General features: G+C 39.9%; 1 protein-coding gene across 3 annotated transcripts; it reads right to left on the bottom strand.

Moving 5' to 3' along the window:
- Positions 1–7,203: 7,203 nt before the first annotated feature.
- LOC127635514 (uncharacterized protein KIAA1958-like) lies at positions 7,204–56,542 on the bottom strand. 3 transcript variants are annotated; one of them, XM_052115602.1, is made up of 7 exons: positions 56,375–56,542; positions 53,909–53,945; positions 52,557–53,610; positions 23,355–23,402; positions 21,814–21,930; positions 21,349–21,666; positions 15,546–17,206 (listed from the first exon to the last, which is right to left on the bottom strand). In XM_052115602.1, the coding sequence occupies exons 2-7, from the start codon at positions 53,912–53,914 to the stop codon at positions 17,025–17,027; spliced, it is 1,725 nt and encodes a 574-aa protein (XP_051971562.1). In that variant the 5' UTR covers positions 53,915–53,945; positions 56,375–56,542; the 3' UTR covers positions 15,546–17,024. The 3 variants fall into 3 exon arrangements, with proteins under 3 accessions (XP_051971560.1, XP_051971561.1, XP_051971562.1); XM_052115601.1 differs by lacking the exons at positions 15,546–17,206; positions 21,349–21,666; positions 21,814–21,930; positions 23,355–23,402 and adding exons at positions 8,957–9,698; positions 9,932–10,138; positions 10,285–10,464; XM_052115600.1 differs by lacking the exons at positions 15,546–17,206; positions 21,349–21,666; positions 21,814–21,930; positions 23,355–23,402 and adding an exon at positions 7,204–8,348.
- Positions 56,543–56,894: the final 352 nt, after the last annotated feature.

Here is a 56,894-nt window from a genome sequence, read left to right as displayed (position 1 = left end):
AAATGAGATGCAAAATTTGCTCTCATCAGAAAAGAGGACTTTGGACCACTGAGCAACAGACCAGTTCTTTTTTTCTTTAGCCCAGGTAAGACGTTTGACATTTGAAGCCCATGTCCAGGACCCGTCTGTGTGTGGTGGCTCTTGATGCAGTAACTCCAGCCTCAGTCCACTCCTTGTGAAGCTCCCCCACACATTTGAATGGCCTTTTCCTGACAATCCTCTCCAGGCTACAGTCATCCCTGCTGCTTGTGCACCTTTTTCTTCCACACTTTTCCCTTCCACTTAACTTTCTATTAATGTGCTTTGATACAGCACTTTGAGAGCATCCAACTTCTTTTGCAATTACCTTTTGAGGCTTTCCCTCCTTGTGGAGGGTGTCAATGATGGTTTTCTGCACAACTGTCAGGTCAGCTGTCTTCCTCATGATTGTGAATTCAACTGAACCAGACTGAGAGACCATTTAAAGGCTCAGGAACCCTTTGCAGGTGTTTAGCTGATTAGAGTGTGACACTTTGAGCCTACAAAACCTTTTCACAATATTCTAATTTTCTGAGATTCTGAATTTGGGGTTTTCATAAGCTGTAAGCCATAATCATCAAAATTATATCAAATAAAGGCTTGAAATATCTTACTTTGCTTGTAATGAGTCTATATAATATATTAGTTTCACCTTTTAAGTTGAATTACTGAAATTAATGAACTTTTGCACGATATTCTAATTTTTCGAGTTTCACCTGTACTTTTATGCTGCTGTATGTCATTTCTGGACCTTCTGAGTTCTGGTCAGCATTCACTTGCATTGTGAGGACCAGCAGAGCTGAAACAGTTTTCTAAAAATAGTAATTTGTGTTCTACAGAAGAAAGTAAGCCATACACATCTGGGATGGCATGAGGGTGATTAAATGATGAGAGAATTTTCATTTTTGGGTGAACTCTCCCTTTAAACTGGGATATTTAATGTATGGTTCTACCTGTCAACTTGCTATTATTGTCACCATGTAGCCATTACTATTACAATCATTTGAACGTTGTGTGCCCATTTGGTGTCAATTTTGCTCAAATGTAGCTTAGAGACAAGACATTTATTTCACATTTATAATTTCAGTATGCTTAATATACACTCACCTAAAGGATTATTAGGAACACCATACTAATACTGTGTTTGACCCCCTTTCGCCTTCAGAAATGCCTTAATTCTACGTGGCATTGATTCAACAAGGTGCTGAAAGCATTCTTTAGAAATGTTGGCCCATATTGATAGGATAGCATCTTGCAGTTGATGGAGATTTGTGGGATGCACATCCAGGGCACGAAGCTCCCGTTCCACCACATCCCAAAGATGCTCTATTGGGTTGAGATCTGGTGACTGTGGGGGCCATTTTAGTACAGTGAACTCATTGTCATGTTCAAGAAACCAATTTGAAATGATTCAAGCTTTGTGACATGGTGCATTATCCTGCTGGAAGTAGCCATCAGAGGATGGGTACATGGTGGCCATAAAGGGATGGACATGGTCAGAAACAATGCTCAGGTAGGCCGTGGCATTTAAACGATGCCCAATTGGCACTAAGGGGCCTAAAGTGTGCCAAGAAAACATCCCCCACACCATTACACCACCACCACCAGCCTGCACAGTGGTAACAAGGCATGATGGATCCATGTTCTCATTCTGTTTACGCCAAATTCTGACTCTACCATCTGAATGTCTCAACAGAAATCGAGACTCATCAGACCAGGCAACATTTTTCCAATCTTCAACTGTCCAATTTTGGTGAGCTCTTGCAAATTGTAGCCTCTTTTTCCTATTTGTAGTGGAGATGAGTGGTACCCGGTGGGGTCTTCTGCTGTTGTAGCCCATCCACCTCAAGGTTGTGCGTGTTGTGGCTTCACAAATGCTTTGCTGCATACCTCGGTTGTAACGAGTGGTTATTTCAGGCAAAGTTGCTCTTCTATCAGCTTGAATCAGTCGGCCCATTGTCCTCTGACCTCTAGCATCAACAAGGCATTTTCAGCCCACAGGACTGCCGCATACTGGATGTTTTCCCTTTTCACACCATTCTTTGTAAACCCTAGAAATGGTTGTGCGTGAAAATCCCAGTAACTGAGCAGATTGTGAAATACTCAGACCGGCCCGTCTGGCACCAACAACCATGCCATGCTCAAAATTGCTTAAATCACCTTTCTTTCCCATTCTGACATTCAGTTTGGAGTTCAGGAGATTGTCTTGACCAGGACCACACCCCTAAATGCATTGAAGCAACTGCCATGTGATTGGTTGATTAGATAATTGCATTAATGAGAAATTGAACTGGTGTTCCTAATAATCCTTTAGGTGAGTGTATGTTTGCATTTACTAACTGACAACATACACTGAAAAAAATATAAAGCTAAAAATGTGCTTGCTGTGGTAAAATCAAAATCAACTAGTTTGATTCAAGTCAGTATTGAGGACACAAATGTAAAAAACAAAAAGGTCAAAAATAAGACACTTTGGTCCTAAATGTAATAAAGGCCCTAAATGTAATAAACTTTGGTCCTAAGTGTAATAACAGCCCTAAATGAACAACAGCTGTGCCAAATATATATTAAGACCCAGAATGTAATGTTTTTTTTTAACCATTTATCTGCTGGATTTATACAATGTTTATAGCTCCTTCACAGCTTTTTTAATGAGTGACTGCCTAGTGAATTACATCGTCAGTGTACTTAGTAAATTTAAATATTAGCATTTCTAAATGCAAGCATAAGTTAAAAAAAATCTCAAATGTACCAAATACACATCTGGCACATTTATGGGAAGAAAAAAAAAATCCTAAACATGCCACAGATTTCATTTAAGAGTTGAGATCACACTTGGATCTGCATAGATCTTTTGACACCTGTGGCAATATGACATACCCTTTTATTATCACAATAATAGCATGTTGTTATTGCACTATAAAAAAAAATAAATGTAATGCTTCTAATTAAAACATTCATTAGTAAAATAAGTAGTTTATTAAATATTTAAAATATTTTGGTTAAAAATGTCTCAATCTCTGGTAAATATTGTATGCCAGTCAGCCTAATCAGATGCACAGTTACTGTAGCTGTCTAAACCTGCTGGGCACAATTTCCTGCTGCACCTCCACCAAAGCCTTCAGTTGTCCAGCCACACGGGTCATCCGCTGGGAGCCACCCATCACAGATGTTTTGCCCCATTAATATCAGAACATCACCACTCCATCTGGGAGTGGTGGTGGTGTAGTGGTCTAAACCACATAACTGGTAAACTGGTAATCAGAAGGTTGTTGGTTCAAACCCCACAGCCACCACCATTGTGTCCTTGAGCAAGGCACTTAACTCCAGGTTGCTCCGGGGGGATTGTCCCTGTAATAAGGGCTCTGTAAGTCGCTTTGGATAAAAGTGTCTGCCAAATGCATAAATGTAAATCTCCTAGGTAGGGCAGTGGTCAGGGACGTGGTCAGGGCCTGCCACCCCCCACAGCTGGACACCAGATCCTTTCCATTTCTACTACTTCTTGCATCCACGTTTACCTTCCTCCTTTACCAGTCATCCCTCAAAAGATTTAAGAACTTTGGGCTATGATCGCTAACATAAATCAACTCAAATTCCTTCTCTGATTTAGATTTTTTTACTACAAAGCGGTGATGGGCGTTCCGTTTCCGACAATCTCTGCACAGAGTATACCAATCACAACTGACTGGGTCATCTGACCAATCATCGCAGATTAGCGTCACGCAAAGGAGGGGTTTGGAAAAATGAGTCGTTGAACGAATCATTTGGGAGTCGGTGAGCAAATCAGGTAAACATAAATGCATATTATAAGACAACAAAAGTGTTTTTTGTCATTGCATGCATGTAAAACTGTTGTTGGGGACTCCCAAAACAATATTAGGAACATTTTAAATGCCATAATAGGTGCCCTTTAATTCCTCTCCAGAGACCCCTGGATATGGACCGAGTGGGTCAGTGGAAATAATTTCACCCCACCCATTTCTTCTCCCACATACTACCTCATTACATATCACAAATGTTCCATATTACTTTCTCACTTCTGTACACCACATTTTTCATCGTTTTGTCTTAGCCTCAGCCATTTACTTCAGAGACTTCTTCAATGCTGATCCAATGATACTGGTGTCTATAAATAGATGCTGCACTGATCTTCCAATAAATCCTCGACACTTGACTTACACAGGATAAGTAGCAGACCTCCATCCATTTTCCCTGCACTCGGCAGCCAGATCAGCATATTTCAGCTTCTTCCTCTCATAGGCTGCCTATAGTCTCTCTTCCCATAGACTTTTCAGACTGTATATAAATCATCCAATGGATGTTGCGTAAAGGAGTATTCTGACTCAACATCAAGGCCTCAAGTAAAGCTACATTTAAACTTCTGTACAAGTACATTAAACTTTCTTTACAAGTGAATAAACCTTCAATAAATCTTTCTTAATGTAAAGTTTTTAGTTAATTGTTCTTTCATGTTAGTTTGTGATGCATTAACTATTGTTAACGTTTACCACTTTTAATGTTTAAAATATGTAGTAAAAGTATATGCTAATGTGTATATACTGTTTATTATAAATGCTGTAAAAGTATTGTTCATTGTTAATTCATGACAGCTATTATATTAACTAATTTTAACATGTGCAACCTTATTATACAACTTCTTATACTTATGCCTCCCTTGTTTGGGCTGTTCCATTGCTAAGGACATGAATTAGTGCTGTGCATGTGGTTTAGGCACACCAATCCGAAGTGTGTACTGAACACAATGTACTAATGTCACGGTTAGTATAATGCTTATTGAGAATGGCTCTATCAGTCTGTCTGCCTCAAATTATTAATCTATTTTCTTCTGTTTGTTTTTGTCTCCAGGGTTCCATGTGTAATGTCTCGTCACTTACTTATGCACGTGCCAGTTTAAGAGAGACATTGATATTAGGAAGCAAAATGGCAAATTCTGAACAAGCCTTAATCTTACAGGAAAAGCTAAAAACAAAAGCTCAACAAACTCAATAAACTGCAGTTTAAGTCTGGATGATTAATTTCAATCAAAATGGGCGATGCTCAGAAAATCAAAATTAATTTGACCATATATTGCAGTTAAAAAAGAGATGTGATCAGTCAGAGCTTTGAAAAGATAAGAAAAAATGTCCTATGTGGAACCTCATTAGCAGGTGTTTTCAAAATTTTCAACTCTTATAACCTAAATGATTTACTTTAAGTAAGCTACCTCCTGAGAATTTAAGTTTTTATCCATTTTAATGTTTTAAAAAAATAATTAAATAATATATTTACGTTATTTAAAGCAAAGGGTTTGTATTACAAGTATATTTACTGTATATTATTATTATAACAGTTAATGCTACTGTATATACCATGTCTTAGAATAAATTATATGGAATATAACATAATATTGTTAATATAGTGTTTACATGCAGCCATTATAATCCATAAATTGTCCATAAATGTTCTTTTAATTATTTCTGTTCAACTTTATTTCAAATACCATTACTCTAATGTAATTTAATGTAAAAAACAAAAACAAAGCTTTGCAATGTGAATAAAAACAATTATTTCAGCTTGTTGAGAAAAGATTGTTCACAATGGCTTTTGTGTTCACACAAGAACTTGCATTGTTTAGCATTGATTCTGTCATATCGCTCTTAAATGCACAAAGGACGTCAAGATTTTCTCTTTTGTTGTTTCTTTCCAAAACCTATTACAGAAAATCACTTACTTTTTACAGAAAACTTGGAATATGACACAAACACATATTTATTTGAGATTTATTATACTTTTGGGTCCTTTTTAAGCTTTAAAGTTAGTCACTATCATCTGACATTGCATTGAATACGGACTAGATTATTCATTAAAATCTCTTTTTCTGTTCCGCATTAGTAAGAAAATCATACAGGTTTGGAAGGACATGAATGTGTGTAAATTATGACAGAATTTTCAGGAAAAATATTATATGAGAGAGGCATCATTTTAAATATTGTATCATTGTTGAACAGGCACACACTGTATCAGTAACATGTCAGAAGGGCTTATTAAGAACATAACTGGCACACAAAACATTCCCCAGACAAAAAAGTGATTACAGTTCCTTTACATTAATTTGTCTTTAACATTAATTAATAACTTGGCATTTAATTCAAACTCTTAATTTTAGTTTGAGTACATATCGTGAGAGCCAGCTGGTACATGATAGCTGTGCAATATGTGTAAATCTCACTCCGCTGGCCTTGAGAGGAACACTAGTGACTTACGCTAGTGCCTTTAACCTCCTCGTTAGTGCACTCACCTCCCATGCTGGCTGACTCCGGTTCTAATCCCACTGCGGGTCAATCAGGACCAGTTACACACAGTAAAGCAAAAAATATAATAACAAAATATTTTGAAATTTTGTAGTTGACAATACTACACCCGGTAATTCAAATTAAGCATTTCACAATGCACTGTATTCAAAGTTTGTGTATACATAGATTCACACAAATGGCACAGAAATAATATAGTTAGCAACAAACACAACTTTGTTCTTAAATTGGAGAGCAGTGAGACAATGAACAGTATATTTTCTTGTTTGGCCAGACTGATCACATTGTGAATTCAGCAACAGTAGATCAAAAGTTCTGCTGCTGAAATCGGTCTGTGTTTCCCAATCTTCAAACTACTGCCCCCAGTGGCCAAAGCTGGAAATTTTGTTGAATGAATGGGCAGTTGTGAGCTCCATCTTCCAGGTGAAATGTCCACAGGGTGGCACCAAAAACAAGTTGTATTTTTAGTCGTACTGTAAATTACATAATACAGTCAAAAGGAATGCACGTTTGTAAACCTAACTGTTAGTGGTAAAAATGTCATTTTAGAGTGAAAATGACACCACTGAATGGCACTCACCATTGTTTATGTTAACATGATTACTTCCTGGTTCACACAGGAACAGAACCCATGTTTCGGAGGTTACTCGCACAATGCACACATTAGCACCACAGGGAAAGGTGAAAACATTTGAATTGATGGAAAAATTACAGATGGAGAAAGCAGTTTGTCTGTCACTTGGCAGCATGCGGTTGATTTTAGGGTACAGTATATGAACATTCGGAAGCATGTCAAATTCCTGTGTGATTATTTTGGGTCCAACTTCTAGCTCAATCAATGGTGTGAGCTTGTGTGTTGGGTGGTATGATTTGTTTGGGTTTGGTGAACAAGAGCAGATGAAGGAGTGTTTGGAAATGTTGTTAAGAAACAATCATTATTTTCTATTTGGTGCAGCTAATGGCACAGAAACCTCCAACTTCATCTTTAAACAGAGCCAGTGGAGTCGAAAGAACCAGCAATGACAAAGTTGGTGCTGCCTGCATGGGAGGTTCCTGAATGGGAAGCTTGTTGCCTGAGATCATTGCAGATCAAGACCAACTGACTGCTCTGAGCCTCGGACAATGTGCTGCAGCTCTGGTATACACTGAAATTGGTCTTTCTCCCTGGAATGTTGCCTTTCTCACACATGGTCTTTACCATCTTTGCTAACTTATTCTTTCCAAGAGCTTGACAGTTGTACCAATGCAGAGAGGCAAGGTTGACCACGGCCTTGATGGACAGATAAAAGGGGGCATCTTCAAAAAGCATTGCTTGAGGTCTCCGCTGGGCATATTCCTTATAATCCTGCACTGGGCATGTTTGAAGAGCATGTGGGGTAGCATAGATGCGACACTCTGTCGTTGACCTTCTACTTCTTGAGTTGAGATCACTAAAATCCTGGTAAGTCCACTCTAGATACTCTAGTCCTGTTTCTGTGGTGAGCAAAAGCACATCACCCCATTTCAGGGTTGAGCTATGGAAGCCTGTACAGTGGCCAAACGCCTTGGTGTTGTTGAGCCACACCAGGTTAAGGAGACCTTCAGGGTTGAAGCGACTCAGAAGACCCTGTTTCCGAAGGAGCAACTCATCAGCAAGGGTCAGCTTCATTGACTTGTGAGGTTTGTTGCCTTTACCTTTGAACTTGAGTTCCAACTGCTTCTGCTTGAGGGCTTCTTGGGACCTTTGAAACTCTCTGTCTCTTGTAATACTGTAGCTATAGCAATGCTCCTTCAGGTAGCGTTCCAAGCCACACTGGTAGTTGGCCAGGCTGTTGGGCTCATATTCAGAGCCATCCCTTTGGCGTGCATCCACAAAGAAGGAAGCCAAGTAGATATCCAACTCATGGCATGGAATAAGGTATATCTCCCTGGTCTCGGTTGGATACTTAGAAATTAGGAAGTCCCAAAAGTTGCGGAGTGCTGTTTGGGTGCTGCGAATGGTCTTCTCATTCTGTTCTCGGTACACTTGCTCATCCATCTCTGTTGAAAGGGAAGAGGGTAGTGTTTTCATACGTCAAGAACTTTCATATTTAGGAAAACAATTATCTAATGGACCTTAGTCAGGGAAGATGACATATTTAATTTGATGCAAATTAAAATTACATGGTGAGGGGAAGACGTGCAGGACATTCAGAAACCCAAGTTTTTAGGTAACATCTTATTTTCACAAACCGAGTTTACCAGACATGTTTGTCCTCTGGAATCTTTTTTAGGTAAGATTTATTTTCAATGTTTGGTTTGTAGAGCAATCAACATCAAGATACACAACAGTAGGAGCCTGGTTTTCATTCACATTAAACATGAGTTTACCTAGAGACTATGGTCCATTGCTGCCGCAAATCACTGCAGTTTAGTGACTCTCAATCAAAGCCACTGTGCTCTAGGTACTGTCCAATCTGTAAGAAAAGACTGCTGTTGAAGTTTTTCCCGGTCATCATAAAGAACTATACATTCTGTCACTATGATTTTTGTGTTGTATTGAGATATTTATTGCCAAAATAATGGCAAAAAAAATACACAAGCATCAAAGTAGTTTGACATTGTGACAATCTATTTATTATACACAATGACAGTCATTGGACCTACTACTTGGTAAACAATAAAGTGCACGATTAGTACACACTCATTTTTCACACTCTCCACCTTGACAAACTAAATACATTGCACTGATCAGATATTCAGAGAGGAAGAGGTGTCATGGAAAAAAGCACAAACATACACTGTAGTTTGTGACAGAAGTGCTCATGCAATCATAAAATGGGTAATCGTAGCAATTTAATTGTGTAAGGTTGTTTAATACAGATTAAAAATGTTAAATACAGTTCAAACAAAATGATAAAGATACAAAGCGTACAAAATAATCTTTTGATTGGTGAGTACAACATTGATATAAAGTTCATAGCCAAAATCGTTCACTTTGTGATCGACTAAGGCAAATGGAAAACAAACAAGGCAGAAATTAGATAAAAACAAGCTGGTCATTTAGTGGCAAACATGATGTGATAAATGTCATTATTGTGATTTATTTGCTGACAATCGGGAGAAGTTCCCCCTTTGCTTTCATGCTTTTGATTTTTGCTTTGATGCTGTCATCCATAGCCTGGCGACATCTGACAGCATAGTGAGCCAATGTTTCTTCTTTCTCGTCCCAGGGAGGCAAAGCGTGGAAGACTTCTGGTGCCGCCAAACTGAGTTCCGCAATTGCTGCTGTCCTGGAAATAGTGTTGCGGTCCACACCGACTCTGTCGAAAGCCACTTTCATGGATACGCTGCGTCGAAACTCTTGTAGTGCAGCCATATATCGGGCAATCACGCCTACAACATTTTTCACTAAGAAAAAAAAAGCCAAACCATTCCTTAGTGTATAAACTGTAGACAACATTTTATAACTTGTATGATGATAAAAATTATCTTTTGAGTCACTACAGTCAGAATTAAGAAATTACTAGTTATAAACCTATCAACGATCAACCTATTAAGCATACTGTAGCTCTCAAAATAATATAACATAGCTAAATTTTGGCACCCCAAGGCCTCAACATTACATTATAAGAATTACTTACTTCGAACTCGAGTGTTCTCTCCTTCTCTATTTCTCTTTGATGAAATCTTGATGGTTCTCGGCCTGTCTAGAGAATGTAATTCCACATCCTCAAAGGAGTCAAAGAGGGCTGGTGACTCATATGGAGCACCATCTTCAGGAATGGAGGTAATGATGTGATGAGAGCTGCTTGCCTCCATTTGACTTGAAGAATGTGTCCTCCTTTTATCTACCAATCAGAGACAACGAGACAATACTTATCCCCAATCAAATTACTGTTTGAATCTCCATGCTTGCTTCCATGTCATATTTAGCTTTCAATGGAATGTTTATTCTTCTGAAATGGCATATGGTGAGATTCTAAGATGTGGTCACCTGGTCGCAGTTGGTCTTGCAGGAAGTCACAGATGAGCTCTGCTTTTTTGGTAAGTTCCTGCTGCAGGAGTTCTTTGTCTTGTTTCAGGCTGCTGATGGTTTCACCCATCAACTCACTTTTGCTTCTCTCTGCCTGGAGCAGGACTTTCAGTCTCTCTATTTCATACACAGCTGGAGAAACTGAAATAGAAAACAAGCTTTACATCTGGAGTTCCTACAGGGAGCATTAAAAAGATACAGCTAAGTGTATGTTCATGTGAAATCTGATTAAGGAATAGAGAAATCAGAAAACAGCAATAATATCCAATAGAGGCATGGGGAATAAAATCAGAAAACAGAAGAGGAATATGTGGCTGCATGGTAATGAACAAATAACATCCAGAATATAAAACCAAGTTATGTCAGAAAACACAAGCTATAATTAAGCAATAAGGTAAGAAGCCATGCTCTATTGTGAATATAATCATGGCTAAAGGGTGTTGTTCTTGCATAGATAAAATGGTTACAACATAATGAAAATATAAAAAGAAATCAGTGTTTTCCTTCCACTAGAAGATATAGTTCTTGAGGTGTGAACTAAGGTTAATAGTAGGGCTCAGTAGATGCTGTGCAGTGATACAATAGACAGTGAACAGGAGTTTTACATCATTATACAATTTGTTATTGTTACTATTTGATTAATTTTTGCAAGGCTTGTCTGTGTTAATGCAAACTAGGAAAGCAATATTGATTTGTATCGTATATCTGAAGCTATCTCTCTGAATAATTAATTCAATTTTTATTTTATAAAATACATTTTTATTTCTTCCTTTTTTGTTGTTGGTGCTATTGTTGTGAATGTAACAGTATATGCAAATTGTAAATCGTCATAGTGCTTTTATTTGTAAATGTTCATTCTGTAATTATTTATTTATTTATTAGCACAGCTGGAACACTGTACTGAACAATCAACATCCAGGTCCGGAACTATATGTTTTGAAGCCATGTGTAGTCTGTCTGTCTCTCTCCTCTTTCAGTAAACCGGCCATCATTTTATCTCCCCTGACTCTCATTGTGAACATAGTAATTAGTCACAATTCATCTCAGGTGTATGTCCTTACTGCTTTCTCTCTCCCCAGATGGTCGCTCGACCACGCCCTCACCTCCACATACCCCCACCGCCTAACACAGGCTGGGGGAACCGTCTGGACTGCCCACTCCCCCCCCCTTTCTGGAGAGGAAGTCCGTGACAGCCATCTTTGCCCCCGGTCTGTGGACCACCTCGAACTTAAATGGCTGGAGTGCCAGATACTAACGGGTGATCTGAGCATTGGCATCCTTCTTGCGTGGAGCCACTGGAGCGGGGCATGGTCCGAACAGAGGGTGAATGCTCGTCCCACCACAAACTGCAGCTTTTACCTGCATGAAAGCTGGTTGGCACAACTCCATCCACAGGACCGGGTATGGTGCTCCCTTTTTAGTGAGATCAGTCAGCGGACTGGTGATGTCGGAACCTCAGATATTATACCTCCACCCATCCAATTGCACACTTCTTCGGATTTGCTGTGAGCCCCGCTCATCAAGGCAACCTCAGAACCGCCCCCGATTCTGAATATGCTGCTTCCAATCATTACTGTAAATAATGATATCATCCAAATAAGCCGCTGAAACGTGGCCGGAACCCCAAACAAACCGAAGGGAAGGGTCACAAATGGGTGTAATCCAAACGGTGAGGAGAAGGCCATTTTTTCATGGGACATGAGCATTAAGGGGATCTGCCAATATCCCTTTGTCAAATCCAGTGTCGTAAAAGCGCGCAAAGCCCAAACGATCGAGCAATTCGTCAATACGAGGCATTGGATACGCGTCAAATTTAGACACCGTGTTGACCTTTCTATACTCCACACAGAACTGGACAGAGCCATCGCTCTTAGGTACCAGAACCACTGGGCTTGCCCAATTACTGTGGGATTCTTCTATTATGCCCATATCGAGCATGGCCTTCCCGTACTACTTATTTTTTGTATTCGGGTAAGCGGTAGGGACGACTACGTGCCACTATCCCGGGGGTGGTCTCGATGTGGTGTTTTATGAGATTAGTGCGGCAGGGAAGAGGCAAGAACATATCAGAGAAATTATTTTGCCTACGTACGTTATGATGGTGAGAGGTGGTCTCCGCAAGGGGTGAACTGATTGGATTTTAGACTCACCTCTGGGCTGAGCTCCTCCATCTACAGAACTACCGTTGCCAAGGATACGGGGACCGCCTCTCTCCATGGTTTTAGTAGGTTGAGGTGGTAAATTTGACGAGCCCCGCCACTAGCTGTACGCACTACCTCATAATTGACTTCCCCAACTCACCGTGTGACCTCAAAGGGCCCTTACCACTTTGTGAGTAATTTTTATTTCAATGTGGGCAGCACATTGCCTGTAGCAAATTCTCCTGTGATAGTTGCCCCAGTGTGTGGTGTTTTGCTCTCTGGTCAATATGTATTGAATTTTATTTTTGCTCTGTGAAGGTCCCTCCTCCCAATTTGACTTCATGATGTCTAACACGCCACGGGGCTTACGCCCATATAATAATTCAAATGGGGAAAACAACATGGAGGCTTGTGGGACCTCTCATACTGCAAATAACAGGGGTTCGAGCCACCTACAAATTATATTTTTAAGGTCTTATTAAATCGTTCGACCAAGCCATCCGTTTGTCGCTTGTCTGAATCTATTAAATCCCTAATAATTTGTACAGCTTGCGTAGTGTACATGACATGAAAGTAGTGCCCTGGTCAGTGAGGATTTCTTTCGGAATCACCACTCAGGAGATTATTCTGAAAAGTGCCTCCGCAACACTACGTACCGAGATGTTGCGAAGAGGCACTGCTTCCGGGTATCGCATTGTGTAGTCCACCAGAACAACACAAAGCGATGCCCGCATGCTGACCTTTCTAATGGCAGACAAGGTCATGCCAACTCTGTCAAAGGGAACCTTGATCATTTGAAAAGGGTGCAATGGCGCTTTTGGAGTGGCCGGCGGATTCACCAGCTGACATACGCGGCATGTCGCACACCACCGGCTAACTTCCACATGAATGCCCGGCCAATTGAAACGGGACATGAGACGGCTTAGTGTTTTCTCCTGTCCCAAGTGACCTGCCATCGGACTATGATGAGCCACCTGGAACAACATTTCCAGACGGTTCCTTGGTACTAACAACTGGGCTGTATCTTCTTTTGTCTGCGTCACTCTATAAAATCGATCATTTATAATTGAGATACACAGATATGTGAGTGCATTGCACCGTCAGCGCATTGCACACCTCACACTGTCCAACTGTATTACAGGACCCATCCACACACAACCCCTTTAACAATTTAGGAACAGCCGGCCAATTAGCCGGCCAAAATAGAATAGTGAGGGTCACTGCAGGATAATTGTAAATATCCCCGTGCACACACCTCACCTTCACCCGATTATTTGAATCCATTTTGAACCACGCATTGATGAATAGAGTTTTGGTTACAACCTGAATCCACCAAGGCTTGGTATATACATCCCCAATACTCACAGGTGTTTGGTTCTTGGATTTTGTCCTGTGGAGTGTCGGGGACCTGGATCACCATCCCCACCTCTATCACCGGGTACTGCGTTTGCGGACGTGTCCCTGCTCCCCGCAACTCCAACAGACCGGCCCAAACCTCACACCCACACCTGTAGTGGCATCTTTCCACACCTGAGAGGAATAATGGGAAGAGACGGGGGATAGAGAGGGGTTTTAGCACACCCCCGAGGCTGGGGCACCGGTTTGCTCCACTATATAGGGATAGGTTGTAAAGAAGGAGGGGAGGGATGACAGGGAGAGAGAGAGGCTCGCCGGCCCCCGGGTATGCCACTAAATGGTCCTCCGCCAACTGCACTGGTTCATCCAGCGACGCCGATCGGTGGCACTGGACCCACTTTGCAGTTCCTTTCGAAGTTTGGCAATAATTGTTCCTGTACCACGAGATTGATGATGCCCCCGACGTCGTTGGGCTCCTCGGCCAGCACCCACTACCAGCAGGCATCCTGGAGCTCTTGAATGAAGGCAAACCACCGGCGATGCTCTTCGAGACACCCGGGGTACCAAGCTTCGCAATGCCCCTCGGTCCTCCTCTTGGCCTCGAAGGAGTGCCTCAAAGTGCTGTTGCTGCTCCGCCCACAGATCCATGAGGGTCTGGTGTTGTGCCTGGTGGATGCTGGCGAGGGATTGAAACACTTCCTCCAGTGGTTTTGGCACCAGTGTAACAAAGGTTCAGGTTGGGCAGATATAGGAGGAATTGGGAACCAGTTTCCACAGTTCACATGAGTCCATTTTATTCACAAATAACCAGCAATCACTGTAGAGCTTCACTCAAAACATAAGACGTCACTCAAATAAAGACGTCACTCACCTGCTTTTCAGTGTCACTCAAATAAACTTCACACAACACAAGACTCTCCCTCAGAGAACAGACATGAAGACTCTGGTCTGTCTGTCTCTTTCCTCTCTCTGTGAACTCACCATCTTTTTATGTCCCCCAACTCTCATTGTGAACATAGAGATGGTAATAAGTGTCAATTCGTCTCAGGTGGATGTCCTTACTGCTTTCTCTCTCCCTAGATGAGTGCTCGACCATGCCCTCACCTCCACATTTGTTATAGGGACTATGAACACTTTGAATTTGTCTTGTGTATTTTTTAAGTTATGGTACTTTTTTGCATTTCTATAGAGAAATATACAGTGATAATTCAGTGGAAAAGAAAGGAAGCTTTCCAACTGGAACTTTTCCAATGCAATGAAGTTGTTTGATTGCCAAATGAAGTCAGTGCTGTCAGTTTATGTAAAAATTCAGTTAAAAAAGTTTTTACTTGATATATGCATTTTAGATAAATGTTTTCTCTTTATCTTTTTTTGGCTGGCCTAAATTTAGCAGTGTGTTCATGCCATTTTTTAAAAAAAAGTGAGCTCTATTGTGGACCTGTTCAAATACATTTATTTTGTGATTAAAAAGTTTAATTGCTAAAAAGAAATATAAAGACCAACTAAATAAACGCTACCAAATTGCTATCATCAATACAGAAGCAAAATTGAGAAATAAAATATAATGAATGAAAAATGTAAGCAAACATGCTTCTTGTGAATTATTGAAAAAGCTCATACCTCATAATAAAAACTGTAATAACATGCACTTATAAGATGACTAATTCCAACGATTTATTCAAAGGCAAAAATGGATCACATGTATAACATTTTGATCATTTATTTTATTGTAATGCATCAGAAAATGACAAGACCACTGATGACACACCAGAATGATCGAGTATTTACACACATTTCAGTAATCAGAAGTGCTAAAATAGTCGAAGATAAATACAAAAGACCATTGCAGGTGAGTAAAAAACAAAATACTTCAACTGGTTAATACAAAACAATACACTGGAGAAGGATGCTTGAAATCCTATCTATTCAGAAAAGGTTAACCTTTCTCAAGACACTGTTTACCATAAATAGATTCATTGTTCTAGATCATTTTCAGTTTTGTTTCTCTATATTAAACTATTTAAGTGTAGACAATGTGGTACGGTATAACACCTGAAAAAATCTTTCATGAAAAACATTTGGTTGTGAAAAGTAACAGCAAGATTTAAAATAATTGACTGTTCCGTTAATTTGCAGTTGCAAACCTAAAGTGTCCATTAATTAATATATAGGCCTCCATCAAATAGAATAATAAAGAAATATCATGGAGTGTCTGTCAAACAATTATGATTTTGTAAGTTTAAACTCTTTAATATGCTTATATTCTTCCTGCTACATATGGCGACCCACCACACCAATTAAACATTACCTCTCTTGATCAAATTCAACATCTCTGGCAGTCATTTTATACTGTGGAACAAATGGCAGGTGGAAGCTGTATCTTCACCAATAGACTACTGCCTCAATGAGTATACACAATGGTAAAAATAAAAAATACAAACATGATATGAAACAGATAGCCAGTGTAAAAAAAAGAACAGAAACTTTGTTGTGTTAACATAACTCATGTCAACTAATAAATCTCTTAAGCCATTTTAAGTCTGTCATGCACAAGCATGGAATGATGGCATTATCAATATGGTATGATGCCAACTTTCAAAAAAAGAGGGGAGCACCTCAAAACTCGTAAGTAACGTCATCAAATTAATCTACGAAACCAGATTGAGGTGGTAAATTTGACGAGCCCCGCCACTAGCTGTGAAGAAACCAATAAAATACAATATAAAGTGGTTTTGATGTAGTGATAGTTCAAAATATTTCTATATTTTACGATATTGGGTAAGATTAAAAAGCAACAACATGGTTTGACAATGAATAACAATGTTTTGACTGTTATGTGAAAACTCTTAATGCTACATGACTAACATAAATCAGCACTAGACAATTCTAAAGCTAATTTAAATGAATATAAACAGTTTTGTGTTGATGTAAGGAGTTACTAGTTGAATAACTATCACAGTATAGATTGTTTGTTTTGTTTAAATGAATAACAATGAAATAGTTCAAGTTCATGTGTCCATGAATCGTTCATCTCTTAGAGCTGTAAATGAACTGAGAAAACTCTTATCAATTCTGACCTGAATTGCTTATGTCCAAAACGTTGATCAGTAACTCCCATTCAATCACTGGGATGCTTTCAACAATGTTTCTTTATGTGTGATAGTAGTATTTGTCTCTGAAAGGAAATTCTGAGGGCCTCAACAATTACATATATGAAGGGTCATTTTTGCCTGAAGGTTCATCACAGAAAATAAAGGACTCTTGAGATGACTCTTGCTTCTTTTTCTGGCCAATTCTAAGCCGACATTTATTAATGCAGGCTTTCTTCAGCTTAGATGATTCCACGGGTGTCCATCCGTCAATAGTAGAACAACGTAGAACATATGCTGCGAGGAAAAAATTAAATACATTTTAATTTCAGAATTGTAGGAAACACAAACTGGATTATGAAGTCTCTTAGACTAACCATGGTTAAAATATTGGGCTGGGGAATAGATACAATATTCACAATATATTTGCGATGATTTTGCGAGTGATATAAAATTAATAGAATGTCTTTTTTGCTATTTATTTTGGTAATTAAGTTTTCTAAAGCTTCATTTGACTAGATTTACAATCCTTCCTTGTGTTGTGACTTGCAAGTATTAGATGGTGGGCATCAGTGCCAAATATGTCGTTAAAGTAGGTACATTGCATTAATTCCCGTGAATTAGTAACCATTTCAATGAATCCTTCTGATCTCAATATTTCTTTTGCAACATCACAAAAAATATTCATTAAATGTTAAAGTCACTGTGTGGCAGTTTCACATAATTTTCGCATATTAAAATGTTCTAGTAAAAATACAGTATATGTAGGTATTCAGTATATGGCTATATATAGTTTTTAAATAGATTACTTTGTTTTACTTTTTACAGTAAACATTTTGAATCTACTTCACAACAATGGCTGTTTTTAAAAGTAAACCATACTTTTAAGCCATTCCAGTGCAAATAAGCCTATATATAATTTTTTTATTTAAATTAATTACATGATGCGCTAATTACTTAATCATATTAATCGCAATTACCGCATATACATTTTTGCAGAGAAAGGCCCATAAATATATATATTTTTTAATAATTACATTAAAATTATTCTGAAACAAACATATAAATATAACATATAAAAAATATATTAATTCAGATAATTAAAATGCATTATATTACTGTGGCAGATGAGTAACGCATTGATTAGAGAACAAGTGGTTTTAGAAGGCAATACATAATTTATTTCCAAATGATCAAACACAAGCCTTTCATTGGCCTGCAATCCCAACCAAACCTTTTTGAAATTGGTCAGTCTGCCTGATATAGATTTATTATAAGGGCTTATCTAAGGATGTGTCAATGTACATATTTGTCATATGAACACTTTTAAAGTGTTACATTTTGGTTGCATTGTGTCATAAACATAGCATTTTTAGGTTGCTGTGCCAAGTTAAATGTAATTTAAAAAATGAGAAAAAAAAATCCTTATTATGATCCGAGGGCATAAATGCATAAACGTTTTTAATGCGTTATTTTTTATATAATTATTGCACTGAATTTAGGCAGCCCTAGTGTGTGTGTAAATATAGATGCTGTGTGTGTGTATATATATATATATATATATATATATATATATATACACACACAATGGTGGCCAAAAACTTTGAATAATGGACAGATTTTGCTGTTTTGGACAGAAATCGGTGTTTTAATTCACCAAAGTGGCATTCAACTGATCACAGTCAGGACATTACTGATGTAAAAAACAGCTCCATCACGATCTGAAAAAAGTCATTTTTGATAAAATCTAGACAGGCCCCATTTCCAGCAGCCATCACTCCAACACCTTATCATTGAGTAATCGTGCTAAACTGCTAATTTGGTACTAGAAATCACTTGCCATTATATCAAACATTGCTGAAAGCCATTTGTTTTTTTAAATGAAGCTTAACATCGTCTTTTTGTCTCCCCAATTTTGGAATTATACAAATTTGAATTATAGCAACCATGAGGTTACCCCATGTGACTCTACCCTCTCTAGCAACCAAGCCAATTTGGTTTCTTAGGAGACCTGGCTGGAGTCACTCAGCATGCCCTGGATTCAAACTCGCAACTTCAGGGGTGGTAGTCAGCATCAATACTAGCTGAGCTGCCCAGGCCCCCTGTGTTTGTTTTTGAGTTGCCACAGTATGCAATAGACTGGCATGTCTTAAGGTCAATATTAGGTTAAAAATGGCAAAAAAAGAAACGTCTTTCTCTAGAAACTCTGAGTTTTGAGGAATTGTTTGCAAGGCTATACAAAGCTGTCAAAATTGCCAAAAAACTGAAGATTTCATACAAAGGTGTACACTACAATCTTCAAAGACAAAGGACAACTATCTCTAACAAGGACAGAAAGAGATGCGGATGGCCAGATGTACAAATAAACAAGAGGAAAAGTACATCAGTTGCATCTTTGAATTCTACCCGCTGAACACCAGTTTCATGTACAACAGTAAAAAGAATACTCAGGGGTGCAGGTTTCATGGGAAGAACTGCAAAGAAAAAGCCACTTTTGAAACTAAAAGAAAAGGTTAGAGTGGGCAAAGAAACACAGACATTGAACACTGGATAATTGGAAAAGAATGTTATGGATCTTGACCCCATTGAACTTTTGTGGGATCATCTAGACTGTAAGGTGTGTGAGAAGTGCCTGACAATCATCTATGACAAGTGCTACAGGAAGCGTGGGGTGAAACGTCACCTGAGTATCTGGACAAACTGACAGCTAGAATGCCAAGGATCTGCAAAGCTGTCATTGCTGCACGTGGAGGATTTTTTCAACTCTTTGAAGTTGTTTAAGAAGTTCTGAACTTTTTTTTTATTGTAACAGTAATTTTTAATGTTATTATTGTCCTGACTATACATTGTGATCAGTTGAATGCCACTTTGGGGAATAAAAGTACCAATTTCTTTCCATAAGAACAAAATCTGTGTATTATTCCAAATTTTGGTAACCAGTGTATATATACACTCACCTAAAGGATTATTAGGAACACCATACTAATACTGTGTTTGACCCCCTTTCGCCTTCAGAACTGCCTTAATTCTACGTGGCACTGATTCAACAAGGTGCTGAAAGCATTCTTTAGAAATGTTGGCCCATATTGATAGGATAGCATCTTGCAGTTGATGGAGATTTGTGGGATGCACATCCAGGGCACGAAGCTCCCGTTCCACCACATCCCAAAGATGCTCTATTGGGTTGAGATCTGGTGACTGTGGGGGCCATTTTAGTACAGTGAACTCATTGTCATGTTCAAGAAACCAATTTAAAATGATTCAAGCTTTGTGACATGGTGCATTATCCTGCTGGAAGTAGCCATCAGAGGATGGGTACATGGTGGCCATAAAGGGATGGACATGGTCAGAAACAATGCTCAGGTAGGCTGTGGCATTTAAACGATGCCCAATTGGCACTAAGGGGCCTAAAGTGTGCCAAGAAAACATCCCCCCCACCATTACACCACCACCACCAGCCTGCACAGTGGTAACAAGGCATGATGGATCCATGTTCTCATTCTGTTTACGCCAAATTATGACTCTACCATCTGAATGTCTCAACAGAAATCGAGACTCATCAGACCAGGCAACATTTTTCCAGTCTTCAACTGTCCAATTTTGGTGAGCTCTTGCAAATTGTAGCCTCTTTTTCCTATTTGTAGTGGAGATGAGTGGTACCCGGTGGGGTCTTCTGCTGTTGTAGCCCATCCGCCACAAGGTTGTGCGTGTTGTGGCTTCACAAATGCTTTGCTGCATACCTCGGTTGTAAGGAGTGGTTATTTCAGGCAAAGTTGCTCTTCTATCAGCTTGAATCAGTCGGCCCATTCTCCTCTGACCTCTAGCATCAACAAGGCATTTTCGCCCACAGGACTGCCGCATACTGGATGTTTTTCCCTTTTCACACCATTCTTTGTAAACCCTAGAAATGGTTGTGCGTGAAAATACTAGTAACTGAGCAGATTGTGAAATACTCAGACCGGCCCGTCTGGCACCAACAACCATGCCACGCTCATAATTGCTTAAATCACCTTTCTTTCCCATTCTGACATTCAGTTTGGAGTTCAGGAGATTGTCTTGACCAGGACCACACCCCTAAGTGCATTGAACAAACTGCCATGTGATTGGTTGATTAGATAATTGCATTAATGAGAAATTGAACAGGTGTTCCTAATAATCCTTTAGGTGAGTGTATATATATATATAGTATATAAAAATAATATATATATGTATACTGTGTATTCATGCAGACTTCCAGGTTTGACTCTGATTAGCTCTAGAATATTTTCTTTATACAAGGAACCTTCTGACCAGGCACATAAAAATATAAATTTTAGATTTAGATTTAGATAGATAGATAGATAGATAGATAGATAGATAGATAGATAGATAGATAGATAGATAGATAGAAATTCCATGAAAAATTCATGAAACTGGGACGTTCCATTTATAATACTTACACATAATTCCATCGACTCTTCTTCTGTCTAAGATTTTTTTGCCATCAGGTACCTTTCCTCTCTTCCCAAAAGCAACCGCTCCGTTCAGGTCCTCCTCGCTAAAGAAGTGTTCAAACAGCAGGTGAAATAGTCTCATGCTGTCCTGTCTCGACTCCTGCAGCATGGATGCCAGTTTGTAGTGGGGCAGGTAGAGTCCACTTCCTGGAAACAGTTCCTGCTCCCCCATTCGGGCTGGATTGGACAGAGGCATCTGCGTTCTCTCATGAAACACGAGAACTCGATCAATGACTGTCTGCAGGTTTTGTAGGGTTATAGTATCTGCATAAACAATGAGACAGAAATTAAAATGTTTACCTAATGACATCTAATGGTACATCAATTATCAATCACTATGACATTTATTTTATACTATTCTATCTTTGAGGTTGACTTTGTTATTGATGTTTTATCGGTCTGCTAGCTCACCTATGCTTGTTATAAACTCTTCCAGGTGTTTTCTCTCTTCAAAATACCTCTCACTGTTTGGACTGATGTCTGATTGGCAGAACTCCTCTGAGTTTTGTGCGGCTGGTAACAGATGTTCTGTAATACATCAAATAAGCAATTTAAGGAGGATAAACTCTTCCCTCCATTGCAACAGCCAGAAACAAAATACACTATGCATCAAACAAAATGCATTTCTCCACACAACATCACAGTGACTGTGAAAGACTGGTGTGTATTTCAATTCACACAACTGCCAAGTCCAAAGACAATAAAGCCACTTTCAACAGAGACATTTTATTTAATTTGCAATGATGCAAAGTTTCTTCCTAAATAATTTGCCTCATGCAAATTCATCAATTATAAATATAATTATACAGAGAAAATTATTGTAGCGTACCACATCACAGCTATTCATATATTATTAGAGTGAATCTCATTAAATCTTTCCAGGCCCTCCACCCTCATTACTTAAACTGTATAATTTATTGTATTACAGTAAAATTACTATTCTACAATTATTGTTATTCTTACAATTATTTTGATCAGCAGAAATATATGATTCTAATTTACTTAATATAATATTTATATTACAGTACTGAGTATATTTTTTAGCATATAGCGTTTATTCTTCGAATGCAAAATTATTAAAGGGCACCTATTATGCCCCTTTTCACAAGATGTTATTTAAATCTTTGGTGTCCCCAGAATGTGTCTGTGAAGGTTCGGCTCAAAATACCCTACAGATAATTTATTATACCATGTTGAAAATGCCAATTTTTGGGTGGGAATAAAAACGAGCTGTTTTTGTGTGTGTGTGTGTCTTTAAATGCAAATGAGCAGCTGCTCCCCGCCCCATAACCAGAATAGGGTGGAGTTTTAACGTCTCCGCTTCGGATAACTAGACATCAAAAGCAATATGACTGACAGCGAAAATAGAGGTGTTCAGCCCTATATGTTTGAACCGGAGTCAGACACTGATGAGGGAGACTATCAGAATTAACAACTTTGAGAATAAACCAGGAAGTTTCCGAATGGTTATTTGATAAATTTATTTATTTGTTGTAGAGTTTTCAGCAGGTTTGAAATGATGAATGAGCAACACACACAATGTTTGCGATGCGCTATAACGAAACACACACAAACAAACATGTATGTCGGCAGTGTCAGTCAACAGTTGTGGGCAGGGCCTGTAAAAAGTGATGTTACTTTGTACAGAATCAGCGAACGGCTTGTTCTGAGACAGAGCTTATGATAAATGGGGATTAAAAAAAGGACTGGTGGATTTTTATCATTATAGGGTGGTTGTGTACACACTGCCAACACACATTTATGTTCAAACACCATGTAAAAGTAATAGTGTTTAAAAAAAAATAGGCTTCAGTTTCTTGTTTCTTTCTTTTGATATAGGGGTGAAATGTGGCCTGGATGACCTATGACAGGTTTTGTGAGATTCACTCATTAAAACATTATATACTGTAATATTACAAAGACGTGTCAAAGTTCTTGCACAAACAACTAACCATGCAGGGCTTTCAAAATCGCAGCATAATCCATCTTCTCATGTGGACCTGTAAACAGAATAAAATTATAGTTTGTCCATTATTAATATTCTCTGTTAAATTATAAGCATTTTCATGCATGCTTATAATAAATGATAAAGACTTCAACAACATTACATCTACTGACATCCATTTCCCTCTCTATAAAGAGAGAGTGTCGAGAACACTCACCTGTTATTTTCGTTCTGTATATTTGGAGTTAAAGCAATAACAGCACCATCCATTTCCATCTTGAGAGAAATTTCAAATATATCCCCAGAGTGACTTGGGAAAACAGCTTATTTATTGAAGACAATCTTTCTAAGACTAAATAACTGCCTGTGTGACGTTCAATTCATTCACTTATTGGAAACACATGTGGAGCATGTGTTAGTATTGAGAGAATAAAATCAGTTCAAATCACCAATATAAAATACAATCCTCTGGACCAGGTCAACCGTTTCACACCCAATCTAGGTTCATATAAGGAGGGTTAAGAAATTACACAGACCAGTGATTAAGAAATTTAACAAGAACAGCCAGCTTTTATTAAGATGCAAAGTCTTCAACACTTTCTCTGAAAAAGTGACTCACAACAGGATAAATATCAGGTAATGCAATAATTAAGCGAATTAATGAAAGAAAATAAATTAAGACAGAATACAGAAATTCAACAAATATTCCATTAAAATATGAATACATATTTTAATAATAATCAATGTTTTATAAATAAATATAAACAAATACATACACAATATTTCCCTGTGTTATATTTTCCTTTTTTTCTTTCAAGGTCAAAATCAGTTTCTTTTCAATTCAAGGGCCCTTTTAACTTTTTTATTTTCAGGTTACAACCATGTATTTTGTTCTCTTCCAGTTACTTTTTCTACCTGGGTAGATTTGAATAGTCTTGGTTCGATTCACATCTCTGTGAATGATCCTGTATCTGCTTATCTGCGATCCATATCATGTACTGCAGATGAAGGTGGTGTCGATCTTTCATTCAGTTTACTGGGAGTTGTAGTCCATTTGCATCGATACCGCATTCACACACTAGATGGAGTTGTAGTTCATTGGGTTGGCTCACCTTCTTTGTATCTGGTTTCTCCCATCTAAGTTTTCGATTCAAACATGCATCAATTTAGTCATAAAAAAAACAACAACTGGAGTCTTCACAACTAACAGCAGTTTATCAAAACAAACATTAATAATCAGTTCAGGTTCACCTTTTCATCAAAATGATCTTTGAATCTTCACGTATTTCTCGTAGTGATCTCGTTTCTTAAAACTCCTTTGCTGACTGATTATATTCAAAATATAACTGTCGGTCATCAACTGAACATTTTTAAAATGATGCATTCTAGGTGCATGCATACCACAGTACGTGCAACAGTTATTAGAAACAGATTGGAGAGAGAGATGGATGCTCAATAATTCAATACTGCAATTCATATATATATTATTGACACTATTAATACAGGATTTAACAAGGGTTACATTCTCCCCTCCTGAAACTTGATGTGTCTCTGCATTTAAAAAAATGAACAGCATGAGTCAGCTAATTTCTAGTTCTAAAGGTGTACTCAGAATTAAGGGCCTGAGTGAAGGTTCTGTCAAGTCAACTAAAAAATAGACTGCATAACTAGAAATAAAGGGTTTCCTAGGGTTTGGAAAGTCAGTCTGTTTGGAGCATTTCTTTGCTTTGTTGATTTTCTGACCTCCCTTTCTTTTCTAGCAGATCCTGGCTCAGTAGTCACAGTTTCATCTGCGTGACGTTCCACATATTTACCTTCCATGTCTTCAGCTTCCTCTGCATTACTTTGTATACCGTGGTTTCTTTTTAGGGTCTCCATATCTATAGCTTCAGTTTGAAGTTCAGATGTGAAAGGTAAGTATGAGTCAACAGTAGTTCCAGGTAAACGTGTTATCTCTTCCTCATTGGGTGTGTTCTCTTTAGATATAGAGGGTAAACATGGATTTACTACACATTCAGATAAGTATGCTCTCTCTTCTTCCTTAAGTAGGTTTCCTGCAGGCAGAGAAGGCAAGTATCGATCAACTGTACCTCAGGTAAGTTTACTGCCTCTTCACCATTGTGCAGATTCTCTTTAGACGAATAGATCAAGTATGGATACTCTTTTCCATTGGGTACCCTATCACCAGTACTCTCATGAGGTTGGAATATTTAAGCAGCAGGATTTAGGAAGGAATTACTATATACAAAATGTCATTTCTTGTAGCTAAAGGGGCAACAGTGTTCCTTGTTAGGCCATTGTTATATACAGTAATATTCTTCCTCTCCTTCTTCAGATATATCCACTTCCTCTATCCGTTCAAGAACTTCCACACTTTTCTGTTGACTTGGGGTATCAAAAGGTTTTCTCTCTATGCTTCTCTCCTTCTCAACAATGGGTGAAAAGAAACCAAAGCAAAGGAGAAGATCTCTGTGCAATGTTCTTTCAGGGCCTGCTGAGATCTCTGGAGCAACAACATAAACAGAAGAATCACCAATTTGCTTTACAACTCTGTAGATAATTAGACTCCATTGGTCACCACGCTTATGCTTTCCTTTTATTCCAACGTTCCTTACAAGGACTCTGTCGCCTGCTTCAAGACAGGACTCACGCACTTTGCTGTCATTGCAAAGCTTGTCTTCTCACTCTGTCCTACAGTGACTTTGTAGCTCTCTTGCAGGCAGTCTCTTAGTTTCTTGACAAACTCTGTATGTGTTACTTCATGGAATCCTTTAGGATGGAAAAGCTATGTCAATGGAGAGATTAGGCTGTCTGTCAAACATGAGCTGATAAGGTGAAAATCCAGTCATATTCTTTGCGCAGTTATATGCATGTACTAATGGTTGTACGAAATCCATCAACTCTTGTCCTCCTCTTGTATAGTTCCAAGCATCTCAAGAAGTGTTCTGTTCATCCTTTCAACAGGAGTTCCTCTAGGGTGATGGGGAGTTGTCCTTGTTTTCTTAATCCTGTGGAGTTGACACAGATCTTTGATGAGGACTGACTTAAAATCTCATCCTTGGTAATGATGCAAATGCTCTGAGAACCCAAAGTGGATGAAGACATTTTTCCACAATGTTTTTGTCATGGTCTTGGCTCTCTGATCAGATGTTCCAATAAGTAGTCGTCCATACAGACAAGTTCCATTGGGCAGCATGTCCTGATATTGATCAGCAGTGCATTTTTCTCAGCTTTTGCTTTGCGCCTGATGCATCTCTTGACAGGTGCGGATTTTCTCCTTTATATCCATAGCCATGGAGATTCTCAAGAGCTATCTTTCGGAGGCTTGATGGAACTAATTGTAATGAAGGCTCTTCTTGTGTTAGCTGTCGTTTACATAGGATATCCACATTAAGCACAAGCTGATTTCTAATCCTGAGCATCAATTCTTGTTCTCTTGCTCTATAATGAAGGCTCTTTCCAGAGGTTATAATACCGATAACCCGATTGTTGGAGGGGTAATTTCTCAGAAACCCAATCCTGTTGTGACATGCATGGGAAGGAACTGGAACCAGGAGGTGAGTCTGCTTGACTGAATTCAGTTGGTATGGCATTTACATCCATGGTAAGGCATTTAACTCTGGCAGTGAGATGCTTCTGATAGTTCATGAGTATGTATAAATGTTTCTGGCAAACAGTTTTAGCTGCTTCCTGAGGGTAAGAAGAATCAAAGCGAACAAGGAACTGCAGAATTCTGTCATCCTCAGCTTGAAAAATTTTATCAGGCTCAACACTGTCATGGGGACATCTTGATAGACAATCAGCATATTGATTGCATTTACCTGCTCTGTACTGGATCTTGAAGTCAATGTTTGATAGGGCAGCAAGCCATCGATGTCCAGTTGCATCAAGTTTGGCTGATGTGAGAACATATGGGAGTGAGTCGTTTTCAGTCATGATGGTAAACCGGGCTCCATACAGATAATCAAAGAACTTGTCTGTAACGGCCCACTTGAGTGCCAAGAATTCTATCTTATGGGTGGGATATCTTTTCTCCGACACAGATAGACTCATTGCAAATACCAGCAGAGGTCTAACTTGACCATTCCATGATAGAGTTCTGCACCTACACTGGCATCTGTGTACAAGGTGTATGGGAGCTTTGGATCAGCAAACCCAAGAATGGGTTCTTTATGAGCGTGTCAAATACTTCATCATACTTGGAGGCCCATTCCTCCTTAAAAGGTGTTGTCCAATTTGCAGCTTGTTAAGTTGGGTGTTTCCTTTGACACTTTTCTTCTTAGAATGGCTCCTATTGTCAGATCATTAAGGGTCCTTGTGATCTTGGAATAATCCTTAATAACCTTCTATAATACCCAGTAAACAAAAGGAAAGACTTGAGTTCCCTGATATTGTTGGGCTTTGGCCATGTGGTTAAAGCAGTGATTTTCTCTGAATTATTTTCCACTCAATTTTCTGAGACTACATGTCCAAAAAAATGGACTGACTTCCTAAAGTACTGGGGATAGCTTTTGTCCAGATTATTTCAGTTTCATCAGCACACACATAAGACAATCCTCATGTTCTTACAAAGTGTCTAAAAAGACAATGAGATCATATAGGAAGACTAGAACTTCCTTCAAATTCATGTCCCCATGCACTTCTCCATGACACGCTGAAAGTTGCTTGGTGCATTGGTGACCCCTTGCAGCATCCGGTTGAATTCCCAGAAGTCCACTGGTGTGACAAAGGCAGTTTTAGGTTGGTCTTCCTCTTCTACTTGAGCCTGATAGTAACCATACTTTAAGTCTATGATAAAAAAAATAAAATTGGAACCACAAAGAGCTGAGAAGGCCTCCTCAATGTTGGGAACAGCATATGCATCCTTGATAATCTGGTTGTTTAACTTTCTGTAGTCAATGCACAATCTGATTGCGCCACTCTTTTTCTTTACAACAACAAAAGAAGATGCAAAGGGACTTTCAGACTCTTATGATGTTAGCATATTTGAGTTCCTTCAGGTGTAAATGCAAAGCTTCATAGTCATTTGGATTAATGGGTCGAGCTCTCTGCATGAATGGAGTGGAATCTGATAGTCTAATGCGATGTTTTACAGCATTAGTATGTCCATAATCCAGGTCACCTATGGCGAACACCTCAGCAATGGAGTTAAGATTCGCTGTTATCCTCTTCTTCCATTCCTCAGACATTTGTGAATCATCCAAGTAGAATTGGATCCTGTCTTCACATCTTGAAACAACCATTTGACGAATGTCACATCTAGCTGTCGGACAGCAGGGCTTCTCAGACATCACTTCAGTTGTGGTTGATGATATTGGGAGATTGGAGACAGACTTCAGCATATGAAGTTCAGCAATATCGCATCTGGCAGGTACAGTGATGTGAAAAATATGTGTCCTGATTTCTTCTATTTTTGTGTATTTTTCATATTTAATTTAGATCTTCAAATGAGATATAATATAAAAAATGCAACCTGAGTAACAAAACACAGTTGTCAAAATATATATATTTTTTAATGAAGCAAAAACTTTATCTAACACCCATATCACTCATAACTAAATGCCCCCTTAAACTTAATAGCTGGTTGTGCCACCTTTAGCAGCAACAGCTGCAACCAAACACTTCCGATAACTAGGATCAGTCTTTCACAATGTTGTGGTGGAATTTTGGCCAACTCTTCTTTGCAGAACTGCTTTAGTTCAGCAACATTGGAGGGTTTTCGAGCATGAACTGCCCATTTAAGGTCCTGCCACAGCATCTCAATCAGGTTCAAGTCAGGACTTTGACTAGGCCACTCCAAAACTGATTTAGCTTCTTTTAAGGCCTTTTAGAGGTGGACTTACTCCTATGCTTTGGATTATTGTCTTGCTGCATAATCCAGTTGCACTTGAGCTTCAACTCATGGACTGATGACCGAACATTCTCCTTTAGGATTTTTTGGTAGAGAGCAGAATTCATATTTCCCTCAATTATTGCAAGTCACAGTGGCCCTGAAGAAGCAAAGCATCCCCATATCAACACACTACCACCACCAATGCTTGACTGTAAATATGATGTTCTTTTTGTGGAATTCTGTGTTTGATTTCCACCAGATGTTACAAGACCCCTGTCTTCCAAACAGTTCCTCTTTCGACTAATCAGTCCAAAGAACATTCTCCCAAAAGGTTTGAGGATCATAAAGGTGTGCTTTGGCAAAATTCAGACAAGCCTTAATGTTCTTCAGTGTTAGCAGTGGTTTTTGCCTCACCACTCTTCCATGGATGGCATTTTTGGCGTGTCTTTATGATACTAGAGTCATAAACAGTGACCTTTATTAATGTGAGAGAGGCCTGCAGTTCCTTGGATGTTGTCCTTGGCTTTTTTGAGACTCTCTAGATGAGTCGTCTGGAATTTCCTTCGATCTTGGCATAGTTTGCTACTGGGTGAGACCTTTTAGCCAACATCATCATGCTGAAAAAGTTCTATTTAGGTGTTGATTTGATTGAACAGGGCTGGCAGTGATCAGGCCTGGGTGTGTCTAGTCCAGCTGAACCCCACTATGAATGCAGTTTCATAGATTTGAGGATTTAGTAACTGGGTGGTTTCACTAGGCTTAAATCTCCACAGATTTAAGCCTAATAAGTTTGACTACAGTGCCATACTATTCAAGAGCTTCAATAATTTCTTAATTTGTGTCAGCATCACTAATACCAAAAACAGTCAAGAACTTATCTGCATTTACACCATAATGTTTCCCAGTATCCATTTTGTCATATATCTACACACTTCTTGTGGACAATAAATAAACGTTTTCTCAAGAAAAAAAAAGAAAAAGATTATAAATTTTCTCTTGGTGCTTCAGTTTTGTATTAGTTTATATGATCAACTGGTCTCAAAGACTTCTTGGCTGGCTCGCCACTTTTCGCTCTCCTTGTAACCTTTATTGGAAACACATGTGGGTGTAGGACATGTGATAGTAATGACAGAATAAAATCTGTTCAAATCACCAATATAAAATACAATCCTCTGGACCAGGTCAAGCATTACACACCCAATCTAGGGTAATATTTAATTTAATTATTAATAAATATTGAAATAATTATCAGTGGTGTATAAATAATATTTATATACAAATATATGCACAATATTTCCCTTTGATTTATTTTCCTTTTTTTCTTTCAAGGTTAAAATCATCAATTCAAGAGCCCTTTTAACTTTTTTATAAAAACTGAAAACTTTTTTTCAGGTTACAACCATACATTTTGTTCTCTCCCAGTTACTTTTTCTACCTGGATAGATCACTGTTTGATTCAAATCTCTCTGTGTATGATCCTGTATCTGCTAATCTGTGATCCATGCTATGTACTGCAGATGAAAATGGTCTCAATCTCTCATTCAGTTTACTGGGAGTTGTAGTCCATTTGCATTAATATCGCATTCACACACTAGATGGAGTTGTAGTCCATTTGCATTAATATCGCATTCACACACTAGATGGAGTTGTAGTTCATTGGGTTGGCTCACCTTCTTTGTATACGGTTTCTCCTGTTGGATTTTTCGATTCAAACATGCATCAATTTAGTCATAAAAAAATAACAACTGGAGTCTTCACAACTAACAGCAGTTTATCAAAACAAATATTAATAATCAGTTCAGGTTCACCTTTTCATCAAAATAATCTTTGACTCTTCACGTATTTCTCGTAATGATTTCTTTTCTTAAACTCCTTTGCTGATTGATTATATTCAAAATCTAAATGTCAGTCATCAACAGAAACATTTTTAAATTATGCATTCTAGGTTCATGCACACCATAGCATGTGCAAAAGCTATTATAAATAGATTGAAGATAGAGACGCATGCTCTAGTTATTATTAGATAACTGCCATTAAAAAAGAAAGCTTTTAACTTGGGACGCATAAATACAGAAATCTGTAGCTAATGATGACATTTTCTTTTGCCTCTATATTCTTTTGTTCACGCTTCACGTAAATGAAGATACATGAACGTAAAAAGAAAACTGATAACAGTTTAGTTCTTTCGAAATCTTTGCATAGAAAGAGTTTAACATTTTTGAACCAGAGCTCTGAGGCTAATAATGAATGGTATTTGCTTCTGTTGAAGCCATTAGTCCATGTGATTTCAACTTCATTAAAAAAATTAAATGTTTATTAGCAAAATTCCTGGTGAAGAACTACACTACCCATGATCCTGTAGAAAGATCAACCAATCAGAGAATCAGGTGAAACAAAGCTCGGCAAATGAGCTCTGCTGCGACCGCCCACTTCCATTACACACTGTCACAGAGGTTTAGATGTTAATGGCTGAGTGTTGAGTTATTTTGAGGGGACAGCAAATTTACACTGTTATACAAGCTGTACACTCACTACATTACATTGTAGCAAAGTGTCATTTCTTCAGTGTTGTCACATGAAAAGGTATAATCAAATATTTACATTATATATATACACACACACACACACACACACACACACACACACAGACACAGAGCATCCTGAAAGTATTCAAAGCGCTTCACTTTTTCCAAATTTTGTTATGTTACAGCCTTATTCCAAAATTGATTAAATTCATTATTTTCCTCAAAATTCTACAAACAATGCCCCATAATGACAACGTAAAAGAAGTTTGTTTGAAATCTTTATTAAAAAAGAAAATAAAAAAATCAGATGTACATAAGTATTCACAGTCTTTGCTCAATACTTAGTTGAAGCACCTTTGGCACCAATTACAGCCTCAAGTCTATTTGTGTATGATGCTACAAGCTTGGCACATCTTTTTTTATTTGCAGAACCTCTCAAGCTCCATCAGGTTGGATAGCCATTTTCAGATCTCTCCAGAGATGTTCAATCGGGTTCAAGTCTGGGCTCTGTCTGGGCCACTCAAGGATATTCACAGAGTTGTCCTGTAGCCACTCCTTTGTTATCTTGGCTGTGTGCTTAGGGTTGTTTTCCTGTTGGAAGATGAACCTTTGCCCCAGTCTGAGGTGCAGAGTGCTCTGGAGCAGGTTTTCATCAAGGATGTCTCTGTACATTGCGGCATTCATCTTTCCCTCAACCCTAGTCTCCCAGTTCCTGCCATTGAAAAACATCCCCACAGCATGATGCTGCCACCACCACGCTTCGCTGTAGGGATTGTATTGGCCAGTTGATGAGCGGTGCCTGGTTTCCTCCAGACATGACGCTTTCCATTCAGGCCAAAGAGTTCAATCTTTTGTTTCTCATGGTCTATGAGTCCTTCAGGTGCCTTTTGGCAAACTCCAGGCAGGCTGTCATGTGCCTTTAACTGAGGAATGCTTCCGTCTGGCCACTCTACCATACAGGCCTGATTGGTGGAGTGCTGCAGAGATGGTTGTTCTTCCGGAAGGTTTTCCTCTCGCTGGAGCTCTGTCAGAGTGACCATCAGGTTCTTGGTCACATGCCTGACTAAGGCCCTTCTCCCCCGATCGCTCAGTTTGGCTGGGCGGCCAGCTCTAGGAAGAGTCCTGGTGGTTCCAAACTTCTTCCATTTACGGATGGAGGCCACTGTGCTCAATGGGACCTTCCCCAGATCTGTCTACAGACAATTCCTTGGACTTCATGGCTTGGTTTGTGCTTTGACATGCACTGTTAACTGTGGGACCTTATATAGACAGGTGTGAGCCTTTCCAATTCATGTCCAATCAACTGAATTTACCACAGGTGGACTCCAATCAAGTTGTAGATACATCTCAAGGATGATCAGTGGAAATAGGATGCACCTGAGCTCAATTTTGAGTGTCATGGCAAAGGCTGTGAATACTTATGTACATGTGATATACAATTTTGTAATTTTTTATAAATTTATAAACAACAAACTTCTTTCACGTTAACATTATGGGGTATTGTTTGTAGAAATTTGAGGAAAATAATGAATTTAATCAATTCTGGAATAAGGCTGTAAAATAATAAAATGTGGAAAATGTAAGCGCTGTGAATACTTTCCGGATGCACTGTGTGTGTGTGTGTATATATATATATATATATATATATATATATATATATATATATATATATATATATTCCCTTCTTACTCCATGAGTTCTTGTGCATTTAGATTTTTTGATGAATGAGGCATACTATATCAAGTCAAGGGTCAAGTGGGTTTTATTGTCGTTCAACCATATACAGTTAGAACAGTACACGGAGTATTTAGAGTAGCATACAACTCTAAAACTACGCCTCTCTCTCCACAGTCCCACTCTGAGAGTCCCCCAAAAACATCAAATATCTACCCCATTTCTCATTAAATTAATCCCATATCCCCTTCTACACCTGACCTCTTCGAAGTCTGCCATCCTCCCCATCTCCTCGCACCAATCCCGAATTGAGGGCACTCCAACTGACTTCCAACCCTTTAAAACAATCTGCCTGCCTATCATCGCATTAGTCAGGACCCAATTTTTTATGTATTTATCTCCCACATCAATTACCGTTCCATCAAGCAAAACATGTTACAGACAAAACTCTTAACATTCAACCAAAAGAAACCCACCAAAAAACAATCTCAATCCTCTGATTGGCAACATCAGTAGGTGGATGTGTCTTTAAGACCAAGCCTATACAGTCTAGAGAGGGTCCAATAGAATCGATGTCAAATCTTGAATTGCATAAGTCACACCCCTGCATCTCTAGATACAGACTTAATGTTTTTTTAGAATCCCAGCCCACACTCCCTCCACCAATACCAAATTAAATCTTTCTCCCATAATCTCTTGACAGAGGTTAAAGCTCCATCCCCCAGACTCTAAACTAGCAGGGAGTAATACACTGATGCCTCATGACCTTTTTCAAAAGCAGTCATCACCACTCCCAGAGTGTCATCTGCATTAGGGAGTGTATGCTACTCCCAAAAATAGTACAGAGCAGGTGGCGCAACTGTAAATACCTAAAAAATCTGAGAGCTGGGAATCCCAAAATGTTGAACCAAATTATCAAAGGATCTAAACACTCCACTATCATAATCAGGGAAATTGGATGGTAACTCTTACACACGCTTGGATCTTTTCTTTTTTAAGTATCAGACTGATCCGGGCTTGTGTCATGGTTGGCGGAAGCTTTCCATTCTATAATGATTCTGTATAAACTTCTAACAAAAGTGGATCCAGCTCTGTAGCATAAGATCTACAAAATGTGTGACAAAGCCATCTGGCCACAGAGCTTTGCCTGTAGGTAAAGCCCAAATTCCTCCCAGAATCAAGAGAATTATTTTGCTCATTCGTCAGTTTAGGGAGATCTAATGGTTCCACAACGTTTCTAATATCTTCATCAGTAGATGAAGACATGGAACTATAAAGATCAAGATAGAATTCTTTAAAAGCATTATTAATATTAATGACCAAGGTAAATATTTCACCACAAGCAGTTATTACTACGGTAATGGAAAACAAAAAGACTCTCTCTGCTTTATATCTAGCCAAAAGCTTCCCTGCTTTAGCCCCTGACTCAAAGTAAGACTGTCTTGCCATGAATAGCCAAAACTCCACCTTCTGTGACAATAGGATTCTATCTGACAAAATTTGGCACTTCAGTTCTGTTTCAGCACTTTTAATATTCCCTTCTTACTCCATGAGTTCTTGTGCATTTAGATTTTTTGATGAATGAGGCATACTATATCAAGTCAAGGGTCAAGTGGGTTTTATTGTCGTTCAACCATATACAGTTAGAACAGTACACGGCGAAACGAGACAATGTCCTTCCAGGACCATGTTGCTACATAAAACAACATAGGACAAACACAGAACCACATGAGACTACACAGACTAAATAAGACCTACACATTCCTATATAAAGTGCACGTGCAAACGTGTGCAAAAAGTACGGGACAGTACAATAATTACTAAAAAGGAACAGGACAATAGGCACAGTAAGAGACAGTGAGAGACAGTGCAGCACCGACCAGTACACATTTATAATCAGACTAGTGCAAAAAGATCACTTTCTAAAAATGCCGAATGTAAACATAACATACTATGAAAACGTTTGTGTGAGTGGTGTGTGGGGTCATCCACAATGCTGGTTGCTTTGTGGATGCAGCATTTGGTGTAAATGTCTTTGATGTAGGGAAGAGAGACACAGATGATATTCTCAGCTGTCCTCACTATCCTCTGCAAGGTTTTGTGGTCCGAAACGGTGCAAATCCCAAACCAGGCAGTGATGCAGCTGCTCAGGATGTTCTCAATAGTCCCTCTATAGAATGTGGTGAGGATGGGGGGTGGGAGATGTGCTTATCTCAGCCTTCGAAGAAAGTAGAGACGCTGCTGGGCTTTCTTGGTAATGGAGCTGGTGTTGAGGAACAAGGTGAGGTTCTCTGCCAGGAGAAATTGGTGCTCTTCGCGATCTCCACAGAGGAGCCGTCGAAGTTCAGAGGAGAGTGGTCACTCTGTGCTCTCCTAAAGTCAACAACCATCTCTTTTGTTATGTCCACATTCAGAGACAGGTTGTTGGCTCTACACCAGTCCATTAGCCGCTGCACCTCCTCTCTGTATGCTGACTCGCCGTTCTTGCTGACGAGACTCACCACGCTCATGTCATCGGCAAATTCGATGATGTGGTTTGAGCTGTGCATTGCTGCACAGTTGTGAGTCAGCAGAGTGAACAGCACTGGACTGAGCACACCACCCTGGGGGTCCCCAGTGCTCAGTGTTGTGGCGGTGGAGATGCTGTTCCCAATCCGGACTGACTGAGGTCTCACAGTCAGGAAGTCCAGGATCCAGTTGCAGAGGGAGGTGTCCAGGCCCAGCAGGTTCAGCTTTCGAATCTGGTGCTGAGGAATGATTGTGTTGAATGCTGAGCTGAAGTCTATGAACAGCATTTGAACGTATGAGTCCTTTTTCCGAAGACTTCTTCGGCATGGTGACGATGGTGGTGGCCTTGAAGCACGTTAGAACAACGGCGCTGCTCAGAGAGATGTTGAAGATGTCGGTAAGAACAACTGCCAGCTAGTCTTCGTATCCTCGCAGCACTCTGCCAGGAATGTTGTCTGGTCCAGCAGCCTTCTGTGGGTTGACTCTACGTAGAGTATTCCTCACAACAGCCGTGGTAAGACATAGCACCTGGTCGTTGGGAGGAGGGGTGGTCTTCCTTGCCGCCATGTCATTCTGCACCTCAAAACGAGCATACCCGGAATTCAGGATTTTGCAAAAGGGATACATTAAAGCGCTAACTATATGATTTATATTTCTACGTATGTAGATCCGAGACTAAAATGTTTCATGAAGAAACAGACAAAATGACGGACTTGGATATAAAAAAAACAATTCTAGAATAAATCTTATGGACTGATTAAAAGAATGTATAGTCCCTACAAGAAGGGTTCAAAAGTTTCCAAATATATGCAAGACCAAGATTTTTACACATTCTGTGAAGCGTCACTGTTGCTCAAGGGGGCTTACACCCTATTGCTTCACTAAGATCAAGGACTGAGTCCATCAAAAGATTAAAGTCTCCTCCCTATATTATATCATGAGGGGTGCCAGCGGCTTACAACTTCCCTTCAACATCTATAAAAAAGCCCTGATTATAGGGCTGCACAATTAATCTAAAAACTAATCGCGATTACGATTATGGCTGCCACGATTATGTAATCGTGAAAACTGACAATTACAGCATTCAATTTAAGTCTTCTACTGTTGCATCAATGGTTTCTATTTACAACGTGTTTTTGCAGTGGTTGAGTATTCTAACCAATCACCAACATGGTTGAGCAATGAAACGGCAATGGCCAATCAGAGCCACTTAGATTAGTCCTCTGTCCTATCAGTAAAGACAACTGATCCTAATGCGCAAGCTTTAACCCGTCTTAATGCCCAGATGCATGCTTTATGTTCTAGCTCTGTTCACGTGGCACACTAAAATGAATACTGATGAAACATCAACTGACACTTGAAAAGAAGCTGTAGAACAAGAGCGAAAAGCACTTTGTAGTTATTTTGGAATCATTGCACATTGCACCGCTTGAACGTAGGTGTTAAATACACTGCAAATGAGCAATAGGACAAAACTAAAACGCTCCCATTCTAATCAAGGAACAGACGCAGTGTAAATAACTGATTTATTATGCTGATTAGACAGCTTTATTTTTAATGTGAGCATTCGCGAATGTGCAGAACTTTGTGTGGAGCGTCATTGAGTACGCGTCAAAACGCAGATCTCAAACAGTGTAAACCTGCAGTGCGTGACAGCAGTCATTATAATGAGAGAGTTTGTCGAGCTGCTCGATCTCTGTGTGCAATTTATAAAAAATGTAATTTAGTAATTTAGGACTGTTTTTAATTTCCAAAGTGCAACCACTGAGGCAAAAAATTATCTAACAATGATCTTACAAGGACAAGATCGACGTTGAAAATCTAACGAGATGAATGTGCACCCTTCTTGCCACAAAAGGGCTTACAGAACAGATTAACTTGGTCAATTTAAATTGTCTGTTAATAAGTTTGAATACTGAATATGCCATATTATTTACTGTACGTGGACTAATAATTTAAGCAGTAATTTAGCAATAATTTAATTTATTATATACCATATATATATACACATTTAAAATAATTTTGATTTGCCTTACCTTAACAAACATTTTTACAATCTAAAATACAATACAATATAATGCTTAAAATATGCTTATAAGAAACTGGAGTGCAGCTCATATCCACCAATGAAATCTGCTCCTCTGAAGAACCACACATTTGCTTACTTTGTGATGTCACGGTAATTTAATATTTTATTCAACATTAATAATTGCGATTACAATATCAAGGGCAATAATCAACAATTATGATTTTTGCCACATTCAAACATTAGTGCAACAGTCTAACTGCGAACTTCCCCCAGAACCAAACAAACAGAAAAAGAAAAACAGGCTCACTAAAATGCAAACAGTTCAAATACGCCTACTATAGTCTCCACGACAACTTTGCTGTCGGATTGTTCGAGTCCGGTGCTTCTGAAGAACTTTTGTGAGACAGAATTACATAACAGAAAGTAATCTATAAAACAAACTCCATCCAATAGGCAGAATAAAAACAAAGAACGTGTAGATCCATTCACAAAACGAAGGTGTGTTCCTCCACAAAACAAACTACAGCCTCTAGTGGAACCAGCCCACATACACAAAAAAAAAGCAGTTCAGTTTCCTCGGGCATTCAAACGAATGTTCAGTGAGCTGGTAGCAGATGACCTAATCCTTCCAAAGTCCTCCAGCCAATAGGAGGCATATGCACAAAGAATGAGCAGATTCATCCACAACTGTCCCAAAGGAGTGTCAAAACAAACTCCAGCCACTAGGTGGAACCAGCACAAAAAAAAAAACAAGGCGCCCAGCATCTTCGGACAGTCAAGAGTATGATCAGCGAGTGAAGCTCAAATGGGGGCAATGTGAGAAACACGCAATGACTTCCTCAGTTCATTGATTTTATAGAAGACATCACTTGTTGTGGGCATGTAAATATTTTGCGCCATCCTTAGTATCTATTCTCAATTTGGCCAGAAACATCAGCAGAAGGTTGCTTTTGCTCTGATCTAAGAGCTTCTTGCATTACTTCAATCGATCATGTTTCTCTCATCGAATTTTCAAAGTCTGGGAACAAGAAAATGCTGTGGATTTTCCAAGTGTGGATTTTGCTCCTCGCCTCACGTAACAGGAGATCTTTATCGGATGATCTCAGAAATTTGGCCAGAATTGATCGTGACCTGTCTCCCTCCACGGATCTGTGAGCCAGGACTCTGTGAGCTCTCTAGATTTCCAGCTTATGGCCTGTTATGTCAAGCAGTCTCAGGGAGAGCTTGTCTAGGAATTTTATCATATCTCGGCCTTCCTCATGTTCAGGAACTCTTTGGATGTCTCCAAATCCTCCAGTTTTTCCCAAATGCATTCCGAATCTACTTTGGTTGCTAGTGGATTAGCTGCTAATTCCCTCTCCGATGACTCCAGGTAATTGATCCGTTTCTCGACGTCCCCGATTCTTGTAATTTCACCTACATCGCCGTAATAGATCGACATATTACAGCAAGATCCTCCAGGTACGCCACAAGGAAATTGACACTGCAATTATGTCTCTTCAGAGTTGTAAAGCCCCTGGTCCAGATGGGTTCCCCATAGATTTTTATAAAACATTCAATGATAAATTAGCCCCACTTTTACTTTGTTACAGAAGCATTAGAAAATAAAGTTCTCTCACCTACACACTGCCAAGCATCTATTACATTATTATTAAAGAAAAATAAGGATCCACTTGACTGTTCCTTATATAGACCAATCAGTTTGAAAAACTGCTATGGTAAAGTGTTCTCAAAGTCATAGCGCTTCGCCTCAAAATATTCTTCCCCAAATAATCTCAGATGATCAGACTGGATTTATCCAGGGCAGACAATCTTAATTCAACTTGAGAATGTTGTTTAATATAATCTATACGCAGTCTGACACTCCATTCCCGGAAGCAGTAATACCACTCAATGCTGAAAAGGCTTTCGATAGAGTGGAGTGACAGTATCTTTTTTAATACACTTAGTAAGTTTGGCTTTGGCCCTAACTTTGTTAAACTTGTCAAGCTTATATATATGTTAATTCAGCTGCCTCAGTTTACACCAATCATATATCATCTCATTATTTTCCTATCCACAGAGGGACCAAACAGGGAGATCCATCAAGTCCATTACTCTTTGTTCTAGCTATAGATCCACTTTCAATTGCTCTTAAATTTAACAATAAAATACAAGGTATCGATCGTGGTGGATTAACTCATACTGTCTTGCTGTATGCTGATGATTTATTATTGTATGTTTCTAACCCCATTACAACCGTACCTGAAGTCCTTAATTTTGTTTCTGAATTTGGGAAAATGTCTGGGTAGAAACTCAATCTTAGCAAAAGTTAGTATTTCCCTATTACCAGGAATGCTGAAGTTTATCCCAATTTAACATTTAAATGATCAGTCAACTCCTTTAAGTACTTGTGCGTTAAAGTCACTACATCTTATTACAGTTTATTCAAAGTAAATTTTACCCCTCTATTAGAACAGTGCCAAAAGGATATTAAACGATGGTCTATTTTACCTTAATCTCTTATTAGAAGAGTGAAATCTATAAAGATGAATTTTGTACCCATATTTTTTTATCTGTTTCAAGCCATACCTGTTTATACCACAAACATTCTTTAAGATATTAAACCAGATGATTTCTTCCTTTATATGGAATAATAAATCAGCTCGAATGAGGAAAGAATTTATGGAAAGACCAAAGGATGTAGGTGGCTTGTCTCTTCCAAATTTACATTCATATTATTGAGCTGAGAATTTCAATGCTATTTCCCTTTGGTTAGTAGATTGAAAAGGTGGCTCCAGCATGGCTTCGTATTGAAAAAAAAAACACAAGTAATCCACAGACCGCTTTGCTCTGCTCATCCTTGCCTTTACTAATTAATACTATTCCTGGTAATGTAATTGTAAATCAGTCATTACGTACTGTAAAACAGTTTAGGAAATGCTTGGGTATTCAGAATATTTCTATTCAATCACCTATAGTTAACAGTAACCTTATTCAACAATAATTACTTTGTCTGGGCTTTCAAATTAGGTGTGAAAGGGGAATTAGTGGTGTTGAAGATTTATTTATTGATAACACTTTTGCTAGTTTTGAGTCCTATCCCCCCCATATTATTACTTTATTTCTGTCAGGCTTGAATTGCATCTGAGGTTTCAGCAACAGCCAATCTGTTTCATGTCTACTGTATACAGTTGTAGTGTACAGTTTCAATTGAGGTGTAATACATTTGATTTGTTTCAAAATTTGTGATAATGTCATTAGAGTAAATAAGAATATCGATGTTAGAGCGCACATTCCACCCTGAGGCACCTCACTAAAATCACACAATATCATACACACTGCACTCACAAAAATACATGCTGTATATCCTAAACCATTATTTGTTTGTATTTTATCTATGCAAGTACATTATATTAGAGCATTGATTTTAGCTGAGGATAAAGGCCTATACATTTGCACTAACAATTATTTGATTTTAAATCAAAACTTTGCTGTTAGTCAACAAAAAAGTGGCTTGATGATTATATAACTATGAATAACCCTTAAATTTGCATTAAGTAAATATCCAAACCACCCTTAATCTACACTTCATAAAGCCTAATAATTTAAAAATATTAAACACATGATGATGATGATGATGATGATGATGATATAAAATAAATACTTTTGTTATTAAATATTTTACATCTGGAGCTATTTATTTACTATACACTGGTGGCCAAAAGTTTGGAATAATGTACATATTTTGCTCTTATGTAAAGAAATTGGTACTTTTTTCACCATAGTGGCATTAAACTGATCACAAAGTATAGTCAGGACAATAATAACGTGACAAATTACTATTACAATTTGAAAAAAAAAAAAAACTTCAGAACTTCTTAAACAACTTCAAAGAGTTGAAAAAATCCTCCACGTGCAGCAATGACAGCTTTGCAGATCCTTGGCATTGTAGCTGTCAGTTTGTCCAGATACTCAGGTGACATTTCACCCCACACTTCCTGTAGCACTTGTCATAGATGTGGCTGTCTTGTCGGGCACTTCTCATACACCTTACAGTAGCTGATCCCACAAAAGTTCAATGGGGTCAAAACATTCTTTTCCAATTATAAAGTGTTCAATGTCTGTGTTTCTTTGCCCACTCTAACATTTTCTTTTTGTTTTTCTGTTTCAAAAGTGACTTTTTCTTTGCAATTCTTCCCATAAGGCCTGGACCCCTGAGTCTTCTCTTTACTGTTGTTTATGAAACTGGTGTTGAGCAGGTAGAATTAAAAAAAAGCTGTCAACTGAGGACATGTGAGGCATCTATTTCTCAAACTAGAGACTCTGATGTACTTATCCTCTTGTTTAATTGTATATCTGAGCCATCCACATCTCTTTCTGTCCTCGTTAGAGACAGTTGTCCTTTGTCTTTAAAGACTGTAGTGTACACCACTGTATGAAAACAATTTCTAGCATTGTATAGCCTTCATTCCAAAAAAACAATGATTGAATGATGAGTTTTGAATTCAAATGATGTACAGATGTTGCTGTTTCAGAAGGAAATTGGTACTTTAATTCACCAAAGTTGCATTCAACTGATCACAAAGTATAGTCAGGACATTTCTGATGTAAAAAACAGAACCATCACTATTTGAAAAAAAGTCATTTTGATCAAATCTAGACAGGCCCCATTTACAGCAGCCATCACTCCAACTAGTAGTGGGAAGTTCGGATCATTTTACTGACTCGGATCTTTGAGTCTCGTTCAGCAAAATGAACGAATCTTTTTTCGAGTCATTTCGTTCATTTCAGCAGAATATAATTAAATGTCATGTTAAATAGCACAAAACATCAAGTAGTCTACTTACGAAAATGTTGATTCAATTTGAAATAAATAAATAAAAATAAACTATAGGGTAATGCAGCCAAAGCCAATTTATAAGAAACCGAAATGTTAATTTATTAATTGGGTCTTAAGTTTAAGCTATTGCAGTTAGTTCACCTCACCTCCTTTTTTCTCCGCCTCTTGTGTCATCGGGTTCGAACTTCAAAACGTTAAAAATACTTAGTTGTCGATGTCGACTCGTCAGTGTCTGTGTGTGGGCCGTGTGGTGTGACACAGCAGCCAATGCACTCACTGACTGCATGCACATGCAGCATACCGGTCCGGATCCGGAAAGATAAATGATTCAATTTGCACAGCACTAAGTGCTATGGGTTTGTGAGTCTGACTTGAAGAACGAACGACTCGAAACCGAAGAGACGAACTAATCATTTCTCTTTCCGGTACTGACAGCATAGTCTCTATGGGACTGACAGGAAGAACGAAAGACTCGGACCCGGCCGAACCCGAAGACTCGCGAAAGATGAACTAATCATTTATGACTTCATGTACCTTATGCGATGTTGCGCGCATGCGCGGTCAACACAAAATGAACGAATCACTCTCTGAGACAACTCGGTAGTCCCGAGTCATATTAAAGATTCGTTCAAAATGAACGAATCGTTCATGAACGACACATCACTAACTCCAACACCTTATCCTTGAGTTATCATGCTAAATTGCTAATTTGATAATTCAAAATAATTTGCCATTATATCAAACAAAGTTGAAAGCTATTTGGCTCATTAAATGAAGCTTAACATTGTCTTTGTGTTTGTTTTTGAGTTGCCACAGTGTGCAATGTACTGGCTTGTCTTAAGGTCATTATTAGTTCAAAAACGGCATAAAAGAAAAAGCTTTGTCTAGAAACTCTAGGGCTGCCCCCGACCAAAGATTTTCCTAGACGACAAGTAGGAGTTCGTTTAAGCAATTAGATGACTAGTTGTCGCAGATTTATGATATTAATTTAATTACTTAAATATATATATGTTGGGGGGCATCAGCAAATAGTTACAGGGCTGAGAAAGAATGTTCTATATTAATAATGAGCCTTTAAAATATTAATTTTACAAGCACATGCGCAAAACGAGTGGCAGCGACATCGGCAAAAGCTGTAATGATTATGAATGTGTCAGAAAAACCAGCAAGGAGACTGTCTGAACATTTTGTTAATTTATAGAGAGAAATGCAGACCGAGAGAATGCTTTAGGGTTGTGCAGACAGACGATGATCGACGATGGTCAGTGTAATCACCAATAGCTGATGCCTTTGACCATGTCAAGAAAATATATGGCTCGCTTTTCCATGTATTAAATAATTATTATTAATCTATTATTATTATCAAATTAATTATACAAGTAATTTGCCCGTAGAGACACAGACACACGCTTGAAGAAATACTTTATTATATTATTAAGTACAGATGACAGAAAAGCCATCTATGCGCATGTATAATGTGCTGATACGGTGGCGTGCAGTCTCGTGGAAGACGTGTATGTAAAGGGTTCTCTTTCATCATCTCGTGTTCGAGATCCACCTATGGGAAGGGCATCCGTACCTGACCTCTGCAGAAGCATCCAATTGCACCAAGTCTGGCTAGACAGACAGAAGCGCGTGTCCTATGCTCGGTAAGGTCCCGCCCCTTACCTAAGGGCATATAACAATCTGCACGCGCTGCTGCTCCTCAGTTGACATTCGCTTCTCGCGACCTCTGTTTTGTACTCAGCTCGGTTGAAATTAGAGTTTTTCACTCACCCGTCTACAGGAGGATACATCGCACAGATCAGCCTCCGCCTGACGTGATTAACCTTTTTTCAGCCAACTTAGCTGTTTATTGTTTATTGCAAGCCGCCCAAGCTCGCTCTAAACTACCACCAGGCTGCCCGCCTTTTCTCTCTCCTGCTCCACGCAAGGATTTTTCGGAGTTTTCGAACATTTATGGCATTTTCTAAGCCTACGGCCTCCTCTGGGGGCAGCCTATCGCGTGCCTGCCCGGCCGCGTGCGGTGCCCTCATCGCAGCCAAGGATTCCCATCCTTTATGTGTTGTGTGCATGGGTCTCAAACATGCGGAGGAGGCTCTAGAGTTTCCGGAAAACTGTAGCCACTGCCTGGCGTTGCCTAAAAACTCCGCCGCCGGAGGCTCAAGGTCGCCGCTACCCAGTGCACCGACCTCGAACTCTCCGACTCCGATGGGGGTAACGGTGATGACGACGCGCTCCTGGTTTCCTCCCGGGCGCGGCCTCGCTCAGCTGGGCTGATCAACACAACCCGGAATTTCCTGAGGAGATTCTCTCAGTGGACCCCTCGTTCGCCAATGAGCCGGCTGGTTCTGGTGACTACGACGATGCGGGCCTTCTTGAAGGTTCGGAGGACGAGGATGCCATCCCGTCTTCTGTGACTCAGGCTAACGCCCCTGCAGCCCTCACCCAGTCTGTCCTCATCGAGGTTTGTGAGCGAGCGGCCGCTCGCCTCAATATCGAATGGCCAGCTTTACAAAGTGCCACTGACCAAGAGAGGGACGTGTATGACGGGAAACTCCTGGGACCTCCTCCAGGCTCGAGAAAACAACTTCTCCCCGTCCTTCCTGCATGCGCAAAGCATATGAGGTACTTTTGGGGGACCCGCTGGACCTAAAACACGGTCTCGCGGGCCTTGAAGTAAAGGACATGACGGCCCTTGGGATGGGTGACCCCCCGCCATCGAGCCCTCTGTCGCCAGACACCTTAATCCATCTCAAGGTGGTCTACTTGCCCCCCCAAACCTGTTCTCCCGAACAAAATGGACCGGTTTTCTGCCTCTATACACCAGGCCTCTTACAAAGCCTCGGCCTTGGCCGTCAGAGCCCTCAATGTCTCCTCTCTTCTGTCTGCATACCAGGCTGAACTCCTGGTCGATATGGGGCAACAATTGGAAAAAGGGACCCCCACACCCTCTCTGTGGAAGGAGATTGTTACGGTGAATGACCTTGTTCTCCGTAATGCCCGTCAGGCCGTCCAAGCCTGCGGGCGCTCTATGGCGTTCTCAGTGGCTGGAGAACGTGCTCTTTGGCTTAACTTGTCGGGCCTCCCTGACAGTGAGAAACGGCGCATTGCGGGTGCCCCTGTAGAGCCTGGCCAGGCTCTATTTGGCCCTGCCGTCGCTTTAATGCAACAGCGTTGCGACGACAAGAGGAAGGAGGACGAAGCGCTAAAATTATGCCTCCCGAGGAGAGCGGCACCGCGCCAGGCACCACCCGCGCGACCACCCAACCCTCCTGCTTCGGGCGTCCTTTCCATTACCCCGGTAAGGCAAAGCCTCGGAATAAGCCACCTCATCAGCAGGGTAACCCGCCTTCTGCTAAGCCTTGGGGTAGAATGTCTTTCGCCGCGGCTGCGGCCAAGAAACCCCCCACTCTACCCCCTCCGATTCTAAACGGAAGCGGCCGGCCTGATCCATGGCCTCAGGGGGCTTTGAGTCCACGTTCTCGGGCCACCAGCCCCCGGACTCTTGTTCGACCCTCCAAGTTCTCAAGAAAAGGAGGGTTTCACTCGGTGGGGTCAGCCCCCTACCAGTGGGTGCCCACCCTGTGTGTTCGGTTCAGAACCATGTGTGTTCCCCTGTTCAGCCCATATCAGGGAACTTCCATGTGCTGGAAGTGTTTACAGTGAGAAACAGTATGAGAGCAGTGTCACCACACAGCCCCTATTACATCTCTCCCACACACTCAATAAAGGCTTCGGCCCAAGTGTTTCAAAAAAGAAAAAGAACACAAAAAATCACAAAAATCCAGCACAGAGAGAGAACATCTCTCCACAACCCCTTATGTCGCCCCTATGTTGTCCACTAGATGGCGCCATTGTATTTCAAATGAGCAACTCGGGCATAAACGCAGCAATAAGCGCTTCCCCGGCTCAGGTGGGCTCACTTGCGAGCCACACAACAGCTTGGCAGGCTGTGTCGGCTCCCGAGTGGGTGATTCGAACCATAACGAAAGGGTACAGGCTCCAGTTTGCCAGGAGACCTCCACCTTTCGGCGGCGTTATCTTTTCTCACACAGAAAAGAGCTGCACACATTCTGAAAGAAGAAATTTCCTCCCTCCTCGTGAAGGGGGCGATTCAAGTAGTACCCCGAGATCAATGCAATCAGGGGTTTTACTCCCGTTATTTCCTAGTTCCAAAGAAGGACGGCTCTCTCCGTCCTATTATGGATCTCAGAGTGTTAAACAAACATTTGAGGAAATACAATTTCAGAATGTTAACACACGGCACACTCGCGCGCTCAATTCATCAGAACGACTGGTTCACATCAGTCGATCTGAAAGATGCCTTTTTCCACATCAATATGTACGCCCCGCACAGGAAATTTCTTCGCTTTGCCTATCAGGGCATATGCTACGAATTCACAGTCCTCCCTTTCGGCCTCTCGCTGAGTCCGAGGGTGTTCTGTCTATGTGCGGAAGCGGGCTTAGCGCCGCTGAGAATAACGGGTCTCAGGATCCTAACATACATAGACGATTGGTTAATCATAGCCAATTCCAGGGAAGAGGTGGTGCAAGACACTCGCCGTGTGCTCACGCACATCACATCACTCGGGTTCAGAGTGAATGTGAGCAAGAGCAATTTCACACCTGCCCAGAGTGTTATATTCCTGGGTCTGGAGCTGAATTCAATCTCAATGCGCGCGCGCCTTTCACAAGAACGCGTTCGCTCTCTAATGAATTGTCTATCACAATTCAAGGAGGGGACGAATGTGCCATATCGCAAGTGTCTCAGATTACAGGGTCTTATGGCATCAGCTATTCAAGTTTTGCCTTTGGGCCTTCTGCGTATGAGGGCATTCATGAAGTGGGTTTTATCCCTCCACTTCAGCCCATTACGCGACCTCTGCCGCTCTGTCACAGTGACGCGCTCGTGCACAGCAGCCTTGCGCCACTGGAGGAGTGCAGACATGTACGCACATGGGACCCCTCTCGGGGCTGTTATGTTGCGAAAAGTGGTAACGACAGACGCGTCCTTAACAGGCTGGGGAGCCACTCAGGAGGGCAGGACGGTGAACGGTTCGTGGCCGAGCGAACTTCGTTCAGCCCACATAAATTATCTGGAGCTCATGACCGTATGGAAAGCTCTGAATCATTTTCTTCCCCGTCTGCAGGGGCATCATGTGCTCGTTCGCTGCGACAATACCACTGCAGTGGCACACATCAATCGCCAGGGCGGCATGCGCTCGCCCAAGCTTCATGCCCTAGCTCACAGGCTTTTGGTGTGGAGCAGGCGGCACTTCCTGTCGTTACGCGCAACCCATGTTCCAGGTGTCCTGAACAGGGGCGCGGACCTTCTGTCGAGGGGGAACCCGCTCTACGGAGACTGGCGACTCCACCCCCAGATAGTGGGCATGTTGTGGGAGAAATTCGGGAAGGCGAACGTAGATCTCTTCGCCTCGCGCGAAAACTCCCACTGTCTTATGTTCTTCTCGCTAAAGGACGAGGACGCGCCCTCGGCGTGGACGCACTTGCCCACCCGTGGCCCAAAGTGCTGCTCTACGCGTTTCCCCCTGTGCCTGTTAATTCCTACCCTGGCCAGGGTGAGAGAGCAGGGCCTGTCCCTAATTTTGATAGCACCCAGGTGGCCCAAGGCACCATGGTTGGCAGAGATAATTCCTCTTCTGCATGCCCAACCGTGGCCCCTCCCTCTTCGCACAGACCTGCTGTCTCAGGCGAACGGGGAAATATATCACCCACACCCGGACAGGGTGGCTCTGTGGGCTTGGCCCGTGAGAGGACAAACTTAAGCTCGATGGGGCTCCCCCACGGGTGGTTGCAACTATACAGAACGCTAGGGCTTCCTCCACAAGGTCCCTATATGACTGTAAGTGGCAAGTGTTTGAAGGGTGGTGTGATGAGCGTGGTTCAACATCATATCAGTGTTCAGTCTCTGATATTTTATGTTTTTTACAAGACCTTATGGATAAAGGCAGGACTTTTTCCACTATTAAGGTCTACCTGGCAGCTATTTCCGCTTGTCATGTTGGGTTTGATGGCTTAACGGCAGGGCAGCACCCCCTCATTCGTAGATTTATGAAGGGTGCCCGCCGTTCTCTCCCAGTTACTAGAAGGACTGTCCCTGAATGGGACCTCTCCATGGTGCTGGAGGCTTTATGTCAGCCACCTTTTGAGCCCCTGGGAGGCGTTTCCCTGAAAATTCTGTCTTTTAAGACAGCGTTGCTCCTGGCCTTAGCATCAGCTAAACGTGTCAGTGACCTACATGCACTCTCTGTTCATTCCTCGTGCACTAAATTCTCTCTTAGTGGAGATAAGGTTTTTCTTAAGCCTAACCCGGCCTTTATGCCGAAATGCTTCCCAGCATTCTCGTGTGAGGTAATGGAGCTTTCCGCTTTTCACCCTCCTCCTTTTTCATCTGAAGAGGATCAGAGGCTGAATGGTCTGTGTCCGGTCCGTGTCCTGCGGGCTTACTTGGATAGGACCAGTGCTTTTCGGAAGAGCAATCAGCTCTTTATCTCTTGGGCTCCTCCTCACTCGGGGAATCCCATTTCTAAGCAACGCCTCTCACATTGGCTTGTGGAAGCTATAATTTTGGCTTATGAATCTTCAGGAGTGCTGCCTCCAGAAGGCATCAGAGCCCACTCAACGAGGGGCATGGCCGCCTCTTGGGCTCTGTTCAGGGGAGTTTCATTGCAGGACATCTGTTCTGCTGCCAGCTGGGCTTCTCCCCATACTTTTGTACGTTACTACCGACTGGATGTAACCAGGACCCCGGTAGCTCATTCTGTCCTGGGGGTGGGTTCTTCATAGCCCCTCCCCTGTTGGTTCCTTTTTTCTTTATATATGTAATATATTTTATATATATATATATATATATATACATATATGAAGTAGGGAAAAAGGGGTAATGGGCCGGTTGGCTGTACACATTCATGTCACCGAGCATGCATTAACATTCCTGCTGGGTGTTGTCTTTACTGGGTGCTGCTGGGCTGATATTTATGTTTGTGCCACTAACATGTTTCTTCAGCTCTGCCAGTACACAGTTCTCACTTGTGTGCTTCAGGGTTGCCATGTGTGTAATTACGGGACGTGTCAAGCACCGCCTCCTTGGGGCTGACCGTTCCCTTTTCTGGCTTGCAGGACCTCACTGTGAGTGTATTGGGCAATCGGGGAGCTGTCCATGTCTCCCATAGGTGGATCTCGAACACGAGATGATGAAAGAGAACAATAGGTTACTCACGTAACCCCGGTTCTCTGAAACATCGAGTGGAGAGATCCACCAAGCTTGCCCCGCTTGCTGCACGAGAAGCGAATATTCTTACTGAGGAGCAGCAGCGCGTGCAGATTGTTATATGCCCTTAGGTAAGGGGCGGGACCTTACCGAGCATAGGACACGCGCTTCTGTCTGTCTAGCCAGACTTGGTGCAATTGGATGCTTCTGCAGAGGTCAGGTACGGATGCCCTTCCCATAGGTGGATCTCTCCACTCGATGTTTCAGAGAACCGGGGTTACGTGAGTAACCTATTGTTCTCACTCTTTCTTTGTTTCTGTCTTCTTAAATTTTTTTTATTGTTTTTGCAAGAACAGTATCATCTCTAAGTGCACCAAATTACCTCAGACATCTCAGCTCAGGAGGTGCTTTGAGTTCAGTTTAGCTTTATTTCCACAAAGCAGTTAATTGTGAACGCAACTCTGTATCATTTGTGTAAGTAATTTTCCACCTGCATGTTTAGACGGATACTTGCCTGATGGTAAATGGAAAGGTGGTTACTTGGTTTTATATATATATATATATATATATATATATATATATATATATATAAAACAAGTAACCATATATATAAATAATATTTCTGATCACTTCATTATTTTAAATGCTTTTTCATTTTGTTTGGAGTGCAATTTGAATTTAGAAATGTATCTGATTGTTTTTTTAATTAATTAATTTTCAAATACACATATCGTGAATAAACAAAACAAATGTATTCACACACGATGTATTTACCCAGACAATGAAATACCCGGTAGAGAATGCACAGATGAAGTAGGTTATTTGCCAGAGTGATGTTGCCCTTCACAACTGTTGAGTTTTTTTTTTCTGCGACCAACGGACCAATCAAAACTTGGTCAAACAAGACTCTTCTCATCGACTAATGTTTGGTCGACTATTAGGGGGCAGCCCTAAGAAACTCATCAGTCAATCATTGTTTTGAGGGATGAAGGCTATACAATGCTTGAAAGTTTTCATAAAAAGGCGTACACTACAGTCTTCAAAGACAAAGGACAACTGGCTCTAACAAGGACAGAAAGAGATGTAGAAGGCCCAGTAACTACTAAACAAAAGGATAAGTACATCAGAGTATCTAGTTTGAGAAATAGATGCCTCACATGTCCTCAGCTGACAGCTTCATTGAATTCTACCCGCTCAACACCAGTTTCATAAACAACAGTAAAAAGAAGACTCAGGGGTGCAGGCCTTAAGGGGAAGAATTGCAAAGTAAAAGCCACTTTTGAAACAGAAAAACAAAAAGAAAAGGTTAGAGTGGGCAAAGAAACACAGACATTGGACAACAGATAATTGGAAAAGAGTTTTATGGATCTTAACCCCATTGAGCTTTTGTTGAATCAGCTAGATTGTAAGGTGCATGAGAAGTGTCTGACAAGACAGCCACATCTATGACAAGTGCTACAGGAAGCGTGGGGTGAAATGTCACATCTGGACAAACTGACAGCTAGAATGCCAAGGATCTGCAAAGCTGTCATTGCTGCACGTGCAGGATTTTTGATGAGAACTCTGACATTTTTTCACATTGTAACGGTAATTTTCATTACATTGTGATCAGTTGAATGCCACTTCGGTACCAATTTTCTTCCATAAGAGCAAAATCTGTAAATTATTCCAAACTTTTGGCTGCCAGTGTGTGTGTGTGTGTGTGTGTGTGTGTGTGTGTGTATATATGTATATATAAAATAAATATTTGCAGTATCTCTGGAGCTATCTATTTATTTACACTTACACCAACAACAGAATGAGCTTTTCTATTTTTGTTATAAAAACAATTTCAACTTAATGAACACTTCATTAAGCATCATAATATTAAAAGTATGAAACATTAAATAAAATATGAAATATAATAATACATTTATAAAATGTATATTTGTAGTACCTATGGAGCTATTTATTGGTTAACACTTAGACCAACACTGGAATTCTATTACCCAAGTTAAAACCCACCTTTAAGTTAACTCATTTGAGATCACTAAGTGGTCTAATGTTGATTTTGACTACATAGGTTATTAGACTCTCATATCCATCATATGCATTCAAATACCATGATGTGCCACATACATTTACAAATGTATTAATGTCTTTGCATTACATAACATATCAAACCAAGTGGGATTTATTTTAAAGAAAGAAAGAACAAGCACACTTTTCAAGAAGTTTTCAACAAGATTGTTGGGATTTAAATGATAAAATAACAGATCTTCAGTTCAAAATGAAAACAAAAGTTTTTACTGGCTATCAACATTAGTGTACATAACTATCCTTGTGCTGACTCTACAAAGTCACCTGTATAAACTACATGGCTTCCAGTGAAAATGAGCTTGACAACAGTTGGTTTTTAGATTTTGTTACTTGATGCAATGACATTCATACATGTGTAAGTGTGGCTTAAGTGTCCAAATACTTTTTGGGCCAATGAACAAAGTCGATCGACATCAATCAACCACATGCTCAATCACTTAAAACCAGATATATGTTATTGTACATGCACAGGAGTATTACATTTCTTGCAGATTACATTCTTTACCTGAGTTATCTCCTCTAGCTTCTCCACTAAGTGCCTGCGCTGTTAGAAGGTCCATCTCAGTGTTTACACCAATGGAGGCCTCTCCATAAGACAATGAAGACTTGGGATATTCATCCCGATGTAGGACCCCCATAGCGTCAATCCTTCCAGAATGGGGTAAAGCTTCCACAGTTTGACTGCAAGTTGGGCTTGAGCTCAAGTGCATTTTGTTTTGTGTAATGTGGTATGGTGCACGCAACGGTTTCATCATGGACTGAGGAGAGTTTTGAAGTGGAGATGACGACACCCCTATGGAGTCACCATCTACGGAGGAAGGCTTGTGAGATGCCGAAGACCTAGATGAAGATATGGCCTGGAGGTTTGGCTTGGGAGACTGGGTAAACCCACTAGTTGCCCGGTTACCTTCAGAGCCGCTTGGCATCTGTGAATTGGCCACACTGTAATAGTCTTCACCCCTTTCTTTTTTGATTTTCTTCAATGCTGGGTCAGTGGGATCCTCATCTCCCGGTGCTTTTACGAGTCTTTTCCTGGGTGTGACGTTCGGGGTGTGGTTGGGTTCGGAGTCGCCCTCTTCGTCAGTAGCCGACGACTCGCAAACTATGTCGTAGAGGTTGTTGTATTCCTCGCCATTGTCGTCCATCTCAGAAGGTTCACTGCAGTTGGAGATGTCACAAGAGTCGTGGATCTGACTGGAATCACCTTGGCTGGAATTGCCTTTGCTCTTTCCGGCATTGCAGAGGAACCGTTCTGTTGAGGTGTTCTGTACGGCAACGGCTGCCTGCATAATACTGTCTGCATTGATGCTCCGGCTGTCTTGGTAAGACATGCGCTCCTTGTTTCCTGTTTTGCAGGTGCTATTAAGTGGCCAATGGTAGGCATGGCCAGCGCTGCAGCCCCACAGAGCGGTCAGGCTACCGTGCGAGCCTTCGTTGAGCATGTGTTTCAGGTTGGGGATCAGGGTGCAGATAGTTCCATGACTGTGGGCCCATTTCACCAATTTCGCCAGGTTATCAGAAGAAGTGTGCAAGCAGTCTTCCATGTTGAGCGCCTTCCCCTGGGACGAGAAGATTGAGGTTTTGTAAAACAGACCATCTTTGAAAATCATACAATTCCAAGTCAATTTGAAATGGTATTTGCAAACCATTTTAATTCCAATCCATAATGTCACATATTTCAGGGTGAAATAGGACATTTAATGAGAAACTAATATACAGCTGGGCCTGATTTTATACATTGGGAATTGAGTGGATTGTGATAATTTAAAGTTGTTTACAGTTGCTTTTGGAAAATTGTTGGTTGTGCATCAAGAAACAGTTAATCCAAACAGGAAAATTCTGTCTTAATTTACTCACCTTCATGTCGTTCTAAACCCATATGACTTTCTTTCTCCTGTGGAACACAAATATATAAATATAAAACAATGTCATAATCACTTATTTCCAAACAATAACAATTGAAATGTGGTGACACATCAATATAACATAAAACATCATTGGTTCTTGCACATTTTGGGATCGTACATCGTGATGTCAATACACAAGATCCAATGAGGTTTGATGTCTTTTAAGTTTCGCCATATTTGATTTGGGCTCTGTATACACAAGTTGTTGTTCAGTTTGATTTGAGATAGAGTGATGACTTCAATTTTGGTCTGCTCATCATAGAAAGTGATCAAATGCCTTCAGAAGTCTTGGAATAAGATGCATGAGTCACATGGACTACTTTTATTACACTTTTGGATGCTTTTTAAAGGGATAGTTCACCCAAAAGAATTATTTTATCATTTACTCACCCTCATGCAATCCCAGAAGTGCATGACTGACTTTCTTCTGCTCAACACAAAGTTTTTTAAAAGAATATCTCAGCTCTATAGGTCTACACAATGCAACTGAATTGTGATCAGACCTTTGTAGCTCAAACAAATCACATAAAGGAAACAGAAGTAATCCATAAGACTTCAGTAGTCAAATCCATATATTCAGAATTATATGATAGGTGTTGGTAAGATACAGATAAAAATTTAAGTCCTTTTTTCCCCTCTAAACCTCCACTTTAACTTTTACATCTGAAAGTCACGTGTGGTGCCTTTTTAGGTTCACTTTCACAAAGTCACTATTTCCTTCTATTGTATAGAAATTGGTAGTTGACATATTTTTAAATATCTTTTTGTGTTCCACAGAGTGACACAAGGGTCAGAAAATTATGACAAGATTTTCAATTTTGGGTGAACTTATTAAAATTTAAATGAAATACCATTTTTTAAGTTATTACATTTTGATTAAAGATTAAGAAAATGAACCAGTTTTGTCCCTTTAGAATAACGTGCATGATAACGAGAAATGTAATTAGTAAATAGAGACAATTTTTTGTTGACATTTTAGAACTAGGAATCTATCTTTCTCAAAACCTCATCATATAAATCCAAATTAGTTTTGTGACCACTCATGATACATATATGTTTTGTTTGGTAACACTGTTACTTTACATTCAAATAGGGGCTCAGGGACAAATGTTTGTGTTGCATCAAATTGGACCCTAAAACTGGATGTATTTCGCTTAAAGCTCAGAGCAGAAGGAAGCACGTTTTCGTCCAGGATAACCTTGTACGTGGCTTGATTCATGCATCCTTCACAAAGATGAATCTGCCTGATTCCAACCTTGCTCAAGCACCCCAGGTCTGAAAACACTACATCTTTTTTTGTTATTTTGACAAGTTGACATTTTCTGCAAATAAATGCTCTAAATGACCATTTTTTTATTTGGAATTTGGGATAAATATTTTTTGTTTTATTCTATAAACTACTGAAATGTTCATTTAACTCAAACACATACCTATAAATAGTAAATCCAGAGAAATTGATAATTTGGAAGTGGTCTATTAATTGTTTCCAGAGCTGTATAGGTTAAGCTCAATCGACAGCATTTTTAGCATAATGTTGATAAAAACAAAAATTAATTCTGACACCTCCCTCCTCTTCTTTAAAAGCTCATAATTTTATAAAAGCATTTACATTAATACGTCTGTTATAACTTCTGTAATATTTATGCTGTAAGTTGGTTTAAAACATGATTAAAGGGTTTATGCATTATGTCGTCATGGCAACGGATTTGTTAAATTTGAAATAACTTTCAACAGAAAAGGTTATTATGCAATTTTATCACACTAAAATCATGTTAACATTCATATTGTTTACATCAAGTGGCTATACTTTTTAAACAGTGAGTATTTTTTAACATTTACGGATTGGACCCCATTTACTTCCATTGTAAGTGTCTCACTGTAACGCATTTATTTATTTATTTTTTTTTTTTAAAAAACTAATTTTTGTGGTTGTCCACAACAAGACATGCTGTCGATTGAGCTCAACTTGTAATGAACCTGGAATATTGTGGTGTATATATAAGGTATTTACATGATACTTCAAAGGAAACCTTTACCATGGTATTGTACTTTTTGTTAGTGGTACAACCCGTAGACACACCCCTATGCCCAGAAATATAAACAAGATCGCACGTGGCAGGAATTATTTCATGGTTTCGCTCTATTTTTATCAGTTTTATAACACATAATGACGTTGATCTCTGAAAGGATCTTTAGTGCCAAATGCCAATGTGTCTCACTCTCCATCCAAACCTAGTGTGCTGCTCACCTAGACAGCAATTTTGGGCATCACAATCGCTTTAAACAATCGAATGTTCGAAAGCGCCCAAAATGTTGTTTGTGTAGACAGACCGGGACAGTTTTGAGACACAGCCCTTCTGTCTGTATTTCTGAATGCATAAACACACAAAGAGCCCAATAAAAAGCATCATCATACCTTCACACAGGAGACATATTATCCAATAACCGCACACATATGCTGCTCGCTACCTCCTTGCACGATATCAAGCGACATTTGACAACGAACACTTTTAATTCGTCGGCGTTTCTTCTATTTTTGACAGTTGTTTTAAACAAAAGCCATTAATTTCGCTTTTAATGGACGTACAGCGGGAACTTCCGCAATTGCCGGAAGTACGTGTGTGACTGTGTGTGATAGAAGGTGTGCGCGTTCAAGTGTGAATGAAGGCTATCTTCAGCTGTGCTAATAATTAAAAAATGATAACAATTTGAAATATATATATATTGGATAGATTCAATATAATTTGTTTTAAAAGTATTAGAGATGCCCTTCTGGTTGCACTTTTACTTTATGTTTACTTATTTTTTCTTTATAGTTTCTTTTATTATAGTGTGGCGAGTGTACCAATTAAAATGATAATTTTCTTTTCTTTTTTTCTTGTCTTTCAAAACCTTTCAAATACATTCTTATGCGGAACACAAAAGGAGATGTTTTA

Source organism: Xyrauchen texanus, chromosome 43 (assembly GCF_025860055.1).
Source record: "Xyrauchen texanus isolate HMW12.3.18 chromosome 43, RBS_HiC_50CHRs, whole genome shotgun sequence".
Classification (NCBI taxonomy): domain Eukaryota; kingdom Metazoa; phylum Chordata; class Actinopteri; order Cypriniformes; family Catostomidae; genus Xyrauchen; species Xyrauchen texanus.
The sequence above is the reverse complement of the archived record's forward strand: the minus strand, read 5'-3'. Positions and strand labels throughout refer to the sequence as shown.

What these genes read in the sequence shown, in the direction of transcription:
- LOC127635514 (XM_052115600.1), bottom strand. An exon ending in AGCTAGAGGAGATAACTCAG is followed by an intron (nt 8,349 to 52,556) that starts GTAAAGAATGTA and finishes CCCTTTCAACAG; the next exon opens with AGATGGATGAGCAAGTGTAC.